This window comes from Mercenaria mercenaria, chromosome 1, assembly GCF_021730395.1.
Source record: "Mercenaria mercenaria strain notata chromosome 1, MADL_Memer_1, whole genome shotgun sequence".
In the NCBI taxonomy this organism is placed as follows: Eukaryota; Metazoa; Mollusca; class Bivalvia; order Venerida; family Veneridae; genus Mercenaria; species Mercenaria mercenaria.
The window spans coordinates 108,904,411-108,976,499 of NC_069361.1; the positions used below are offsets into that span (position 1 = coordinate 108,904,411).

General features: G+C 33.7%; 2 protein-coding genes across 2 annotated transcripts; both read left to right on the forward strand.

Annotated features, from left to right (window-relative positions):
• Window positions 1-9,954: 9,954 nt before the first annotated feature.
• LOC123527021 (uncharacterized) lies at window positions 9,955-14,709 on the forward strand. The gene is made up of 2 exons (XM_045306279.2): window positions 9,955-10,980; window positions 13,410-14,709. Exons 1-2 carry the CDS (start codon window positions 10,883-10,885, stop codon window positions 14,041-14,043), a joined length of 732 nt encoding a protein of 243 aa, XP_045162214.2. The 5' UTR covers window positions 9,955-10,882; the 3' UTR covers window positions 14,044-14,709.
• A 15,015-nt stretch (window positions 14,710-29,724) lies between these two features.
• LOC123527013 (uncharacterized) lies at window positions 29,725-34,649 on the forward strand. Its single transcript, XM_045306274.2, has 2 exons — window positions 29,725-30,956; window positions 33,405-34,649. The coding sequence occupies exons 1-2, from the start codon at window positions 30,859-30,861 to the stop codon at window positions 34,036-34,038; spliced, it is 732 nt and encodes a 243-aa protein (XP_045162209.2). The 5' UTR covers window positions 29,725-30,858; the 3' UTR covers window positions 34,039-34,649.
• The last annotated feature ends 37,440 nt before the right edge of the window (window positions 34,650-72,089 follow it).

Genomic DNA, 72,089 nt, shown 5'->3' on the forward strand with positions numbered 1-72,089 from the left:
TTTCCAGCTTTTAATAGTAGAAGAAGACCCCAGGTGCTCCATCGGGAATAGCTGTTTTTTGTTTTGTTTTGTTGGGTTTAACGTCACAATGAAACAATTATAGGTCGTAAGGAGACTTTCCAGCTTGATGGTGGAGAAAGACCCCAGGTGCGTGCTCCTCTGGGTATGTTTTTCAAACACGGGTGGATATCTTGGAAGAACAACAGACATTCTGTAAGCGAAGTCGAGGACTGAAAGGCTTTTTAACACGAAATGATTCTACACCTAAAGCCAGGTGATGAGGGGGCAAGTGATTTACAGTCTAAGTACTTAACCACTAGTACACAAAGGCCCCTCCCCTAAATGATACTATATAACCGTAGTTAGACAGCTTTTATGTATCCCAATGGTTATATAAAGCTATTGATTTGAGATTTTTTCATTTTTCTGCAACGAATTCAAACGCCATCACGATCATTGTTTTTAAAAGAGCTAACACATAAATTTTAGGCGAAAAGTAATTTCTCTCAAAAATCAATAAAATGTAAGTACTCTGAAAGTGACTAGTGTTACAAACACTGACATTTTTGCAAAATACTCTTATAAATAACCAAAGATATTATGCAGAAGGTAGTAAACTGTTTCAACGCTTTGAACTAATACATTCTTCTTGCTTTTACCAATATCTAACTTTCATTTTCACCCACTTTATCATTTTTCAATGTCATATATACATTCTATGTCAAATTCGGTGGAAATGAACATGTTGAAAAAATTCACCCAAATTGATTGTGGACAAGAAGCTTTAATACTTTCGGTCACGTTTTTAAAAAAATATTTTTCAACATTATTTGTTTTGCTTTTGTTTACAAAATTTTCTTTAACAAATAAAAAAGTAATGAGCATGATTATCACAGACAAGGTATGATAAATCTGGTAATAGTCAATTTGAAATATGACTCTTTGACAATCTAGTCAGGAACTTTGGAATTGATTTACCTATATAGATTGCGTATAGCATAAATATGTTTTTTTAACATAGATCGTATTCGACATTGTCATAAAAATATTAGTTATTGATGGTATTATTATTTCAATATTTCACTTAATTATAGTTTTGAATAAAAGGGTAACGATTTTTTAGAAGGCAAATACATGTATTCAAATTAAACATGTATATGTACCTTCCTGTTTCATTTGTTTTCTTTTGTATCCAACTAGAGCATGAACGTTGTTACTGTAACAATATAAATTAGTTCTTGATATAGAAATGATAGACCGACAACAACCAAGATCAATCAAATGCATTTTACATGTTCTTTTATTCTTTAACCCCACAAATTTTTGTCTGAACTATTTGTTTTCTGAATGGTTCTTATTAAAAGTACTTTGGATAGAATAAAGTTATTGTGTATTCATTGATATTGTTATTGCTAAGAAGCGAAGGGTCATGAAAGTAATAAGTATGTAATTAAAAATTAGTAATGGTAAGCGCTCCATGCGATGCCCAATTTATTTCCGTTAGTTTTATGTCACTTAAATTTTGGAGTTCTTTAGATATAAGTAAGTTTTATACTACTCTTTCTGTATAAGCATTTGTTTAGGATTGTTGTGCATTTGTTAAGGATTGTTGTGCATTTGTTATGGATTGTTTTATGTTGTGTATTGTGTTGTTAATATGTCGTTGTTTCTGTGTATTAAATATTTGTTAAGGATTGTTGTATGTTGTGTATCGTGTTGTTAATATGTCGTTCTTTCTATGTATTTTGTTTGTAACTCACCCTGCAACTCCTTAAAAATACAAGGCTTTTTCATTTTAATGTAGGCATGACTATATCCATTCTCTTTCGGTAATCAACACCAGTCATATTACACAGTACGTGCGTCTGGAACAAACATAAAAAACAGCGTGCTTTAATTTTTTGTTTTATACTTTGATTTTTTTTTTAATTCAGTATTTACGTGTTTAATGTTTGATATGCATAATAATAATAGTCAAATATTTTACAGATGTCATCTAAAAAAAAGGCAAAAGAGGTGAAGAAAACAACAACAACAACAATAATACCCTCGAACTAAATACACCAACGTAATCGTCAGCATATAACACTTGGGTTATAATTTTCTTGTCCCTTTTAAACTGTGAGTTTCACGCCCCTAGGCGGGATAAAATGAAGTTTGTTGTGTTTAATTCATTGTACATCTTAGTCCTTCCTCATCATTTAACTTGAAAGTATCATATAAAGCCCACATGCCTGATTAGACATTTATCAGAATAGAGGTCTTTATAACATCTGAGCTAAGTTTAAAACTCAGTCATTTCGAATGAACAACTACATAAGTCTGAATTTAAGGGGACGCATATTGCTACATTCACAGTTCATACAGCAATGCGGAATGGGTGCATATTCAAGAAATCGATGGTGGGAAAATAAAAAACATATTCCTAAACTGATATAATACTGATGGACACCTGTAATATTCAGTATTTTGTGGATAAGGATGTGGTACTATGAATGTAATAGGAAAACAGAGGTCTTTGTGAAAGTACATTCAACACAAAATATTAAGCTTTTGTATAAGGAAAATACAGGTTTTTTACAATAACAGTATTCCAAATAATGTTGAAGGGATGAGATTTTCTTTCTAACACACCAGGTTTGCTTAAACATGTAAAAATTTAACGCCACGTCTGTTCAACTCGGAATGGACGCCATATTTCTCATTGATAAAAAATGTAAACAAAAAAATCAGAGTGGGATTAGCATTGCAAGGGCATAACATGACATTCTACACAATGAATACCTTAGAACAGATATCTAAGATGCTACACAGGTCAGGCGGGTTAAATGCATAATGTCGATCACTTGAAATTCATCTTGAAAAGGTGGTTAATTTTAGTTTGTTTACATGGTTTTTAATTTTCCCACGACTTCTCGGCGATTCACTGCAAATGTATTACTGCGCCGGACGAAAGGTAACTCTAATAAACAACGGAGGCAACTTAGGTGTCAGCACGTGTACGATTTTTAAAAAAAACATGTCGATGATTATAATTTCTTATCAAATAATGAATCCTATTCAGATATTCGTCTTTAATATTAGAAAATTATTAATTTCTGTGGACATTTGTCAAATAATATTACTTACAGTGGACTACTTTGCGCATCAAACTGGTTTCCGCTTCAGTTGTGAGGCACTTCCGTTATACTTTTTGACAACAATAACAAAACACAAAATGAATCAATAAAGTCACTTATAAACCGACTGCTACTTAAATCAGTATAAGTAAAGTTGTTGTTACAACATTATACATGTTCGTTACGATATGAGATAAAGTTTATCTTGAACTGCATAATCCATTAATTACGTTTAAATGATACTGCATTTACAACTTATTTGACCCCGTTTTTTTACGTGAATGACAGCATTCTCGTGCAACTCGTGCAAACAGAGTTATGAAAAGTATGGTGGAGAATTCAAGGACAACTTATAAATGACATTAAAGTGAGGATAACTGTATATTCGTCCAGTTTTGATCATTGACATTCCTGCTGTTTATTAGTAACTTTTGTGAACAAGATTAGAATGTTGCTTTTGCACATATACACATTGACTGGACCTCTCAACCAAATTTCATACCTTATTTTAGGGATTTTTAAGACAATACATTTTCAAAAGTTTGTTGAATGTGTTTTGATATTTAAGTGCATTGTAGTTCATGAATACCAAGTTAAAAATTAATAATGGCAACATTTCTAGGCCTTTATTGTAAGCCACTAGATTTCTGTAACGATAAATGTTTAATGTATTAAGGGGAATATACTCTTTTAGTTTTGTAATGTGGCATTCCTTGACCACCGTATCTTTTCTTATGCACTACTTTGTAAACAAACTAAATAATGTGTTTTAGCTCACATATTCGAAATGAAAAGCAAGACAGTGAACTTATTTCACATTCTTTCTTTAAATTAGAATCTGTAGGACATAGATAAATGTTTAGACAAAGTGAAGCACTATCATTTTCGCACCAAAAAGTCTTAATTGTTGACTTTGAATGTACACAAGAAGTCTTACGTAATTCAACAATAACTTTCTTGTTTCAGTTTTTCTCATTTTTATTTTAGTGAGCAATCCTTTTTGTACTTATAACAGTTGAAACAGTATTCATTTCATTTACCAAAACCTTGTACTTTTTTGCAGGTTAATTTTATAATACCCCACCCACTTTTTTCTAATTTCAAAGTATGCGTCCCCTTAAGTATGTAATACATTTCATTCCATATACCGAAGAGGTAAATTTCGCATATGTGTCATGATCAGTCAATAATTAGGTCACTAAATACAACAATAAAAATCCTGTTCACACTACAAAGGCAATGTTTTTTCTCCAACATTCATGAAACCCCATCAGTTTGCCAAGGGTCTGCAACAAATACACCAGTATAAATATCATCTCCTGTTCTATCAGTACTATGTACACTGCTTTGTTTGGCGCGGTTTCCTTTTCTGCATCTTGCAGACACTTCCGTACTTGTATATCTACGCATTAAAGGAAGTAGTATATCCTTAAATCTAATGTGCACATGTCCAACCGAAAGTAAAATTGAGAATTTACTACAACATTTACGACAATTTTTTCTGAATGATAATATTAATCTGCCTTCGATTCGATGCTAACTGAACACATATTGCCGAAATGCTGCATAACTTGTCACAGGAACGCTACAAAACATTATTTTATTAAAATGACTTCATGACGTCACGTGTAAGTGACCGCGCAAAAAACAATAGCTTTTATCTTGAAAGTACAAGATTTTTAAGCAATCTTTTTATTCAAACTAACTTTGAATCTCTAGTGTTTGCTGAAACATTTTTATAAATCAGCCGTTGTGAATGATGATAAAACGTTTGCAGCGTTTAGGTACTGTTATTGAAATTTCTTGCGAAATGTAAGAAAATGGCTGTAAAAGACTGATTGTATTGGGAAAACATGCGGGCGCACGGGAAATAAGCAAAACCATTTTCGCATTAAATAGGCAGTTTGATTCGTAATACCTAATTTTCCTTTTTCATTGATATTTTGCTATCCATAATTTTAATATGCTACTTACTATGAGAATTATCCGTATTTCAGTAACAAAAAGTGTATCGCAAACTAATTTAATGTTACCATGGAAACGAATCACGCGGCCTGTATATTTAGCCTTAGAATTCAAAGACTTTGACATCGACCTATTTCAGTTATTCAAATGTATTTAGAAAATGTTCATGAGAGTAATATTTGCAAGTACACATGATTTTTTTTCATGTAAAGGCCATAGAAGTACCATGGTAAGCATCTAAAGCTGTGATATTTGTATATAACAAATATATTTCTTGCATTAAAGATAAAATGTTTTGACGACGTATGAATGAATACAAAACAAGAGGACCATGATGGTCCTGAATCGCTCACCTCTTCCCATATGACCCAGTTTTGAGTATGACGTCATTTTTTTCTATTATCTGACATAGTGACCTAGTTTTTGAGCTCATGTGACCCAGTTTTGAACTTGACCTAGATATTATCAAGATAAAAATTCTGACCAATTTTCATGAAGATCCATTGAAAAATATGGTCTCTAGAGAGGTCAAAAGATTTTAATAATTTTAGACCTACTGACCTAGTTTTTGACCGCAGTTGACCCAGTTTCAAATTTGACTTAGATATCATCAAGATGAACATTCAGACCAACTTTCATACAGATCCCATGAAAAGTATGGCCTCTAGAGAGGTCAAAAGGTTTTTATATTATTTAACCTACTGACCTAGTTTTTAATGGCATGTGACCCAGTTTCAAACTTGACCTAGATTTCATCAAGATGAACATTCTGACCAATTTTTATGGAGATCCATTCACAAGTATGGTCTCTAGAGAGGTCACAAGGTTTTTCTATTTTTAGACCTAATGACCTAGTTTTTGACCGCACATGACCCTGTTTCGAACTGGACCTAGATTTTATCAAGATGAACATTCAGACCAACTTTCATACATATCCCATGAAAAATATGGCCTCTAGAGAGGTCACAAGGTTTTTCTATTATTTGGCCTACTGACCTAGTTTTTGATGGCACGTGACCCAGTTTCGAACTTGACCTAGATATTATCAAGTTGAACGTTCTCACTAATTTTCATGAAGATCTTGTGAAATATATGGCCTCTAGAGAGGTCACAAGGTTTTTCTATTTTTAGACCTAATGACCTAGTTTTTGACCGCACATGACCCTGTTTCGAACTGGACCTAGATATCATCAAGATGAACATTCTGACCAACTTTCCTATAGATCCCATGAAAAATGTGGCCTTTAGAGAGGTCACAAGGTTTTTCTATTATTTGACCTACTGACCTAGTTTTCGATGGCACGTAACCCACTTTCAAACTTGACCTAGATTTTATCAAGATGAACATTCAGACCAACTTTCATACATATCCCATGAAAAATATGGCCTCTAGAGAGGTCACAAGGTTTTTCTATTATTTGGCCTACTGACCTAGTTTTTGATGGCACGTGACCCAGTTTCGAACTTGATCTAGATATTATCAAGGTGAACGTTCTCACTAATTTTCATGAAGATCTTGTGAAATATATGGCCTCTAGAGAGGTCACAAGGTTTTTCTATTTTTAGACCTACTGACCTAGTTTTTGACCGCACATGACCCAGTTTCAAACTTGACCTAGATTTCATCAAGATGAACATTCAGACCAACTTTCATACATATCCCATGAAAAATATGGCCTCTAGAGAGGTCATAAGGTTTTTTTATTATTTGGCCTACTGACCTAGTTTTTGATGGCACGTGACCCAGTTTCCAACTTGACCTAGATATTATCAAGGTGAACGTTCTCACTAATTTTCATGAAGATCTTGTGAAATATATGGCCTCTAGAGAGGTCACAAGGTTTTTCTATTTTTAGACCTACTGACGTAGTTTTTGATGGCACGTGACCCAGTTTCAAACTTGACCTAGATATCATTAAGGTGAACATTCTGACCAAGTTTTATGAAGATCTTGTGAAATATATGGCCTCTAGAGAGATCACAAGGTTTTTCTATTTTTAGACCTACTGACCTAGTTTTTGAAGGCACGTGACCCAGTTTCGAACTGGACCTAGATATCATCAAGATGAACATTCTGACCAACTTTCATAAAGATCCCATGAAAAATGTGACCTCTAGAGTGGTCACAAGCAAAAGTTTACGGACGTACGCACGCACGCACGCATGGACGGACGACGGACACCGCACGATCACAAAAGCTCACCTTGTCACTTTGTGATAGGTGAGCTAAAAATTACTCATTTTTAAAAAGAAATTCTAACACGATCCGCAGCAGTTGCTATATAAACATATAGCGAAATCGCCTATACATGAATCTACGATAAAATATAGCTCTTCCATTCCGCCCTACGATTGTAACACGACTGAGATTCTACTCTGCTTCCGTTATATACCGACTAAATACTCGACTTTTTCAGTGTTATGTAGTAGTAATAAAAAGTACATCAAATTTTCTGAAACAAACAATATCTAACTGATGAATTTATTTGTTTATATTTTACCGTAAGAATATGTTTCAGCCCGGTAAGTTTCAACTTCAACACCAGTGCATCTATGTCTGGTCGTGTGTGTAGTTTACAATTTCTGCGTTGTAGGCACCACAAATGTCAACTAGATTCTACTTTGACAGTAAATAAATTATAATTAATTTTCCAATCTTCCAGACTCAAGTTTTTACGTGTTTATATGCCGCCGCAATGTTCTGGCGTGTATGTTTCAGTGCCATCATGTAGGTGACGTGTACTATTTTTAGAAACTGCATATATAAACCTTGAATTAAGTATTTACCTCTGATTTCTATATCCGACCTTTGATGTTATTGAAAATAACATTTTCACGGCAATAACTACTTAATACTTTAATTAAAATTTACTGAATATCGGAAAATTCCGTTTGATGCAACGCTTTCCAATCGTGGGGAGGTTTTTGTAATAGCATATGGCCAGCCGAATGACAATCGCGCTAAAATGTAGTGCTGTAAAATGCGAAGAATTTACGTGGTTAGAATCGAAATAATAAATATGTTCCAATAATTTTATCAGTGAATAAAATATGGGCAGTCGTTCGGATGCGAATATTAAATCACTCGTGCTACGCACTCGTGATTTAATTATTACGCATCCGAACTCCTGCCCATATTTTATTAACTGATAAAATATAGGCACATATTTATTATTTCTTAATTATAAAACATATATAAGATATTTCTAACGTCACTTTATGTTGCCATAAATTACTTACCATTTTGAGGCACTATATTGGGTTCAATGCTCTGTTCATCGATTAACCCTGATATTTCATTAAGATGATAAAGAATATGACACAGAAGCTGTCGATAAACTAGCTGTTATTCATATTTTCTAAAAAATAGAGGAAACGCGTTACCATGGAAACACGAGTCTCGCGACATATATCTTTTAAGCCGGTATTAGAATACTAATAGACTCACTACCAAATTTATTAACCACGCAAACTTCTACGGATAAGGCAAAACAGAAATGATATTCATTGTTTACTTCCTTTTTCAATATAGAATATATTTACAGGATTATGCACTACAAATCTGGTTAAAACTACTTGAATTGACGGAGACAAAACATACGTGTTTAAAGCAGCTACATCCTTGACAAGAAATACTGTGAAGAGTTGAATCTGCTCTAGTGACAAGGCGTTCATTAGTGATTGATGGATAAAATTATTATCCTATGCCACAGGATATTCTTTTGTAAACTTATTTCTGAATATTGTTTAGTGTTTTCCGTTCAAGTAACTATATTATCGTGTGTTTATATTAGGTATTTATATAGTCACGGGTACTCATTATACTTTTGTTTGAAGTTAGGATTTTGACCAAGATTTATTGAATTAGCATTAATAATTGCACTGAAATATTTAGCGCTTGAAAACAGTGGTTTCGTTTTTGTCGTTTCATTTCTAAACGAAACAAAAAATTTCATTAGAATAAAATGTAACAAATTTAATCGTTTATCATTCCCGTTAAAGTTACTTTTCATGTATGCATATTCTTAAATGTAAATGCCTTTAAAGTTTGTATACCTGTCCATGAATATTAGCACCTTACTGGTATTTGCATGACCTGTTGATAATTCAAATTGCAAGAATATCCCAGCATTTTAATATTTTTAACATAAAATTTTTGATGCTTAAAAAGACGTGTATAACTTACTAGTAGTTGTGTTATAGTTACAGGTTATTTTAAAAGTGCTGTTTATTTCTTTCGATAATTCTTGAAAGACCGTCACCCCTTGGCACATTTTGCAGTTTGCGACAACAAAAATTAGTGTTTGTATCCAGAGGAAGTTAGCATTGAACAATAATAGAGGTTGAAAAACGAAGGCATGACTGCCATTAACAACAGCCAAAAATAAGCCTCCACGTTACTTGCTGGAAAAAAATGTAAATTTGTTTTTATAATAAGGACCACAATGGAAATTAGAGATCAGTTCTCTGTCTTTTTTGTGCCATCCTTTGTGTTATAATGTATATGACATGGCTTTATTTAACATGTATGTTTGTTCATTGTTATCTGTATGTTGTTATATATATTGCCATGGATATGTACATTGTACACAGAAATAAATCTATCTCTCTATCTATAATAAATATCACACTATAAAGTCGCTTCGAATCTGTAGTAGAATACTATTATAATGAACATAATTGAAAGAATTGTGTTGTCATACTTGTCAATAACATATTACAAATGCAAGTAAATTAAGTAAATCTGATAAGGCGATGACGTTGGTGGTCAGATATTCGTATTTCATTTTCATTGATCGAGTCAATAATGTAATTATTTCTGTTCCAGGTGTTTTGTCTATGAAATAGTACATCTGTTACCACTGCGACTGACTATAGTATAGGAAAATACTACATCGTAATGTAAAACAGCATCAAGTACATGCTAGAGGTAATTGCATATCAATAAATCAAAACGAAACAGTGAATGCTAGATAGGGCACCAACGTGGAGCAGACATATTAGAAAACGTTAGAGAAAAGTCAAGGAACAGCTCGGAGTATGGATTAATCAAGAACGAATAGCTAAACATCAAATTTATATCAACCGACAGACAGTTGGTGTGAATACTAGCTGCTGTCATTTATATGGCTGTAATAATGTGGTGTTTCTCTTAAATTAAAAGGGATTATACAGAGTATACTGGATTTTTTAACTTCCCATTTAATATAAAACTGAAGTACAGAATGGATTTCTATGAACTAGAGGTTGCGTCTGAAGCGAAATAGAATAGAAAGTGATTATAAACACTCGGAAGTACAAGCAATATGATATAATGAATATAATATTGGAGCTTGTCTAGCAATATTTCATACAACGAAATATTCCGTAATTGGTAAATGTTTCAGACGGCTGACGAAGCTAAAAAACAGCAAGCGCCTAATATGGAATGACTTAATTAATTGAATCCGCTAAGTTGTAAATTGTCATGATACGAAAAAAAAGTATTATATAATAGAACACCGGTTGCGGTATAAACGCTATAAGCAAGGACTTGCGACATAAAAAGGATACACTCATTACTTCTCATGAAATATCTATAAGATAAAATGTCACGTAGTTTTCATTTATTTAGGGAAACCTAATTTTGTGATGCCTTTGTATTTGAAGGATCTAATTGATAATTGTAATTCAGGAGGTAAAAAAAAGTGTTCATCCGTAATCACAAGATTATACAAGTTTACTTCAATAAGAAGAAGAATTTAGAATGTAAAGTTATATATTTAAGTGAACGCGTTACTAGGAGATTAAGTGCTAAAATGCCAGCTCTTGATGGATTAGCCGGAATTGTATTCGGTGCAATTTTCGGATCAGTATTTGTGATCACGTGTATAATTTCTGCAATTAAAGCAGTCAGGTAAGCTCCTATGCTTTTCAACTCACAAAAAGACTGGGAATCTGGCTAAATTAATGGTGAAATAGTAGTGGGGACTTCTAAAGTAGCATTTGCTTTGAGAACGTCATATTGTCAGATGAACTTTTAGAATACATCAATCATTAAGATTTATGGCTAGAAATTGTCATAAGAAAGCTTTGAAGGTTGAACATCCCATGCTTTCTATTTTTTTTGCAATTTAAGCTTAAAGTTTGATACTGGCATCATTTCATATAATTAAATATACACATGATGTAGGGAAATATTTCAGAAAAATATCCATGACATTTTTTTAACTCATGAACAGACTCAATCAGACTGAGTCTGCTATTATTTTTCTTGGTTGCATGCTATGCTGTCAAAAGATACTCTTAAAGATTTTATTATAAAAATCTTCAAACTTTCATGAACAGACTCACTCAAACAGAGTTTGTTGTTATTTGATTGATTGCATGCTACTCTTTCAAAGAATCTTCTCGTACAGTTTATCATTTACAAACTTACTTAATATCGTGCATTTTTCACATCCTCAGCGTGTATGTGTTTATTTCAAAACATTAAGCGGTTTTAGTCCTTTCGTAACTGTAAGAAAACAAAACTGAATTTTAGAACAAATTAATAGATTTTGAGAGTACTTCTTAAAACTTAGAACATGCACACAATTTAGGATAAACCTGATTAAATGTACTTTAAATGATTGTGTTGAATTCATTTGTCATGGGTTACCGATGGATACCATTCTAAAAAACAGAAAATGTATAAATCGTGTATAAAACTGTGTAAAAAGAAGAGACTTTTCTGTTACGTAAGGCCAAATAAAGCATTTTCTATAAATAGAAAAAACAGAAATAACCTCCCATTTTTAAGCTACTATAACAGCCCTCTCCTATTGTAATTAAATACTGAATTGAGATATTCTGTTTTTCTCGACTTCCGGGATTATACGCTAGCTGACCATAAACAGTATTCATTTTTACAAAATTATTAGTGAAGCTGTAATCTTCAAACTCGTACCAGTATTAATATATCCTAGCTTGCTTTCGAGTAAATAAAAACAACGTGAGCAGCATTTCAACCAAATACAGTGTTGGATTGTCTTAACGTGTTTGGCTAATTCGACCAGGGTGGTTTCTTACATTATGAAGTAAATGGGAGATGTATATTAAAGAAAATAAACTGATCATTAATTAGAATACTACTACGCTCTGTAAAATTCGACGAATGTTAATATAAAACAGACAGAGGTTGCCCAAGACAACAAAAATAAATTACTGCAGGCTCGTTTAATTGAGCCTGTTTTAGGACAGTAGTGAAAATGCATAATACCATCAATGCACACTAGCCACGGATCTATCAGAACTACACATAAAAATGTTATAAAAATTCAGAACACATCTCTCGATATAGATGATGAAGATTTTTCAATTGGGCAAACATCAAAGATGAAAATTTGGACAAAAATCTTTAAAACCTTTAAACTAAGGTTTTTATATTAATAACCTCAGATCCCCTCTCCAAATTCCAGTTTGTTTAGTTCTGCCCATTGTTTTCACGTTTAGGGCAAACCCGTTATTTTAACTGGGGACCATACGCCGCTTTTCATGGAATTACATGCAAGTGTATCATTGCAGGTTCCATGTGCACCGCCGTATGAAAACATCTTCGGATGTCTAAATTGTCTTTTGTATTTGTAACATGTATAAATGTTGTGTTCTGCTCAACCCGGGGCATGGACGGAAGCATGCATTTCCACTACCGTCCATGAACAGGCACAATCAAACCGAGCCTACAACATTTTCATTTTGACCGACCTATGGAGTTTCCACTTTATCTATGAGTAAACTATGCCGCGTTATGCACTGAAATGACCTTGACATTTCATTTTTGTTTTAAATCAGTATTTTGAAAATGATTATAGCTTAGATTTTTGAATTGTCCGAACAATATTATGCATAAAATAATGCACTGCGTGAGTGGAAGAATATTTTAAATTCAATGGAAAGGTTACAGAATTATGTAGTGCAATAATTACAATGTATGTCTTTCCGCTTTTAATTGTTACGTCAGGTTCATACGTTTGTCAATGGAAGGATTATTTTAGCATCTTGAATATCTAAGCGCACGCCCAGATCTATTTCATTTGCACTGTCTTTGTTGAGTCCCTCTAACTCCTGTTAACGTGTCAAGCGGGCGGCCTAATATCTTTAATACTTTAGAATACTGTTAAGAATGTTGTACAAATAATTTAAATCATTTTCCGTGTGATGTATATATTATTACAAGTGCATAATTCTTGTTCACAAGAGTCGCACAATACATTTCATAACGATTGCCAACAACACATTCGTCTTTATCTTAGTAATCGTTTACATACATATATCTAGTTATCACAAACAGTTATTTTATTTTAGGGACAGATCATGTATAAAGAAACGTAATGCCATTTGGAAAAGACATCAACTCGAAAACGGATATGTACATGGGAAAAAAGACTGTGTTGTTGAAGAAATTTCGCCAGCAATTTCGTGTTCTTCTCAGGAAAATAAAAGTTCATGTAATGATAAATTGAGTAATGGAACGCCTTGTAACGATGGTATTAAAGAGCGGCTTGATCTGTCAGTGTATTCTATCAACACAGGAGTTGAAAACCTGACTTTTCAACACAGTGCCACTAACATTAATTGCACAGAGAAGAATAATTGCTTACCGCAACAAAAATCAAAAGCAGTTACTGAAAGTGTGCCTTTCTGTCAAAATATGATACCCAAGCGTGCTAAATCACACGACGCAAATTATCGCCGGAAAAGAAATCTCGACCATCTCTCGTCAGACTGTCTTGCTATACAGAAAAGTATGCGCAGACATTCATATGAAATAGCTGTCTGTGAAAATTCATGGTTGTCAAAAGAGCCCCCTTACTTTGCGCCATCGAAAACGATACAAAACGCATTTAGTTATGGCGTTAATGTGAGAAATGACGCAAAGTCGCACCAAATGGCTTTTGAGAATATGGCATTTGAAAAAAACGATCATAAAAAGACCTAACAGACGTAATATAGATATCTCATTTCCAGGTAATCAGTATACCCATAGAAATCCTAGATTTTTAAAAACGTGTCTATTTGCATGCACCAGGGTAATGACAGAATTATTTTACAGACATTGATTATGAATGGATAAAGATTTGATGCAATTCTCGTGCGTCGCACTTACATTGATTATGAAAGGATGAAGATTTGATGCAATTCCCGTGCTTAATAATTTGTCCAATCATTGCTAAAATACACAAGATATATCTTTGCACTATTGAAGAAGTAGAAGTTTTAAAAACAATTCGCAGTTGTGCGCTTAATCAATGTGTTATTAATCAGAATAGAGTCATACTTCGAAATGGCAAGTAAGATGGGGGAGGGGGCGTCTTTTTAATGCTGGTTTACATGAAAAGCAAATGCTATATATATGAAAAGCCGTTTGTTCAGTTCGTGCTATCTGCAGATTGACAACGAATTGCTTTTTACACCTGTCGTCATTCATGTGATCCTAAGATGTCTTCAATTTGAAAAATCTTAAAATGAACGCACTGTGAAACATACATTTTGTTGGTATAATTTGTTGATATAATTTCATTTTGCCAAATTGGTGTAAAAAAGAAACATGTAATGACAGAATTTTGACGTCAAGATGTCAAAATATATGTTGTAATGACACGAATTCGTTTTTATTGTAATATAAATCCAAACAATGTTTAGATCAGCTGGAATTTGTTGGAAAGATTACATATATAAAATTACAAAAGCGATAACATCATAGTTTTTTTACATTAAAAGCTAGAATTAATAAAATAGATAAAACATGAATGTAGCATAATGTAATTTAATCCAAATAATGTCAATTTGATGATGGCTGAATACCATAAAATCATCTTAAATTAGACAAAATAATCATAGCTGGTTTTACATTAGATACTGGCTCAGAATCTGGTTGTACAATCCATTTTATTTCAATTGCTGATGTTTGGGTGCAAGGTCGGTCACCTTAAAAGAAAACAAAGAGAGTCATGATTTAAAGAACGTTTAGCTTATTCATTCATAAATATAGACAGAAAGCTAAATTTTACCTTGAAATCGTTTCATCTGTATCAACATCTACGCTCAAAATTGCTATTTCAAGCACAATAAGATCAAACCGAAATTATAATAATTACAAGAAAGAATTTTCTTAGACACTTAAAGAATAAAAGTATTATGTTATATATTTGCTCTGGTATTATAAAACACATTACTAAGGTTTCGTTAAAGAATAAACTACATTTCTCACCATGTAGTAAATGCGGGTAAACAGTTACAATGCATGTTTTTGTTCATTAATCATGGCATCAAGTATACATGTCACATGAAAACGACCTCGTACAAAGAGAAAAAATACTTATACGTAAGTTGTACTGCTGCTGCAAAAGTCCATCCGTGCAATCGTGATGGATCTGTGCTCTCCTAATACGGTGTTTACTAGTAGGTCAAAATTGTGTGTATCTTCATGTGTGTCGTTAGAATGTCTGACATTTAGGTTCTTGTCTTTTTCCGACTTGAGTCCGAACATTAATAACTTATGTTAAGAAACCGAATGTATTTTAGAATATAAATGAGTCCACAAAGGTACCAGTTAGTTTAATGTTAATACTTACCTAAATGTTTCTGGATGTCCGTTTGTTTTATAGGATGAAGAAAAACAGAACTCTTAAACAATTATATATCAATCATTTTATTTATCCATATAAAATGTGCTCTGCAGGAGGTAATGTAGTAAATGGCTGAAAACAAATCAAATGTATATACTTTCATGAAAAATTATCTTTAGAAGATTGCATTATTATGATACGAAATGAAATAAGAAGTTTCATTGAAACTATTACAGTAAAAAGTTTTATGTTTGTTTTTCCAAATTTTATCGTAGAAACTTTCAACCATTTTATACAGAAAATATTTACAGTATTTATACATTAACTTTACTAGACGTAATCAAAGACTTTAACAAACTACATTTCTGTATTTTTCATACCGCATTACAGATACCTCAAAGTTAGCAAAAATATGGGTCTTTTTCGATAATACGTTATTTTTTGTCGGTTGTCCTTTACTTTCATGATGAAATGCCAGCAGCATAAACTTTTAAAACATTTCAAAGTAACTCGTTCCTTAGTTTATTTGATGGATTAATAACACCCTTTTGTGTCGGTTTGACAGTATTGTTAAAAAACGAATCCTTTAGCCAAATGCCATTATTAGAAATCAAAGTAGAACTCTTGTTTCCTGTGAAAAGGTAGCAATGTATGTGTCAACCGCATTTAGGCAGGCGTTGACTTTAGTTTGTGGTCACCTTTATATTCACAAATTTGTTTTGTTTAAATATTTGTTACCTTGTTTTACAGCAACACATTTCATAAACTTGTTTCTTTTTTTCTATCTCCCATCATTTAAATTCAGGATTCCCTGTCGTGACCCTAAATATGATTTACAAAACTGTTGTTTGGTGTGTCCCAAATTACGAAAGTCTCAATTGTCCAGATGATTTTCCAAATGTTTATGATGCCCTGGAGACTATTTCTATTTTACTTTGAAGTAATTCATGAATTATTTATTAAATACGTTTGATGCTAAAATAGTGTTGGGTACTCTGTAATTCTTCAAAAATAGCAAAAATACGCATTCTTAAGGTCAACAATAATTGCAAATTGCATGACTGTGATTTGCAATGAATATTTCGTGGCATGTTTAATTACTTTGTCCTTTATTCTTATGCTTTACAATTGGGAATAGTACTGTAAAAACATCCACTGAATGCCAAAAATGAGGTCAAGACATTATGGGTATCCTAATCTGCTTTAGTTTGAAAAACATATAATCTGACGCATTTTCCGCTAATAGTGTCAAAATAATAAACTTTTAATTAAGGTTTCAGTGAAAGTAAATCCGGCAAAAAATGTCATTTTTATTAAAACTTACTGATAAGAAGTATCAGGCATGATAAATGGCAAACATATTCGTTAATACATACCATAGTTATGATTATACAGACGTCTGCATATGTTTGCACAAAATATGTATGGTTTGTATCACATCATAGTGTTGAGAATGCTTATATTATTGTACAGTATTAAAGCTTCCTTTTAAGTTCTTTTAGATGCATTTGCAGGAGGAAGATACCAGGTGTTCCTGCGGGAATTATTTCAAGCACAAGCGCTAAACAGTAGAACTACCGATCTTTCGTCAGCCAATGAGGGGCAAGTGTTTCAAAGTCAGCGACCCCAACCACTGGGCCGTAGAGGCTCCTCACACAAGTTGCATGAACTGTTCACACAGTGTATTAAACAATAAAAGAATATTTTTATGATATTGACGTCGAAATTCTAGTTCTATTAATATGATTACAAGGTAAATGGTTCCTGGAGATATAGGTCATTTCATCGTAGAATTAGATGATTGCCATTTGATTGTGCTTAGATATCAATTCATAAAGCAAGCAGAACAAGCCTATATACATCATTTAACAAATAGGCAAAATTGAAATTTCAAATAATTCCTCTAATACGGGTAATTTACAATTGTACATCATTTCATATTGTCTTGAACACAAGCAATAAGCTATTAATTAATTGGAAGAGGTACAAATGTATCGGGTACAGCTTGCATTTAATGATGCTTAAGACAACTTTACAATAAATGCTTGTAAAGCTCCAACAATTACACATAATGCATACTGTCCTAAATACATACTTTTGGTATAACACTTGTAAGTGAAATGAGGTCCATCTTTTTATCATTCTGATTTGTAGACTCAATCTAATGTCACTGTCTAAGAGTTCCGCTTAAGATCGTTTAGCACGTTTGTTACGCCATCGGAAATCAATGAGTAAGGTCACTCATCCGAAAACCACAAATAAGACCTGTGTACAGCATACGACAACAGAAAAGGCATCACACCCTGAAACAATTAGCAAATACTTAATGAAATGAGAACAGAGAAATCGTTTTGAAACAAGCATAAAGTTAGCTGAAACGGCAACGTGATTCTGGTTTTCTTTAAGGGGCTGTGTAAACAAATTTTGCTGTGATGTAGTTTTTATTGATATGCATCAGATGCGAATGTAAAATGAATCTACAGAAGTATACTGTAAATGCGAACTGTGAAAAGAGGAACGTAGGGATTCAAGATGCCAGAACTACAGAAGTATAATGCAAATGCGAACTGTGAAAAGAGGAAAGTATGGATTTAAGATGCCAGAACTGTAATAACATCTAAAGTTAGCATTCATAAAGTTGACTCCAAAATTTAATTTATGCTTCTTCAAAAGCGCTGAATGTTACTCAGTTTTTATTATACAGGTACAATGTTTTGCGAAATTACGAGGGGTGTTCAATAAATACCCGGAATTGTGCTCTCATTTCTTTATTTCTGGTCTCATTTTGCTAAAATATGAAAATATGACGGATATGAACATACTGAATGCACATACCTAAATTACAGATTTCAGAACATGCACAATATTTATTTGTCGTCTCCCAGGCAACGCCATCACCTCAAAAGCGGCCCAACGTCATTATGATGCTGTCATATCACACTCTGTTAATCAATACAACTTGTGATTACCATTGATTCAATGTTTATCACCATTAAATGCATTTTTACACCTTCCTAAGAATAAATAAATACTGTTCATATGATGTTCCTGTCGTATTGAAGAAATTGGACACTGGACTGATGCCCTATCAAGGAGCTCTTTAATTTTTAAAATGTAACTGAGCGTTATTTTTCATGTCTGTAACACAAGTCATCAGCATTATTCTCCTGACCACTTTTAAATGTCATGTCTCACAAATAAAATTTTGTTTTCTTCGGGGCATTGTCCCTTAAACCTTTTTTCAGCATAGCATTTGTCTCTTTCCTTGATTTTCGATTCAGAATACAAAATGTTATCTCACATCTCCGTTCAACACTGATTTTCAAGCGACGACCAACTTAATATGCCTGCCAAATATTTTAATGATGTCACATTTATAATTTGACGTTATTGGCGTAACGCTTACTTTTCGTATCAGTATTCATCCAATTTAAGAAAAGGTAGCTTGAAAAATAGGTAAGTGGCAAGTAATGTTTTAGCGCATGTAAAATAGAAAAAGAGACAAAATTGGGCCGGATGACGTCACATGACGTTGCCATGGGGACTCGCATTTACTTATTATTTATCCAAAGACAATCTAATTTTGACAAATCAACTCAGTATTCCCTAATCTACATTTTATAGCATTTTCATTTATTTTTGATGATACATGAAGAATTGAGAGCACTTTTCCGGGTATTTATTGAACGCCCCTCGTACATGGCTATTTATTTGTATATTCTGTACGACGGGCGGTTGGAAAATATCCAGAATTTTCATGCTCCTGTCTTTCCACGTGCAACTACCTACAAAGAAAACAACATTTTATCGCCTATAAATAGGGTCAGTTTATTTTCAGTGAGAAGTTTTGAGCATTTAAACAAGGTGGGTGTTAGGGCTACAATAGATTTTAAGCTGGAGGGAAATACAGCTGTAATAAATTTCCTGCTTTTAGAGGGTAAAAAACCTTGCCACATTTTTCAAAGGTTGCAGAAAACTTTTCTAAAGCCTGTTAAATCTTCTTCAGCTTGGTTTCGGAGTTAAGGTAGGGCAGGACAAGCCAGACCAAGGGGGTGGGGCGGGACAGCTGAGGCAGTGATGGCGAATGTTGAGTTTTTTGTCAAAAAACATTAGGGACGTTTTAACCGTGATGAAAATACGTTTTTGAACTATGTTGTCACTGGGGATGAAATTTAGTTTCATTATGCTGAACATGAAACAAAACCTCAGTCGGAGCAGTGGAAACGAGCTGGTTCTCTGCCTCCTAAGAAGTTTAAGCTCCCTCTGCTAGCAAAGACATGCTGGTTGCTTTTGGGGATTCACGTGGAATGGTACTGGCTTATTTTGCCATAAACTGTGACTGCTAGATACTGTTCATAAGTAATTTTGAAAAAAAAGAAACTCAAAGAAAAATCAGGCTATTTCATCTAAAATGTTTTATGTTGACTCATATCCTGTATTCTTAATCTACCTGTCAATATTATGATGTGTTACAAATGCTGGAACAACGAAAACATAAAACCATTTTCAGTTAACTGTGCCCTATCCTGATTTTTCACAAAAAACAATAATAATATAAACGTTCCAATACAGATCTATACAGATATACAGATATGACCCTCAGAGGCTCCTGGGGAAAGACATGAAAAGTTGTGAAAAAGAAAGTAGTGTGTATATAGTTACTCTTGCAAAATAAGCCTGCTCTGTTTCTACAATCACATAAAATATTAACAACGTGGGTGCAATCAACATTTGTGGGGTTTCAAATCATATCGACAAGGTTTGAATCACATTCTATGCATCAAAATGATCTTTTTACAGATTGTTTTAACTATCACATTCAACAAAAATCTTTAAGTGCCTTGTGGCGGCTGTAAAATGTTTCTTCATTTTTGTTATATTTTCTGGTCCTTTGGGATCGGGATCATGGAGTGCACTCATTTTTACTGTAACAGAATTCCGCTTAAGTTCGTGCTAGGGGGCGTGAGGGGGTGTTGCACTTTCCATTGCCTCTCATGAACAGACTCAATCAAACTATGCTTCCAAAGGATCTCTTTACAGATTGAATGGTTGACGACGAAGACCAAATGGGGCCTTCTGGGCATGGTTTTAAACAAGGATGGTCTCCTTGGTATAACAATCGACCTTCCGCGAATCAGCTGGATGACTCCCTCATCTTACAGTCATGTACGGTTAGTGACATCTGACTTGAACCTTGCAACTGTAATCTCTGCAACAATATACATGTTGTGATCATGTAGTAGCTGCACGACAAACAGTCACATGAAGTTTGCCAGGCAAGAAATCAGCTATTTTTCTTTTATTTACCAGAAGGAATATTTCTAGAAAAAAATGCTATAGAATTATTGCTTTCAATACATGTAATAACTGCGGTTCGGTCAAATAATCAGCTTAAGTTCTGTTTTTGTCAAAGACCAAGTATCATTTATAGGTACAACTAAAACAATTATCTACATACATTAATAACTGTACTCCTTCGTTAAAATGATAACGTAAATGTGCAAATAATTAAACTAACTTTGCAACCGTTCTCATGTATTCAGACATTGATAAGTATCATCCTGAATAAGGAAACAATGTAAATAATTAATTGGGAAAAATCACTAGTAAAATGAAGGGAAAGCGGACGACCTCATTGTCGACGTTGTTTTATGTTGTTTATTTGTTTTTTTCGAATTGTTTGTGAAATATGTTTAACTTTATTTTAAAGATATGAGGCATTACCATTGCTGTTTTTATCGGCATATATTTACTCACCAAGCAAAATAATAATAAAAACTTTAAGTAAATGGATCTTTCTAATGATTCTCGATGTTCATAGGAGGTTTTATCAGACTGTAATCGTCTTTAACTTGATAGCTCTGACAGCTGTTCATCTATTAGGATATTTATTTTCGATGATGGATAAATCAAGGCTAGTTATTTTATGTCTATGAAATGACTTGAACCAAATGACAGGCAAACGTTCCGAGTTAATGAAGATGTCTAATATTCTTACAGTAACATACTACTCGTAACTGCGATCGAAACGTATATCTTCAACTCTGTCTGCATATGATTTTGCAAGTTTTGATTTGTTCAGTAATGGATCACAAATTGGAAATCCAATTTAAAGATCGGACCTCCAGAAACAGTAAAGTCAAATTCATATGAACACCAACACAAAGCTTAGTAAATGCACATACAGACTTAACATCTGTTGTTTAAAAATGTGGCGGATCCAGTGCATTTATAGTACTTGTTTTTATAAAAATAGATGTATGTGGATGGCGGAACTATAGAAACAGAACAATTTAACTACCAAGGAGTATGTTAAAAGTAACTGGTTGAATGAATCACTGTGGAGCAAAAGACAGACAGTAAGATTTAAACATGAATTGAACACATTCCACAGGCACAGTTTTTGAACCCTCGGATAAAAAGGCTTTTACCATTTCATTTAAACGTCATTTTACTAAACACGTTTTTATTACTATAGTAGAATTTGAATAAATAACTGCAGCCGTTTTTAACCACACACTTACCGATGGTAAAGGCAGTGTTGGACTAGGTTCTAACATTGATGACAAAATACGACGATTCAAACTGATCTCATCCAAACTATAAAAAAAAAAATACCAACATTTCATTTACTAGTACATATTTTATCTAAAAATATAAACACCAAAACATTATTGATGACGAAGTAGAATCATGATAATGAGACGATGAAGTATTGTTGCGGTTCATTTAAACGCGATATTAACAACTTACGGTATAAACGATATGAAACAAGTAGAAATCTCTATATAATATGATGTTTTGTCCTTTTTTTACTATTATTTAGTAATGGACTGCAGTATATATATATATATTATGTACACATACATTTTACATACTATGGCTCATTAGTCTGATGTGGCCATTTACATTTTTCTTCTGAAAGTAAGCCCAGACTCTTTATTTTCTTTATTGGAAAATCGTGACAGACTTACGATCTCAGTCTTGAGATGATCTAGATGAAGCTTACCGATATGATAGTGTCTTTAAAACGATATTTGATACTGTGCAAAATAACTGTACAAAAAAGTTTCAAGCAAGGTTCCAAAAACAAAGTAATTGAAATTCACCTGTCTAAACGTACGTACAATTGTTATTATGAGAAACTGATTTATTTGTACATCTTAAATAGATACATTTTCTCAAACTACAATGTATAATTTCATTTTAATTGGTGTAAGTAAGGTATATTATCATCTCTCTTCTAATATTTCCCAAGCAGAATGGAGTACAAATGTAAAGAAAATGATACTTTCCACTATAAGTCAGAGCCACAGCGTGCAAGCCTGAAATAGAACAAAAGGACAGGAATTTAACAGGAATAACCACGTTCCCAGTACGCAGCCTACCAAAACATAATCACAAATCTGTTTTTATCCAGAAGCTTTTTATTATGTAAAACTATCCCGGAGATCATAAAGCACATTACTTAGATTCTGTTATAGTCCCAACAGATTTTACTACAATGCTGTCTAGTTTCGTAGGAACAATCACGATAGTTACTTTGTCGATTGTATATATACGAATTGAATTGTCACGCTATTAGAGATAGATAAAATAGATAATGATATGGTTTGATTCTTGTCTTTACTCATCCTTTGGGATCCGCAATAGGTATTATGTTGTCATAACCGATATGGAGGAAGGATTCACGTGTATTGTATATGTAACTAACGAATTATATTTGATTATTTAATTAAGTAAAATGCCTATGCGTATTTTCGACTTCAGAAATGATATTTGTTGTTGTAAATAAACCGTCTTTCGCCGATTTTGGCCAAGTTATTGGGTCCAACGTAACATTTGACCCTCACGACTTTTAAGTTCGAGTCTTGCCGCGCATCAGTAATTGATCCTACATGCAATGAGAGCACTCTTTTTTAAACAATTGGTAGTTGTATCCAGATGCCTACAGAAGAAGCTTAAAATAATGCCTACTTCGTGGTCGTATGACCTTAATAATGCTGATTTCCTTTGCTAAAGTGATGGATCCAAAATACCAGAATTGAATTGTATGATGATGTTTTATTAACACTAAATAATAAGACCCGAATATTTATTATTAAATGTAATTTTTATATTTTCAAAACACAAAAATATCCACTGCAACTGCAGCCAATCTAGCTCTCATATTTTTAACAGTCTTTATTATTATTCACAATCATGTCTAGAATGCGTTAGTACCTCAATGCAGATCAAGAATATAAAAAAAACTTTAAAGCGCTAAACATTTTTGTTCGGATATTTTTCTATTTTTGCGCGGCTTAGATTATCCAAGCCTGCTAAAATTCTCGAGTCATATATAACATCAAAGATTAAGATACTGTGATAATAACTAATATCGTATTTCATATTAAACGAAAGAAACTTACTTTTTATATATGTAATTCGAGAAATATATGTATTGTTCTAAACAGAAAAATATATGTCATATGATCACCGTTATATAATATTACAATTACATTTCATCAATTTTTATTCATTAAAACAAGGAAGTAAAAAACTACTCCTTGCCACTGAAAATCAATTAGCATTTATCCTAACAATGGCGAGATAATCTTTGTAGCAAGATTCTGTGCTTGTCGATTTAAATGTGCCAACGTAGGAAATATAAAATCTTCTCTGTTCCTCTTGCATTGTATTTCATAATCACTAAAATTATCGAACTTCCTTTAGAAAATAACTTAATTGCCATGGCAAAATAAAAACAAAACAAACTGAGTTATTGATATGAAACAGTATATTTCTACCAATGCATTCTTTTGGAGATAGTTAAAATCACTTTTATGAAAAATTTAAAAAAAATGTAGCAGTGAGCACAACACCCAACTTTATAGTGCTGCCTCACTAGAATACCATTCCGTAAAAACGTGATATGATACCCCACCCAGTAACATTATACTGACACCGGACTGACAAGTCCTAAGACTACCGTCTTGAGCGCCGAGTGAGGAAGCTTCTAGTACCATTTTTACGTCTTTGGTATGACGCGACCGGGCATCGAACCTATAGCCGGTTCCGCTGGTGTGTGACTTTCTACGGGTTTTTGTAACATAGCATATGTTGCACAAACCTATATGCAAGGGAAAATCTGATACACATTTTTCCTATTTGTCATTAAAATCGCTGTATGATGTCTTGAATGCTTAAGTACCTAAATGCAGATCAAGAATATAAAAAACTTTAAAGCGCTAAACATTTTTGTTCGGATATTCTTTTTCTATTTTTGCGCGGCTTAGGTTATCCAAGCCTGCTAAAATTCTCGAGTCATATATAACATCAAAGATCAAGATACTATGATAATAACTAATATCGTATTTCATAAACGAAAGAAACTTACTTGTTTGATGAATAGATATGTTTTGTAATTTAAGTAATATTTGTATTGTTCTAAATAGAAAAATAATAATGGCACACGATGACCGTTATGAATATTACAAATACATTTCATACATTTTCATTCATTAAAACAAGGATGTAAAAACTACTTCTTGCCACTGAAAATCAATCTGCATTTATCCCAGTAATGGTGAAACAATCTATGTAGCAAGATTCTGGGCATGCTGATTTAAATGTGCCATCACAAGAAATCTAAAATCTTCTCTTTTCCTGCCAGTTTTGTATTTCATAATCACTAAAATTATCAAACTTCCTTTAAAATATTTGAAAAAATAAATTAATTGCCATGGCAAAATCTTGCCATGGCAAACTTAACATAGTAAACTCTTGCCATGGCAAAGTTGCCATGGCAGAATCTTGCCATGGCAGAAACTGGCCATGGCAAAATTGCCATGGAAGAACCTTGCTATGGCAAAATTGCCATGGCAGAATTTTGCCATGGCAAAGTTGCCATGGCCAGTTTTTTGCCATGGCAAAATAAAAAAAACTGAGTTATCGTTATGAAACAACATATTTCTACCAATACCTTCGTTTGGAAATAGTTAAAATCACTTTTTAAGAAAAATGAAAAAAAAAAATTGCCATGGCAAAAGACCGATTTGCCATGGCAAAACCGCTTTTGCCATGGCAAATGTAATTTTCTCGTACTGATTTACAAAAAAACTAGTAATTATATCATATCAAAACATACTAACTTTAAAACAGGTGGGTTAATGTAACAATTTAAGGCAATTTTCATTTTTGTAAAGCGCGTATAAATATGGGCTGAAGTTGCCAAATACCGGCGTGGCAAAAAGAAACCGGCGGCTATTTATTATGAAATTTTAGTCCTTTAAGGGGAGATGAACATTACATAAAATTTAAATCTATAAGGTAGCCTATCAATGATTTGCAAAGGCATGAAATCAGTATCTATTTTTACATTTTCAATTATTACTGTGTAAGCATTCGCAGATTAATCAAACTGTGTCAGTGGAATTGATTATAGTATCATTTTATATGCAGTATCTAAGTTTTCTGTCTGTTACAAAACTATATGATGGGTGCAACACATTTTCAGTTTGAAAAGCAGTTCTACACCTGCATTTCTCACAAAGAACATGTTAACAAAATATCCTGTAATTGCGTACACTATTTTTTGTAATTATTGTGATAATCATTTGGCTGGTTAGTACATATTTCATCATTTTTCCGCTTTTATTAGCATTACATGGTTTTTACCTACTAAACCGTTCTTCGGTTCATGGTGTCAGTAAAATACCATGTGATCAGTGCCATTCTCTTAATGTCAACTGTATTCTTAGAATGAAATATATTTGCAACAAATACTTCTGTATTGCTTTTTTTTCTTCCATGTTTTTGAACATTCCAATTATTTTCTTAATTCCTCATTTGAAAATATTTACGTGCAAAGTTTTTAGATAGCACATGTCTTTTCAACGTTATTTGTTTCTAAGTTGTTGTATGCTGTTTTTTTATAGAAAGAAATGTATCTTTTATGATCAAAATATTGATCTAATCCAATTAATATAATTCATATTATGTTCGATTATTCAGGGGTGCCTGAACAACGTCTCCGGATTGGTTGCTATTAAAAGTTTGTTTTGGGTTTAACGCCGTTTTTCAACAGTATTTCAGTTATTTAACGGTCGGCAGTTAACATGTTCCTGGATTATGTATCTGTACAAAAAATCTGTTCTCCGCAAGTAACTGCCAGCTTCCCCACATGGATTTCATACATAATTTCTTTTTCAAATCGTCACGGAGAACATGTGCTTCACCTGGGGATCGAACCCAAGACCCCGCGATCAGTAGATATGCGATCTCCCTATTTGAGCAATCATTTTAATATTACTATTGGTATAAAAATCAAATGGCCACAAATAAACATTAATTATAATTAGACATTACTACAACTAGTAATGTAATGTATATCCTACGTTGCTGAATTTACATTCTCTTCTTATATGCCAATTAATTCAAATTATTTTTTAAGTTTGTTTATATGTAAATGCACTAAAATAATATGATATTTTCATCTTTATATTGAAACAAGCACAATGCAAATAATAGTTCTTTTGTTTATATATGAACATACTAAATAGATACGGTAATTTTTAAACTCCCCATATCGCACCATCCCAATTATTTATGAATTAAATATAGCTGTTCTTTAATAAACAACCTAGACAAATCGTCTTTCATTCATCTGTAATGGTGTTGAAATAAATACCGATTACAAAGGTGATTAATTGTGTTTTACATTAATTGTGATATACGACAGTCAGTCAGTTAGCAAGTTTTAAATTTTAACGTTTAATTACTGTTCATAAACTCACCGTAACTATTATCACAAACAATAGTATCATTTTCTGTAGACCGGGAAAAAGACACTAGAGTTAAAGACAGTAGCAACATATCTCCTGTCATCCTCAAAAAAGTAAACCTGGAAGTTTAAAAAAGTGACCAATTAACGTCACGACGGTCTTGATCAGTGACTGTAAGGAGTGGATATCACAACAAAAATTAAAAGGTAAGAGTAGTTTTTCCCATGAAAGATATAAGAGACAGGTTTCTTCAATAATCAAACAACAACTACGCTCCAAAAAAAAAGTCTCTCAAGTCTTCTAGCCACAACGATACGATTGGGTACAATGTAAACATTATAATACTCTGTTCATAAATTAACCTTGATATTACATTCAGATCGTAAAGAAAATGATACTGAAGTTATCGCTGTCATGTATTTTTGTGCCTCCCCCCCCCCCCACCCCATGAGTGGTGGGGGCATATAGATTTGCTCTTGTCCGTGCGTCTGTGCGTCCGTCCGAAGTTAGTGACACGCCTAGCTCTAAAAGTATTTGATATAGATTCATGAAACCTTGCATGAGTCTTAACCATGATATGAACTTGCGCACCTCCTATTTTTCATCTGGGTCCGCTCCCTATTTCTAGAGTTATGGCCCCTGAAATAGTCAAAAATGCACATTTTCACATTGTGACACGCCTAGCTCAAAAAGTATTTGATATAAATAGATCAAACCTTGCATGAATCTTTATCATGATATGAACTTGCGCACTTTCTATTTTTCATCTGGGTCCGCCCCACATTTCCAGAGTTACGACCCCTGAAATAGTAAAAAATGCACATTTTCACATGATTATGTGCCTCACTCAAAACGTACTTAATGTAAACCTTGCTTGAGTCTTTATCATAATGTGACCTTGCACACTTGGCATTCTTCTTGAGAATTTTAGCGTTTATTCCAGAGTTATGGCCCTTGAAATAGCCAAAACAGTGGATTTTTTGTTTGTGATGCTCATAGCTCACAAAGTATATGGTATAGAATAATGAATCCATTTCATTTGTTTAGGCTATACCCCATTAAGACTGCAAATATTTGAATTATTTCCCCTTATTTGTGACAAATGTACCAGTGGGGGGCACACCCTGTGTCCTACAGACACATTCTAGTTTCTAAAAGTAGAGAAAAATATTACCATTGAAACACGAGTCTCATGGCATATATATTCTTTAAGCTGATCTTAGAAATATACATCCTATCAAAATCTAGACTGCGCAGGCTTCTATGGATAAGACAAACACAGAAATACTATTCAAATTTTCCTTCTTTTAGCAATAATTAAACATCTATACGGGTTATGCACTTCAAGTCTGGTTTAAACTACTAGACGGGGCAACAGTTTAAAAGCAGCTACAACCTTTACAAGAAGTAATGTGAATAGTAGAATGTACCCTAGAGACAAGATATTGATAAATAATTGATGGGTAACATTATAATCGAATGCAACAGGATAATCTATGAAAATCTTATTTCTAAAAATTGTCATAGTGTTTTCCTTGCAAGTTACTTTACTATCATGTGTTTATATTAGGTGTTTATATGATCACGGGGACTCATTATACTTTTTTTTGAAGTTTAGATTTTGACGAGGATTTATTGAATTAACATTTAAAATAGCAAAGAAATATAACTGGGTTTTCGTTCTTGTCGTTACATTTATTGACGAAAAAATCTATTTAATGAATTTCATATTACTTTTAATGCATGCATATTCTTAAATATATCTGCCATTTGAGTTTGCATACCTATTCGTGAATATAAACACGTTGCTGATTTAATTGTATGTTATATAGTTACTTTGAAAGAGCAGCTTCTTTCTATCGATGATTTTTGAAAGACGATCGCCCTCAGCCATATCTTTTACTTTTCGGCAACAAAAACTAGTATTATATCTGGATGTATTTAGCATATAATAATAACTTCGACTAAAAAACGAAGGACTAACTGCAATAAACAAGATGTTGAGAAGATGTAGATTTAAATTTCTATGATAAATATCTCAATATATAGTCGTATCGAATCTGCAGCAGAATAATATTATAATGATAATAATTAAACAGAATTGTGTTATCATACTTGTCAACAACATTTACAAATGGAAATGAATTAAGTAAATCTGATAACGCGATGACTTTGATGGTCAGATATTCGTATTTCGTTTTCGTTGATCGATTCAATTTTGTAATTATTTCTGTTCCAAGTGTTTTGTCCATGAAATATTACATCTATAACCACTGCGACTGACAACTGTGTAGGAAAATACTACAGCGTAATATTGAACAGCATCAAGTAAATGCTAGAGGTAGCTGCATATCAATAAATCAAAACGAAAAAATAAATGCTAGATAGGGCATCTTCTGTTATATCAACGTAGACCAGACATATGAGAAAACGTTAGAGAAAATGCCAAGGAACAACTTGTAGTATGGATTAATAAAAAAACAAATAGCTAAACATCAAATTCATATGAACCGACAGACAGTTTGTGTAAATACCAGCCGCTGTCACTATGTGGTTGTTACCAAGTGATGCGTTTTGTTTGCTAGTTCTCTTAATTTAAAAGTTGTTATACAGAGTATGTTGGATTGTTTAATTTCGCTGAAAATATAAGATTGAAGTACAGAATGGATATATATCTTGAGTCATGCTGCCGTCTATATGATTGTAACTAAATGATGTATGATTTTTTTTTATTTTGCTAATTCTCTTAATTTAAAAGTGATTATACAGACTATACTGGATTTGTTAAAATATAACACTGAAGTACAGGATGGATTTCTGTAGAAATGAAGGTTGAGTCTGAAGCGAAATGGAATAGAAAGTGATTATTTAAGCAGCGGAAGTACAAGAAACATGATATCATGAATATAATAGTGCAATATTTCATGCAACGGAATATTCCTTAATTGGTTAAACTTTCAGATGACTAATGAAACTATAAAATAGCAAGTACCTAATATGGAATAATGAATTAACTGTTTCCGCTAAGACTATGATAAATTGTTACAAAACGAAGAGAACGTATTATATGATGGAGCACCGGCTGCAGTATAAACTCTATAAATGTGGTCTTATAAAATGAAAAGGATACACTCATTACTTCTCCTGATACACGTCTAAGATAAAATTTCACGTAGTTTTAATTAATCTATGAAAACCATATTTTGGTGGTGCCTTTATATTTGAATGATTTAGTTGATAACTCTAATCTAATCTAGGAAAATGAAAATTGAGGTGGAAAAAGTGCTCATCCATAATCACAAGAAGATTAATTAGACTGGTTTACAGAACACGATTATAAAAGTTTACTCCAATGTGAAGGATAATTTAGAATGTAAAGTAATACACTTAAGTAAACGTGTTAGTAGATAAAATGCTAAAATGCCAGCTCTTGATGGATTAGCGGGAATCGTATTCGGTGCAATTTTTGGATCAGTGTTTGTGATCACGTGTATAATTTCTGCAATTAAAGCAGTCAGGTAAGATCCTATGCTTTTCAACTCTACACTATGACTAGGAATCTCGCTAAATTATTAGTGTAAAGGGGATTTCTAAAGTAACATTTGTTATGTCTTAAGGGGAAATGTTTTAATATACATCAATCATTAAGATTTATGCCAAGAAATTATCGTAAAAAAGCTTGGAAGGTCAAAAACCTCATTTGTTTTATTACTTTTATAATTGTAAGAAAAAGTCCTTTTGAATAAATGGAATAGATCTTGAGAGAACTTTGGCAAATTCTGCCGGCTTTGCAACTTCTAAAAATTTAGCACATGCAAACTATTTAGGTCAAACCTGCTTACGTGTACTTTAATTGTTTTTTTTTTTTTTTTTGTTTTGTTTTGTTTTGTTTTTGATATTTTGTCATGGTCTACCGATGACAACCATTCTAACAAATTTCATTTAAAACTGAAAATGAATATTTTCGTCCATAAAACTTACACGAAGAGACTTTTCTGGTAATACTATCTAAGTGAGAAAGGCCAAGTAAAGCATTTCCTATGAACAGAAACAGCCTCTTTAAGCGGTACAGTTACCACCCACTTCAATTTGTTATAACCTGCTGAATTGAAATATTCTGTTTCTCTACGATTTCGGGATTATAAGCTAGCCATAAACAGTTGTAAATAAATTCCTTAATTATTCAAAATATTCAACTCCGCAAAATTATTGGTGAAGCTTTAATCTTCCAACTCGTACCAATATCAAAATATTCTAGTTTGCTTTGGAGTAAATCAAAACAACATGAGTAGCAGCTCCACCCAATGCACAGTTTTGGATTGTTTTAACGTTACTGACTAATTTGACTGCCTTATGAAGTGAAGGGGATTTATATTCTGGGAGAAAATAAATTGATCGCTAATTAGAATATTACTACATTTGTAATATCTTAATATAAGAAAGAAAAGGTGAAAAGTCCAAAGGTCGCACAAAACAACAAAAATTAAATTATTGCAGGCTCGTTTGATTGAATCTGTTTATGGAGAGTAGTGAAAATGCATACTACCGTCCATGCTAACTAACCACGGATCGAGCAGAACTACACATGTAACAAGTACTTAAAACAATTTAGAGACAACCGCAGATGTGTTAATACGGCGACGTGTTCCATCAATAAATTATTTCAGTGCAATGAAAAGCGGCGTATCGTCCCCAGTTACAATAATGGACAGGTCCTAAACGAGACAACAGTATGCAGAACCAAACAAACTAAAATTTAGAAAGGGGATCCGAGGTTATTAATAGAGAAGCCTTAGTTTAAAGCTTCTAAAATTTTTTGTCCGAAGTTTCATCTTTGGCAAGTTCATATCTTCATCAATTATATCGAGAGATGTTTTCTGGATGTTCACTCATATTAGTTTCTTTACACAGACAGATGAGGTACATTTTTCTTGCTGAAGTCTTTTATATCCAACGCAAAGTATCCTCTCCGTATCCTTGAAATATAGTTTTTGGTCCTTTACATCCTAATGTCAATATGGTTTTGAACAATACCATGTAACTGACATTTTTAATCACTCTTTTAACCAATTACTACAGTTATTTTTAAACGTATGAGAAAAAATACAGTAAGAACATCAAAATTGTTTTATGAATAAGAAATAGAGCTTTTTAATATATTTTTTCTCAGGAAGTCTGATGGCTGACTTGCTTGAGTAAACTATATCGCGTTATGCCTTCAGATAAGCATGACTTTTAATCTATTAAAAGGCAGTATTTCGAAAATGATTATAACTTGAATGTTTCAGTAGTCGAAAGACATTATGTATAAAATAATATGCAAAGCTATTAACAATAACAGTACAATAAACAACCACTATTTTTCATTTAAGTACAGTGATAAAATTCATTCAACTCCAGAAATTAAAACGAAATTAACAAAAGACACAAATCTTATTTCGTCCATCGCTGGTTGAGTACGGATTCTCAAGGTGCAAAAGTTAGAACTACTTCATACTGCATGAGTTGAAGAAGCTCTTAAATTCAGTGCAAGGGTTACAGAATTACGTGTTGCAATAATTACAAGATTTTGTCTCCGATTTTAATTGTTACGTCCAGTTCATACGTTTGTCAATGGCAGGATTATTCTTACCACCATAAAATATCTAAGCGCACACCCAAATTCGTTTCATTCGAAGTGTATAGATCAGTGTTTGTGGTGTCCATAAATTCTTGTTACATTGTTTACTATGAACGCTGGCGGCTTATATTTTTAATACTTTAGAATATTGCTTAGAATGCTGTACAAATATTGCAGACGATTTTCTGTATGATGTATATACCATTGCATGTGCACAACTTTTGTACAATACATACGCACAATTCATAACAATTGTCAACAACAAATTCGTCTTTACCTATGTAATCATTAACTTACATATATATTTCGAAGCTTCTGAGTATCACAAATACTTGTTTTATTTTAGGGACAGATCACGTATAAAGAAACGAAGGGCAATTCGGAAAGAAAATCATCTCGGAAACGGATATGTGGATGGTGAAAAGGACTACATTATTGAAGAAATTCTGCCAGAAGTTTCATGCTCTTCTCTGGAAAATAAAAGTTCATGTTATGATAATTTGTCTAATGGAACGTCTCGTCATGAAGATATTAAAGAGCGAATTGATCTGTCAGTGTATACTATCAACACAGGAGTTGAAAACCTGACTTTTCAACATAGTGACACTAACATAAAATGCACAGACGAGCATTATTATTTACCACAACAAAACTCAAAAGCAGTGACTGAAAGTAGGCCTTTCTGTCAAAGTATGATACCCAAGAGTGTTAAATCACACGATGCAAATTATCGCCGGAAAAGAAAACTCGATCACCTTTCGTCAGATTGTCTTGCTATTAAGAAAAGTATGCGCAGACATTCTTATGAAATAGCTGTCTGTGAAAATTCATGGTTGCCAAAAGAGCCTCCTTGCTTTGCGCCATCAACAACGATACAAAACGCATTTAGTTATGGCGTAAATGTGAAAAATGACGCAAAGTCGCCCCAAATTGATTTTGAGAACATATCATTTGATAAAAATGATTATAAAAAGACGTAACAGACGTAAAATAGATATGGCGTTTCAATGCAATTGGTTATATGTATACGCATTGAAAGTCTAAATCCTTCGAAATGTGTGTGTTTGCTTACACCACGTTGATGACAGAATAATTTCACGGACAGTGCATGAAAGGATGAAGATATTTGAAATTTATGCAACTCTCATGCATTTTACACTGTGCTGTCACTGCTAAAATACACTAGGTATATCTTTGCTGCTTTTACATAACTTGTGCGGAGTTGTTGATTTAATCAAGGGATTATTAATAAGAACAGCGTCACACTCCGATATGGTAAGTACGATGTTGGGCGTGGTAATGCTGCATCTTTGTTCTGATTTTGAAGAGCATGAAAAGCCGAACGTGTTTTTGCAGTTTTTGCGATCTGCAGGTTGACAACGAAATGCTTTTTAAATCTGTCGTCATTCACATGATCCTTTAATGTCTATAATTTGAAAAATCTACTACGTATTGTGAATCATATTTATCTAGAACATTTTGTTGGTATTATTTGTTGCTATAATTCCAGTTTACCAAACTGGTTTAAATTAGAAACATCTAATGACCAGGATTTTGACGTCGAAATGCCAAAATAAAAGTTTTAATGACACGAATTTGTTTTTATTGTAATATTAATCCCAAACTATGTTTAGATTATCTGGATTTTTTTTAGAAAGGCTACATATATGAAAATCATTATCAGACGGATTGGCATAGCCATCATATTTTGTTTTTGTGTATATACATTTGTATCTGTATTTGTTTTAGTACGCTACATATATACATAAAATGTATTCTTCTTTCGAGTTATACCTTTTAGGGCATAGAAAATCCGAATTAAATAAAACATAAAAAGTAAAAGCCGGCCAAACAGAAGATTTTTTTTTCTACATGCATGATGGATGATGGTGTTCATTACAGCCATAGGGACAAAGTCGTTCATTATGAAAGGTTGCACGCTACCAAGCGTATCGTATTCGATGCATGAATACACCAAAAAGATACAAGAGTCTCTGCTTTATGTGGAAACTACATTCTGTCTAAGTTTGATGTGTGCTGGTGTTGGGTTTAACGTTCCACCGACATAATTACAGGCCATATGGCTAGATTATAGCATTTATTGGTAGAGGAATACCCCATGCGTCCCCCAGAGTATTATTTCAAGGAAGAACTACCGTCCTTCTGCAAGCCAGAATACAGTGATGAGGGCAAGTGATTGGTAGTCAGCAATCTTAACCGCCACGTTTTATGAGTATGCTGCCTGTGCATAATATTCTGTAAGAAACATACGCTAATGTTTCTTGATTATTCGTTCATTTATGAATGATAAAATATATGTAATAAAGTAATTTCTAGGACAAGAGAGTTGTTTTATCAACGTTTTCGGTTATTCGTTTTTCAAAGTCCCTTCACCGGAACAAGAACATTATTTCATTTGAATCTAAATAATGCCAGAATACCATAAAATCATTTAAAATTGGGACAAAATAATCATGTCTGGTTTTTCCAAAACCGATTCTTTTCGTCTTAGCCTAAAATGGAATAGTCTCGAAATGAGAAGACGTAATATATTACCTCGAAATAGCTACATTATGCGAAATAAATTTATAACAATGTATGTTGGCATTGATAATCCTGTAAAATGTCATACTCTACCCGATACTGGCTCAGAATCGAGTTGTTTATCTTTACTTTGATTAACACGATCACAACCAATTTTATTTTAATTGTTGGTGTTTTTGCGCATGGTCGGTCAGCTTAAAAAAACAAAGAAAGAATTATCACTAAAAGAACGTTTAGGTTATCTATTCGTCAGTGCATATCAAATAAGGCACAACAGAAGCAGTGACAAAAGCTAAATTTTACCTTGAAAACATTTCATCTAAATGTATCAACGCTCATATTGGCTATTCCTGGCACAATAAGAACGAACGGAAACAAGAATTATTGGAATAAAGAATATTTTCCAGAGACTTAAAGAATAAACGTTTTAATCTAAATATTTCCTGATTTTCTGATATCATAAAACACATTACTAAGCCTCCGTTATAGACAAAACTACATTATTTACTCTGAAGTAAATGCGGATTAACACTACATATGAATATTTCGTTCATTTATCATGGTATGAAATATATTGGCTACATGAATACTATCCCGTACATTGAGAAAAAGTACATATATGTAAAGATGTACCGCTAATGCAAAAATCCATCCGTGCTTTCTTGATGGATTTGTGCTCGCCAGCATGTATTTAAGTTAAAGTTGTTTATCACTTCATGTATGTAGCTACAATGCTCTTTTATCCGTTTCCGCCTTAAGTCCGAATATTGCTAGTTTATAAAGAAACTGACTGAATTGTGGAATATAAATGAGTCCACAAAGGTACCTGTTAGTTTGACAGTTGTCCGAAGTATCTCTGGATACATTTTTGGTTGCGGGTTTATCCCGCTACCAAAGTTAAGTGTATTTCTGACAATCATGTAGCATCTTTATTTGATTCCAAATCACATCCAAAGGAATTTGTTCATGTGCTACACAAAATAGTCCCATTCATGAACAGTGCGGATGAATTATCAATGATCAAGCAGTTCTTATTCATCCTCTATCCATTCATCGGTACTAGAAAACTGTATTGGATATCGCTTTCTGTAAATAATAATAGTTAACAATACTGGATATTTTTTTTATTTGTTTGCTGCGTTTGTAGTCACACGGCATAATTTAGATATGAGCGACTTTTTTGTTTTGATGGAGGAAAGACATCAAGTGTGCGTGTTTATTTAGAAAAGAGAACTTAGATCGAACATCGACCTCCGTCAGCCAGTTGATGGCGGTCTCAATGAAAGATTTGCATCCAACAGGGTGAGTGGCGAAGAGATTCGAAGTCAAGACCTCAGACATTGGACATGATGATTCTCACACGATAATCTTCATATACACCTGTAATAGAACAAATAAAGAATATATAAGACATGACGTCAAATTCTTACTCCGTTGATCTGCTTTCTCATAACATTGTTCATCATACGAGATCTTTAACATTAACTATTGACATATGATCTATCTACTGTGCTTACTCAGTAAGGTATTTTTTCACTCTGTAATGTAAATGTTCCGGAGATATGTTCACACTTTCGCTAGAAATTAGATAATTGCTATTGCTGTGCTTGACTTTAAGGGAAATATCAATTTATAAAACAGTAGAACTAGCCTTTTTCCTTCATTTAACCGCATTGCACGCTTTAATGTAATAATATAAAGTCATAGAATTTTCCAAATAATTCATCTAATCAGGACTAATATTTAATTGTACTAATATTATGTTTCTTAACGCAGTAATTGCTCTTTATTAATTGGAAGAGGTACGAAATGTATGTTGAACTACTTGCATTTAATGATGCTTAAGATCACTTACACTAAATGCTCGCTCGAAAAGCTCCAGCGAATAAGCATAATGAATGCTGTTCTGCATTAATACTTTTGGTGTTGCATTGTAACTGAAAAGAGGTCCATCATTAGGATTTGTTGAGATAATTTAATGTCACTGTCTAAGTGTTCCGCTTAAGATTGTTACCCTGTTGGAAGTCAATGTGTAAGCTCACTCATACGGTAACAGAAACAAAACCTATGTACGGCATACGGTAACAGAAATTCATCACAGCCCGAAACAATTTACAAAAAATAACGAAATCGTCTTGAAACAGGCATGAAGTTTGCTTACACGACAACGTGTTTCTACGTTTCTTTAAAAGCGTTGTGTACGATGTTGGCTGTGTTGTATCTATTATTGGATGCAATGTAAATTTTAGTCCTACATTGACATTACAATATATGTAAATGCAGTGAATGCGAAAAATGAGAGTGTAAAGGATCAAGTATCAGAACTGGATAAACCAAGCAAATGCAAGCATAACTGATCAAATTTAATTTATGTTTCTCAAAGTGCTGACTATTTGTACACATTTCGCAATACTATGGTTATTCATTTGTACATTTCTGTAAAAATTAATTCAGACATATAAAATAAATATTTTGCGGATATGTCTAGGATGATGTATTAGTCATACGTGTTAATAAAATTGTTCGTACCTCTTTTGAAACGAATAACAAACAAGCAAACTTAGTGAATTTATATCCCCAGCCGAATAAATTGTTTTGTGATTGAGGGGAGTATATTACAAGTTTTTACAAAATACGTGCAACGGTCTTGGTATTTTACAAAATAGGGAAACTGCTCTATTGTGATTTATTTATAGATTTCATGAAGATCACGTGATTACTTTGTTTTCTGAGAATTTTATAATGCAGTTACTGAAGAGATTCTGAAATATAGTGATCTATATTTGTGTTAAATTTCATTAGGATCCATCAATGGATAACATTATTATGTGGGAATTTATGGATGGTAAAATAATTTAAGAGCAGTAACTCTTAATAAAGATATCCCCTGCACCACTGCCGTATCTTGATCTATATTTGTGTAAAATTTCATGAAGATCCATCTAAAGGTTACTTTGATACACTCAAAGAGCCCTTATTATTACCAAATCAATGGAAAAAGACTGTTTTACAGAGTAAAATGGTATAATACCATATGTGAGCAAAGGTCATGTGCTAATTAATCATTAGGTGAGGTTTGGTGATTCTAATTAAAACTCTTTTTGAATTATAAGCAGTTTCATTTTTACCAATGTAAGGCGAAAAACTTTGTTATAACTGGTTTAAGGGGGTAATACTGTGCGTGAGCAAATGTAATGTGCTTATTAATCATTAGGTGAGGTTGGGTGATTCTAGCTGCAATACTTTTGAATTATAAGCATTTTTTCCCCAAAAAGTCAAGGGAAAATCTCTGCTTTTAATGGGTCAGGCTAGATGATACTAGGTGTGAGCACAGGACATGTGCTAATTAATGATCATATTAGGTTTGGTGATACTAGCTTAAGCACTTTTTGAATTATAGACATTTTCAATTTTGGACAAACGGGACCACGCACGCACGCAATTGCGGACGCCAAAACATTATCCCTCCGCCTTCGGCGGGAGATAATTACTGTCCAGTTCTTAGAGCAAGACAAACGAAATAGAAAAATAGCAAGTCAAGGCATTTAAGTTTAAATTCTTCTAGACAAAAATATAGTCTTGTTGCCGAAAACTCAAGCTACTTCAACCAAAATGGTTTTAGGTTGACTCATATCCTGTAATATATCTTTTTAATTTACCTGCCACTATTTGGAAGTTTTACAAAAGCTGAACAAATATTTTCAGTATGCAGAACTCTCATTTTAATTTCACAGACAACAGTTATAATAAAAGTTCCGTTACAGATTTGATTATGTCTCTTAGAGGTCTCTTGGAAAGACATGAAAGTTGTAAAAAAGTTAACAATGATGAATTACTGCAGAAAACCCCTGCTCTGTTTCTACAACGAGGCTGAATTCAACATTTTTGTTGGGTTTCAAGTCACTTCCACAAGGTTCAGATCATAATGGCGACTTCACAGCTGTAATGGTTGAAGATGACAAACTGTGCCTCCGGGCATTGTTTCAAAGAATTTAATCCTTGGTAGATTAATCTACCTTCCGTGAACCAGACGGATGGCTTCCTCACAGGACAACCGAGCAGGGTTAGTGGATAGTGACCTTAACAACTGCAACAACAACATCTTATGCTGGGATACAGGTAAATGATCATGTACAACTGCATGATAAAAGTAGACATGAAGTTTGAAAGGAAAGAAAAACAACTGCTATTATTCTTTACACTTTCGTTGAAATGGTGTCGTGCATATGCAAATACTGAATATTGAAAATATCTTTGCAACTGTTCTCGTATCTTCAGACATTTAAATATATATAAGTATAAACCTGAAAATTAGAAATAATTCGTTGGAAAAAATCAATAGTAAAATGAATGAAAAGAGAATGACCTCATTGTTTTAAGATGTTTTTATTCGAATATTTTGTGGGATATGTTTACCTTTAATTTAGATAAACAAGTGCTGTCCTTATCGGCATATATTTACGAATCAAGGAAAATAAGGAAAATAACAAACAAAAACTGATTTGAAAAAAAAATGATGTTTTCTAAATGATTCTCGATGATCGTAAAATGTTTTATCAGACGGTAGTCATCTTTAACTTGATAACTCTGACAGCTGTTCATCTATTAATGTATTTTAAAAAATTTTGATGATGGATAAATCAAGATCTCAACCGTATGAATTTGAAAGTTATATGTATGATATCAAAAAGACTGTTTAAGAAAATTATATACTAGATTCAGTGATGTTAGAAATCAATATTTACAAAACTTGTATGATAATTTCACTCTAAGCAGAACCTGTAAATGCCCCAAATTTAATTCAAAATATGTCATTAAGGCACTGGGCGTATCTTAAAGCGAAATACACTGTCTCGGCGTGAAATGTATTTCTTAACAATTTGACGTTGAAACTTTTGCCTACTGTTGACATTATTGGAATTCTTCAAATGTGCAGGACAACTCTAGAACGGTCCATATTCTCATACTGCGCAGAACATATAAACTATAGCTCATTAGTTTGATGTAGACATTATTTCCCTAAAAGCGATAATCGAATTTCTGAAATCTGCTATTAGAGTTTTCTTTTCAAGTAACTATATTATTGTGTAAGTATATTACGTTATGTTAAACATGGTATTTAACACAATTCGGATACCCTGCTATGACCTACTCTACGATATTCTAGTCCATTTTAGGTAATGAAAATCTCAGTTATCCAGATAAGGTGTTATTTGTTACATTGGATATTCGTTCTTTTTTACTTTGAAGTTAGCCAGGAAGTATTGATCAAACACATTTAATCATGTTAACATAAAGTGATTGATACTAAGTAATTCGTCCAAAAAACGCTGATCTAAGAAATACGGTTTATTTAGGGCAAAAGAAATTGAAAATTGCATAATTATCGGCATCTTCAAAAGTGATAAAAATTAGTATTTATTGGAATGTATAACAAGGGTTTCCTCGATATGTTTGCTTATCAGTCGGAAATAGTACAGCTTAATAACGCCCGCCCACTTGGCTTAATAGGGATAGCGCGGATTTACGGATCGCGGGGTCGTGAGTTCGATCCCCGAGCGGAGCGTATGTTCTCCGTGACGAATTGATAAGAACACGTTGTGTCTGAAATAATTCGCCCTCCCCCTCTGATTCATGTGGGATAGTTTGCAATTACTTGCGAAGAACAGGTTTGTACTGGTACAGAACACCAGAAACACTGGTTAGGTTAACTGCCTGTCGTTACATTACTGAAATACTGTTGAAAAACGGCATGAAACGCAAAACAAACAAACAAACAGCCTAATAACAAAGCATGCACTTTCAATTATACTTTAGTTCCATGCCACTTTTCCCGCTTATGAGTACATAAAAATGAATTAAAGGTTTTATGCAAATTCAATTAATTAGGTCGAACAAAAAGTATCCGGTATGATAAATAACAAATACATACTTTTCTATATAGCTATAGACGTTTTTTCCTACAGCTGAACAAAAGTATGATTCATATCGGAAATTTTGCAGTCATTTATAACATTTAAACTCTTTTCAAGTTTGATTAAAATTTACATGCAAATTGTTCTTTGACTTTTTATATACGTTCTTTTAAAAATGAGTCATCAATCGTTCGTATTCGTACAGAATCACCCGACATGGAATCTCCCGACATTCTAGTAGCAGTATTGTGGGAAAGGCGTGCATGCTTTTAGTTTGTTGTTTTACTTTGCTTGACAGAGAAATTTGTCAGATGTTGTAGCTATCTGATTTCTCTTTCTATAAATAACAAGGGTTAGCTATACATTTATCGGACTAAATGCACACAGCTGTTGTTATTTTAGACATTGTATACCTCTGTGTGTGTGTGTGTGTTCGGGTTTAACGTCTTTTCAACAATTTTTCAGTCGTATAAACGACGGTGTCTACTTGTAGCAGTGAGCACAATGCCCAACTTTATAGTGCTGCCACGCCGTAGACACGTGACATGATATCCCATCCAGTCACATTATACTGACACCGGGCTGACCAGTCCTAGCACTACCCTCTTAATGCTGAGCGCCAAGCGAGGAAGCTACTAGTACCATTCTTTACGTCTTTGGTATGACGCGGCCAGGGATCGAACCCACGACCTCCCTCACTCGAAGCGGACGCTCTATTACTAGGCTACCGAGGTGGTTTGCGGCTCAACCCGGGGCTAGAGGGCGTGGACGGTAGCATGCATTTCCACTACCGCCCATGAACAGGCTCAATCAAACCGATCCTGCAACATTTTCGTTTGTGTTGTGTTGAGCGACTGTATTAACAGATAGAAGTATGCATGTATGGTATTGATGTCGATATTTTAACTATCAACAAATGTAAGCCCATCTACATCTCTCTGTAGGAAATTTTACATGATTTACGAGGATACAAACGTTCACTATTTTATACGTTACGTCAATTAAACCGCAGGTAGGATATAAAATGAAAATTTGAAAATTTAGTCCGTCATCTCATAGAGGTCTTACATGTCACCGAACACCTGAACAGTACAAAACAGAGTACTCTGTTTAAGTAGGATTAGACTTTCTAACATAAGCAATAGTGATAACATATTCCAATTCAAACGAATTTACTAAACCAATTTACTAAATCGTATCTTCCCGCCAAAGTATGGTTTCTTAAAGCTTAAACACAGACTGAAACGATGATGAAAATATCTACAATATTACGGCAAACAACTTTGCAATTTAAAAAAGTATGCGTTTATACAGTATATTGACAGACAGTAAAATTTTACAAATCCTTTTGCACCTACACAAAGGCTGTCGTACCCATCCAACTTAAGTGGAAATGTGGAAAATGGCATTGATGTTTGGAAATAAAACATCTTAACCGATTGCGTATGATAAATGTTCGCCAGAGAAACCGAAGTAATCAGGAATATGCCTGTTTGACCGACAGCTGGTAATGAATGGAACCAGTTGATGACAGAATCATACTTGCAGATATTGATTGTGTAAGAAAGAAAGTTCAATCTCAGTTGATTAACTTAATGTACGTGCTCTTTAATATTATTTTCACTGCTAAGCATAACATACATGCCTTTGCACTGCTTCTGAACAAGCTGAGATACGGAAACGAAGAATATAGGATGATACCAGCCAAATCACTGAAGTGTCGTATCTTTTCTTATTTTGAATGGAGAGAAACATTGTGTATATTGCAGGGAATCGGTGCCGCAATTGGACTGACTTGGGAAGTCTAATTTGAATGGTGAAGACCAATTTTATTGCAGCGGTCAGTATTGTTTGTAGAGAAAGACCCTTGAAATGCTTCAGTTTTTACAATAAAAGCCAGTACGCTACTGGAACACTTTTAATGTACAAATTTACTAAGAATGACAAGAACTTACGTAATGTAATTATCAGACGTACAACTTCACAGACAAATACCACATATTTTTCTTTTTGTTTATATTTTCATTTGTTTAATCTTGCAAGTAATTGTATAACACACATTGCTAGTATGTAGCAGCATAAAGCAAATATCAAATTCCTATTTTTCCTTTTAACAAGTCTGTCGTACCTGTTGTTAGCGGGAGGTCAACAATAAAAATAACAGGGTTCAGCGTTACCAATGATGCCTAACCGATGTGTTGGGGGAGCAAACTCCATCTAAACCAATGAATCAAAACTATGGAGTGACCAGGGTCATGGTGATAAGACAAAACCTTAATTTCAAACACAATAATTATTTAAGGAAACCTTTTGAAGTTATATTTATAAATAATGATTTTAACAGTTTTATGTCAATGACTCCGTCACCTTACTAAATATTAGGTCTTAGAATGCGAAAATTTATAAAACTAATGTATAGATCAAATTATCTCTTGTCTTTCTGTATAAAAAAACATTCTTATAATATAAAAAAGAATATTCAAGAAAGGTAGCAAAGTACATTGTAAAAGCTTATATGAAACGTCGTTCTGCTATATTTCACTAATAATAATAACATATTAGCATAAAGATGTGGTATACAGTATGTGCTGCAAAAATGTATACATAAAGAACAATCTGACTAAAGTACATCTCCTATAACGCTACGCTTAGGCTCTGAAAACGAGCTATTGATAGCTTCGTTCTGACGACCCTACCGCTAGCCAATCAAAAGCTAACTTACGACACTCTGCAATTTTAAAAAAGCCTTGGTTTTTTTATATTTACAATTCTTATGTTGTAAGATGTCAGATACCCGGTTAGCTCAGTCGGTAGGGCGCTTGCTTTGTAAGCGAGGGGTCCCGGGTCCGAGCCCTGGACTGACTGCAAATTTCTCTTTGACATTCGAACAAGTCGTCTGATTGGTTAAAATAAAAATAGATTTGCGAAAATAAAAATAGCAATATTGGAAATCCAAAATATACAGAAGACGAATTTGAATGGGTCATTCTCAGATCTTCGTTTAGAAGATCAAGTACTTTAGTTAGATTGACATAAAGAATACCTTATTATAGTTTGAATTGTAATTGTATACAGTTTGTTGACTTTTTCTCAAATATCTGTGTTTTGATATTTACTTTCAGTACACATTAGTCTCCTACATGGGACTGGTCACTAAACTAAATTCAATTCATTATTTGACACATGTTTATATCTTTTGCCTATAGATTTACTTTTTTCTGTATCAATAATTCCATTTTTTGTAAATATTCTTGGTTCACGTGTTAATGAAAACTGTGAAATTTTGGTGACTTATAGGCCCGTTGGGCCGGGTGTAATTATCTCTCTAGGTATATTACTGTAGATATATATACGATATACACATGTCACAATAATAAACATTTTACTTATTTACATACTTACTTACTATAATATCTAAATAATGTACTGTTTTATCATGCTGTTCGTATGAAGAGACATAAATAAACAATTTGCTTTGGCATAATATGGTCAAAAGTAGCGTGTACAAGGAATGTAGCCATGGGATTTTTTTCAAACGAAGTGCATCCAGCGTTGTTATCATTTCTTGTTTTTAGAGTGTATTTTAAGTTATTTTTGATAGAGTTCCTCGTAATCTGGAACTAGGTGATGTTAGAGATGTCGCACATTTCATTATCGCAAACGAAGAGAGTCAAGCACATAGAAAGAAAACAATTACCGACTGCATCGGCGTATTAATACAGTATCAGTTGTTACGTGGTTTCTTTGTTTTCATTTCTGTGCTATTTGAAATTTTCATTACATCTATTTCTTATATAGCTATTTAGATATGACATTGTATCTTACTTTAAACTGTTAATATATAAATAATTCAATGTAGTGCACAGCAAACTAGTTTCACATTCAAAGCCTTAAAATAAACAATACAAATACAAACACTGACCCATTCCTCTTCTCTAGACCGTAAGTGTTATATGTTTGTATTCTTTCAAATCTCTCAGAACTAGAACATAAAACATCAGAATGGGAGAGACATTCCTAATCCACAAATTTCTCGATGTGCACTTTGAGATTGTAGAAATGACAATGTACTTTATAATTTTATCGTAGGCTATAATCGTTTGCTCGACCAACATTTGGATTCACTCGGCTTAAAATAGAAGAATTAATATCAGTTTTCTTGTTCTTGAAATTGCTTGCAGTACTGAACCTAGTCTCATGAAAATAAAAGACACCACTGGGAATAAAATAATCTAGTCTATTCATATATATCATTACAACACGGCAATGATCAACTACTGTTCGATCCACGTAATCCATGGCGTGGTTTTTAATCAACTGCGCCTTTCTTTTGCAAGATCCAGATATAAACTATACATCATTCTAAAGGTCTCTGAGGGTAATAGTAGGATTTTGTTTATTTTCTGAAAATACACGTTTCTTTAAGAAAGTCAATTTCTTGGCCACACGTATTTTTTTCTATTATATAAAGCGGGAACAATCAGAATTTTGAAAAAAAAGAATGTTTTATTTTTCTGAACGGACATGTTGCTTTTACGCTAACTAATATATCCTGAACGTTTTATAACAATACTACAAAAGCTCTATTTAGCAGCCCAACAAAGGAATGAATCCATGCGCTGCTAAAGGCAGATGGCTGCCCTAGTAAGGTGATACTGAGGACAAAAATATTTTTTCAGTAGTTTGCTGGCCATGACTGCTTAATGCAAGGACCAACTTAAAACAGGTTACAGCAAGGCAGAATATTAAGAATTATTTTCGTTAGCATACAAAAAACAACAAAGACTACGAGCTTGACGGGAACCGGCCGCAGCATTATTTCACTGATACTATTGCATATAGTTAAAATCGTAGAAATGGCCATGAAAAGAAGACACATCACTAGCGAAATTGCACAGCGACTGATAGGTAACTCAAGAGAGCAATAACCCATGTTATAAGCTAATAATGAGGAAAGTGGCGAAATGAAGATATTTCTTAATTCCCAGCTGTATGCCGTACCGAAATGCACATGTAGGTGCATGTGTTTTGAGAGCCACTGAATGTTTTATCAAATAAAGTTCGACGATGTTGTTAATTACAGGCACTACAAAATTAAATTAAAAGACACATTCAAGTTTTATGGTACAAATGTACTTGTATCATACATTTTATTTACCTTGCTTAATACAATTTAAATATTTAGCGAAGTGTCTCTTTAAAAACAATGTTTCAAAAGTAATGCGCACGAAACCTATTTGAAATGAATTTGTTTCAATGGTTACCATGTCAAAGTACATGTAAATTGCAAATGTTTATAATGTGAGTACATAAGAAGTATACCCCGATTTTGTTTCAAGATTTAACTAATATTCTTGTGTTAATGTTTATAATGAAATTCCATCCACCAGATTCGATTCTGTACTACAGTAACAGAAAATTGTATATTTTATAGCTACAACTAGTTGTCATGTTTTCTTGTACTGGAAATTAAGAACAAACGACTTGGTATGTCAAAGAAATTACAAAATTATAGCAAGTGACATCTTCTAAATTAATCTACTGTTAGGCGAAATGTAACAGAAAACATAATATGTTTTAAAATTTGTCATCAATTATTCTATTTGATGTAATATGTGTCATAATACAATACTGAAACATATGCCAATGTCTGTGCTGAGGTTTGATGTCACTGATAGAGACACTCATGCTCACTTCAAGTTCGGTAACCGCCTCGATAACCTAGTGGTAGAGTGCCCGCGTCGAGTGCGGGAGGTCGTGGGTTCGATCCCTGGCCGCGTCATACCTTAGACGTAAAAGAATGGTACTAGTAGCTTCCTCGCTTGGCGCTCAGCATTAAGAGGATAGTGCTAGGACTGGTCAGCCCGGTGTCAATATAATGTGACTGGGTGGGGTATTATGCCACGTGTCTACGGCGTGATATTCCAGTGAGACAGCACTATAAAGTTGGACATTGTGCTCACTGCTACAAGTAGACACCGTCGTTTATATGACTGCAAAATTGTTGAAAAAGACGTTAAACCCAAACATGTACGCACACGCGCACGCACGCACACACACTTCAGTATTGATTCGTAATGCCTGCATAAATGATTACTAAAGCTGCAGCAGATGTTCTTGACAAAACTTAGCCTGCGGAGTATTAGAAACTTTTTAAATACAGGCAAGAACGAATGTCCGACTAAAAACATCAGCTGGATTTCTCCTTACATGCTGCATTTAACCTTGAACATGTCTCGAACCCACAGCAGCGAGGGACATGCAATTCCTAGCATGCGGCATAAATCTGTTCACCACAGCGACCTACTATGCATTGTTTAATCAAAGGCTCATAATGCCTTTTTTATAATGTGGCTGCCACATCTTTATTATCAGAATGAAATATTTTTTCTTGTTACATTCTATTTTCAGTAATTGTTTTATCTAATTTGTCAAAAGTTTGAATACTGATAACATAGTAGGAAGTTCTATCGAATACATTGTTTCTGATTACCTCTCTTTACGGTTCTAGCTTTGTTCATGCAAAGTATTGAAAGTATTGCTTCTCTGACCATGTGATTATGCATAACATCTATTTTGATCGCTGTTTCAACTGTTTTAACATAAAATTTTGAGCCTTATTGGACTTTACTGATAACTACCAGAAATTAAAGATATTTCTTAATAGGGAAATAATCACAAATTCAAAATCAAATCAGTAACTCATCATCATCATCATTATTATTATTATCATACTTATTATTATTATCATCATTATCCTCATAATCATTATCATCATTATTATAATCATCATGATATCAACATATCAACATCATACCACTATATAACATCATCAACATATCATCATTATACATTCGCCTCATAAGCATATCATCATCATCATCACCAGCTGCAGCAGCTTTCATATCATCAGCATTACACCATGATCATATCATCATGAATCATGTCATCATATCATCACATCATTATCACCATAAATCATCATCAAATCATCATACCATCATATCATCAGCATATCACCAGCAGCATATCATTATCACTTCCATCATTATCGTATCATCCTCATCATCATGATTTCATAATATCATCACATAAAATTATAATTTCGTCTCCATATCATCATATCATCGCAGTCATACCTTCATATCATCAGCAAATTACTATCATCATCAGCATATTATCATCAACATCATCATATCATCACACTGTCATCACATCATCATTATATCATCATATCATAGTCATCATTATTATCATCAACATATCATCATCACCATATCATCGCCATCATACTATCGCCATAATATAGTCATCAGCATTTTTAGCAACTTCATCAAAAATTTCACGCGAATCACAATGAATTACATCTCGGTAACGTAACAAATGTCTTGTTATTCATAATCAGTCATGTGCACAAAACTGGAATTCACTATGAATATCTTTGCAAACGCCAAACAACCAACGCTTTTTTGTATAACTAACTCAAATTTATTATGTATAACAAAACAGAAATTATTTACCTTACATGGATGTTCTGGTCTCAGTAACATTTCCATTTTCAGAATACCAGCAAGCCAACGTAACAGCGAAAAAACCAAACCGCGAGGAAGCAATTTTCTGTCGATGTTATTCGGGCAATTATAGCTAGCAAAGTGGTTAAAGGGCGCGGCAAGTACATTCACGAATTTCTCGTGATTTTTGCTATTTGACGCATAAAATTATTATATCTATATTTAAAGCCCTGTTCCGCGGCTATTCAAATTCTATTGTGTGTATGCAATCCATGATTTCAATAGGTAACAGTTAACGGCCACGTGACACACTTTAGCACGCTAAACCACAGGTATTTTATATAGAATTTTATATAAAATAGACCATATTTTGACAGGCATCACTGTTCATAGTCTGGATTTTCATGCTTTTTCAGTGACAACTTAAGGTTAAAAAGTAGGACTGGAGCAGGTCTTGAAGTACCTTAGATGCATGTACACTGACGAGAAATAGGCCTTTTATATTACTAGACAAAATGTCCGAACCTCAAACTAATTCCAACATGAAATTTTATTGCTGATTTATAATCTTTAGTTAAGAAACAATACAGGAAAAAAAGTCCTCAAAAGAAATCCAAGCCAAACTCTGAAAACTGGGTGATATTAAAGGGCAGTTGTCTTTAGATTTTAATTTCACAAAGTAATGCAAATGTAACTACAATAAAATCAATTAAACAAAAAATTACTATCATTTACTACAATAAAATCAATTAAACAAAAAAAATACTATCATTTACTACAATAAAATTAATTAAACAAAAAAAAAATACTATCATTTCTTTATTCACATGCATGCATTGCATAATAAAGCAGTTCAAGAGGCATACATAATTATCTTAACTGTTTATGAACTTCGAGTAAATATTAATAATATCAATAGCCCCATTCATCTACAGTAACATCGTAAATACATGTTTATTTCAAGAATTCTCTGAATGTTATTTTCCTTGTTTCTGACGTTGAGATACACATGTTTCGTGTTTAAACATTTTAACTCCAATGGCGACGGGTCTGTTTTAGAAATATGTATGTATACATTTGGTTAGAAATTCTATTTGGAATTTTGACACCTATGTTCTAAATTTTGACACCCCGACGCTTTATGACAAAGATGGTAAAATACTAAAGGTAGGCTACCAGTAAATGCTAGAGATCTTAAAATATCTTTTTTTACTGAAATTTAAAGAACACATTTATGCTGTAGTTTACTAGTAGAAGAACAATACTGCATATGGCCAACAGTAACGGCCACAATAAGTATTAGATGTAGACGTGACTTCAGAATTCCAGATGCAATATCTCAAAAATGTGCTTTGATATTTTGAGGATTTTTTCTATGTTTCATATCCTTACATACTACTTATTCCACACCAAAAAGTTTAGGTTGGAATTAGTTCAACCCCAAAGGTTAAAATGACCAGTCTAAAAAAAATGCCTCATTCAAACTCATTGTACAAGATTTTGTTAACCGTGATTCAAACAGAAAAGAACAATTCCATTCGCAAATCTGATGATTTAAAAGAATTGATGGTTTATTACACAGTATTTCATGTTGAATTATGCTTCAAATCTTGAATTTTAATACACTGGTAAGAGGAATTTCACTGACACAATCAGTTGCGCGTGTGGCCACCTCTACTGGCAACCACACATGGACCCGCACCAGTTACGTAGCAGATACCATGGGATTCTGGCCCTCCTGGTGGGGCGCTGCTATCAGTTCCTGGCAGTTGGCAGGCTGAGGTTGACGTTGACGTAACCGCCGTCCAAGGTAATCCCAGGCGTATTCAATCGGATTGCAGTCCGTTGAACACGCCGGTCAAGGCAAAACGTCAATGTTGCTCGTCTGTAAAAAATTCCATGGTGACACGTGCAGGGTGAGGTCGCGCTTTGTCATGGTGAAATACCAAGCCTTGACGTTGACGGAATATAGGGACAACCACAGGACGCAATATCGGGTCGATGTAACGCATGGCTGTGAAATTACCTTAGCAAGCGACGACCTGGGACTTAAATATATGGTTGACGGATGCCCAGACCATAACTTCGCCGCCTCCGTAAGGATTGTGCTGCAGAACGCAGTTGTTAGCGTAGCGTTCACGACGTCAAATGAAAAATGAAAATACCAAGATGAATATGACGCGAAGGTATATAATAAAAAAGGTCAATAAACGACTGGTTGTGCCTTCTAGCCATAATGACACACCTAGTTTTATATTTGCCCGAGATGTGCCATTATGGCAAGAAGGAACAGCCAAGTCGTATATTAACCTCTAAATAATCCTAAAGAATATCTAATAACTTATTGTATCAAGTTTGAGAAACAACATGGGACCTTTGTTTGTGATAATTGATAGTTGAACAGTAATGATATCCACCACTACAACAAATGGAAACAGTCCATGTCTACATTTAGCACATTGACAGAAAACAGAGAAGCATACAATGCCATGAAGTTCTAAATTTGTACCACTGTAACATATTTAGGTTATTGATCAAGATTGTTTATCCTGAATGTAAATTCATCTAGATATTACTGATGCAACATGTTAAACGTACGGAGTTTATTGAATACGGAATCATGTTAGTACCGTAGCGTTTCCGAATCGTAATATGTGTAAGCGTACATATTGATTTTCGGCAGGGTGAACATGTTAGTATTGAGTTTCGCCTTTTATGTGTATCATGGTTCTTTAAAGTTATCTTCCGTGAAATTACAAGCATTTATATCTTTTATTTACAATTTCAGATTATTGTTATATCAAAATTCTATTTTGTTAGTTTAGTTGTCATATCCTTCTTCTGGTCAATAAATCTTCATATTAGCCCCACTAAAAGGTAAAGATTGTATAAAGTTTTATTAACCAATGCTTTTTCATTTATATAATTTGGAAAGCAGATGATTTTCTGTAACGATTATATAAGTGCAGGTTTTCAACTTCAAGTTTTAACACATTTGATTGACGGATGTTTTCCGTTTAATCACTGTTCTAGCCTTATCTTTCCACTGTGCTTGCTTCTGAAACAAATTCAAATTTCCTGCTCTTCTGTAAAGAAAATCAATCGCATCAGTCTAAGAAACAAGTCAAATTAATATATTTTTGTCGTAACATACTTCCAACTGATTCCTTCAAAGACAAACACTGCATATGAATAGACAGGTTCTCAAGCATTTCAAAGCTTATAAAACTCAATATAACTCAATATAACATTACGGCTCCCACTGTGACATTTCTGCATTTTACCTATTTTGTAAAGTAAAATAAATAATAAGTGAAACAGCCTTCACCCGTATTATTTCAAAATAAATTGGAAGTCTGTTTTGTATTGTAGGTGTAGCCTTGAAATCCAGTCTGACAACTTCTCTTTTTTTCTATCTGCAAATTGACAATATCAGAAACTCGATGAATACCAGTTAACACTAAATAGCGCAAATTTAGTGGGATCTTTAATGTATGATTTCTTCTGACAAAACTCGAATTATCAACGACTTCCCAGGCTACTGTAGGTGCAGTATCTGATAACAGAATGGTCTCGTCTTGTAGACTATTAGTCTTCTGTCAGCTGATTCGGCACCGACCTAACACCTTCCGCATACCTAATTTTGTGTGTAAAATCTTATTTGCCAATGTTTTACCGATCCTAATCTAATCCTAATCTAATCAGCTAATTCCTTCAATTTTACTCTGCGATCTTTGTTGACAACAATTTCAACATTCGCAACCGTCAGGGGTCAATGACTCAGCATTTTTCCTGTTCTCCCTAAACTGTGGAACCCAACTATAACAGGTTGAACGTGATACGCAGGCTTTAGAAAAACTTTTTTGTCACCTTTGAAAAATGTGCCAAGGTTTTCATCCTCTAAAAGCAGGAATTTTATTACAGATCTCTGTTCGTCCAGCTTAGAGTCGATGTTAACCCTGACACCTATCTTGTTTAGATGTTCAAAACTTCGTGTGCTCTTTATGATATACATAGGTAGCTGCACGTGGAAAGAGTCGTAATATTTTTCAACCGCCCGTCGTATATAGTGTTAAAACAGCATGACTATATACAAACTGTCTTCGGATGACCCTAGTCCAAATTTTGAGATATGAGTTTAGATGCTGAGTGTTGAAAAAGAAGCCTTATCTTTTACTCCTCTTTACCTAATAAAATACCTACAAAATACAAAATGCTTTACGTGATTGTAGCAGAAATAACCTTTGCAATTTCCGATAATTATATGAACTTGGAAACAATCTAAACATCCCCTACATCTATTTATTTTCTTTACATTATACATTTCTTTTATTTTTCACGTTTTCCCATAAACTTTCAAAAAATATTCATTGACATCTAGATAATACAAATGGTTGCTTGATCTGATGACCATTAAATACATGTTTATTGCACATGTTAAAAAATATTTTTCCATGTCATCATATTTGCAAATGTACGAAGACTGAAAATAAATTATACAAAAAAAGTTTGTTCAAACGTTTTATGATTTGTCAAAATATGACTACCAGGGAGCATTGTCATTTTCCCCTATACATTAAACTAGCTCCCACTGTATAGGGGAAATGACAATGCTCGGCTGACAGTTCACAATAATTATGATTTGTCAATAAGCCATGTCCACCAAAGTTAAAGGTAAGATAAGGTTCAAACGCCACCACCTCTCAAAATATATGTCCGTTTCTTAAATAATTACACAGAAATCTTCCGCGGATGGCTCAAGTTTTCCCGGGATAACTTGTATAGGAAATAGTCAGTGCGAAGCACATGCCAATCAAACAGAAAATGATACTGATAATGAAATATAATTCCATTAATCTTATTGAGTAAACCCTGATGTAGAAGATTTTGTTTAACAGACAGTTTTATTCAATGAATACAATGCATTTTAATGTTTAAACTAGTACTTTTAATATTCCCTTTCTCAAGACAGATGGTATGGCAATGTTCACCGAAATGATACGAACAGAAACCGTATTGGAAATAGTCAGTGCGAAGCACATGCCAAGCAAACAGAAAATGATACTGATAATGAAATATGGTAGCAAGGTACACTTAGATGCGAAAATTTTGGTCACGGACGGTCTTACATGTAACGAGTCGCAATATTGCACTTCCCCTATGAACAAAATTTGGGTGGCTATTTTATAAATTGCGTGCATGTTTTGTGCTTTTAATTAATGGCAAGATCAGGATTCTCATACAAGAATAAAGAAAGTTATCAAAGCGAAAGGTTTACATCATCCATGAAAAACATCGTGCCAAAATCATCAATTTTGCACCTTTTGAACAGTCTACAATGATAACGCTGCAAGAACACTGTCCAATTTTATTGCATTTCTTAATTTAATAGTCCTTACTGAACGTCAGGACATAAACGGAATGGGGGCCCATCCAGCTCGTTTTTTCGGAAAATAACGAAAATGTTCCTGAGTATCAATCAACAAGCACAGAACCCTTCCGTGAATTGAATTTTTCCGCGAAATGGTGTCTCATTGATCATACAAAGCTACCAGCAGTTAGTTTTCCAACTGACATCAGAATTTTACATGTATCGGCTGTATAAATTTTCTAAAGAATTAATAATCATTATCTCTCACCTTAATTTACAGACATCCAAAATCACGATGTTCTCTTTATAACAAATATTGACGGGGGCCAAAATTCGAAAGTGTACCCTGCTACCTATAATTCCATTAATCTTATTGAGTAAACCCTGATGTAGAAGATTTTGTTTAACAAACAGTTTTATTCAATGAATACAATGCATTTTAATGTTTAAACTAGTACTTTTAATATTCCCTTTCTCAAGACAGATGGTATGGCAATGTTTACCGAAATGATACGAACAGATACCGTATAGGAAATAGTCAGTGTGAAGCACATGCCAATCAAACAGAAAATGATACTGATAATGAAATATAATTCCATTAATCTTATTGAGTAAACCCTGATGTAGAAGATTTTGTTTAACAGACAGTTTTATTCAATGAATACAATGCATTTTAATGTTTAAACTAGTACTTTTAATATTCCCTTTCTCAAGACAGATGGTATGGCAATGTTCACCGTAATGATACGAACAGAAACCGTTGTGTAGTTTTTTCTATAATTTGACCAGATAAGCCAAAATAACTCAACATAAAGTAATCCTAGAATTTCTACCTCGATTACAAATCAGATGAACTAAATCCGGCACAACTATATTTAACACCATATTCCAAATTTTAGAATATTATAGCGATATTTTACCGAGGAAAAACATTTTTTTATCTGCCGGCTGTCGCAAAGGTCCGACTTTGTCTAAGAAGGGGATTAAACATATCCAAATGTGTTTTCATCAGACTTTCAACCCAGATATGAACACATGAAAAATAATTAGGATAATTGAATTATCGACTTTTTATTATTCACATTTTCCCTGAGACCTGAAGAACAAACATTGAATATAATATTACAAAATATCCATTTAATTATTATGATACATTTCCTCGTAGAGCATTAAACACATTACTAAAATGCTTTTGAAAAAAAAAGCATATTTCCAATAATACATCGTTTTAATGTATTTGCCTAGCTTTCGTCTTACTAAGTTGAGATCAAAATCGATGAAAAAAATCCCTCGGAGAATCTAAAGTTATCAGCAACGTTCTTCACATGATGGACAACAGGTCAGGTGACAATACGATCTGAGTGAATTCAGAACAATGCCAATGTTTCTTTTGTTTTCTTTCTTTTTACTCTAGATTTAGATAATATAAACAGTTGTTTGTGCATTATGAACTTCGTAATCACTGCTCTACAGAAGCAAGACACATCATTGCTTCTTGTGCAGATCTCAGATGATCAGAAACACACAAACAATCTATCTACGGTATACCCCATCACCGTACCAATAACCTCTAGCTGTGCAATAGATATGAATATATCTATACTACAAGTATTTGGCATAAAAACTTCATCAAAACCTCTATGAATTATCCAGATAAAATATTAATTCGATATATTCTGACTGCAGAAATGACGATAATAATAGTAATATTTCTGCTCCTTTCTGCTGTAGAAATCAATTTAGTAAATTATCGCAACCATAATAACCCTGTAACAATCGGAGAGTAGCAGAGTTCAATGTTAGGTACAAACAATGTTTACACTATAACAAATATGTACTGATAATAAAAATGTGTTTTGACTAATAACGCTACGGACACCCCGTAGGTATATAAAATAACACTTATAATAAAATCTGAAGGAACTCGATAAAAAAAAGATTGCAGAATTAAATTTCTATCATTCTCATTTTCCTTGAGACATAAAGAACAAAAGTTTAAATTGATAGTACGAAATTTCCTGACTATAATCGTAAAAAGATGACGAGGTCATAAAAGACGCGTGTAATGTTCATCTAAAGACATAATGCATCTTCAGTCCTAATTATGCATCATTTTTAAATAGCGCTTCCCGATGAATAACAATTAAATAACGATTACGTTTATACTGGTTGAATTATGCTACCGAAAACTAGCCTAAGGGCAATGAATCTACTTTTAGGAACTAGAAAAATCCATTTTGTGAAATCTTACTATCACCAATTTGCCCTATGCTATATTCTACATCAGTCCTGATATTGCAAAATCTAAAACGAAACCTTTTGATTAAAGTAGTCATTATCATTGTATAAATCAGCAGTGACATTTCATACCTAGTTTTATTTTATGCTTTCCAGTGACTTATAGAGTTTTCTTTGTGAAATAAAAGTGATAATCCACAGTTTTGAAACAGTAGATTATCATTTTTATTTTTCACTGTTTTCGCCGAACTAGTTCCAGTTCTCCGTAACAATTGACGTCAAATTGTATACCGACCGTTATGAATACCGGGGACCATAATGATGATGACGTCGTTAAAATGACGTCATTTGTGTTGTGCTTTCTGTTGACCTTTCCCGCGATTTTCGACATTTTATAAATTACGCAACAAAAGTAGAGTTTTACACATGAAATAAAAAGAAAATTTGTTTGTGTCAGTGAAATATCAATTTTATTTCACTCGTGAGCACCAAAAAAGTCATATCAGTTTTTGATGCTCACTTGTGAAATAAAATTGATATTTCACTGAAACAAACAAATATCCTCTATAACTTTCAGAGAGAATATAATTATATAGCTTCTCTGGTCCCAATCAGTTAAAAGACTAAATATCACTGCATGATAACAGATTTGTGCATATATGAAAATGCTGAACATGTTCCAATGTGAAGTGCAGATTAGGCGTGGAATTAAAGCAGAACTGAAACCAGCTTTTTTTAGAGTTTGTGGATTTGTTGTGGAGTATGCACGTTCGTTTGTCCTGATAGGCGCTTTGGTGTAATTGGTCTTATGTATTGTGGTAGTGATTTGTTGGTATAAATTCTCTCTAAATGTAATTATCTATACAGGGAACTTGTATCATTGCTAATCTCATCTATGCAAAAGCGAATGAATTTAAATATTTACCTTAATATATATATGGGTACGACTCATAGTGTAATTTTATGGCATGTAAGTTCAGATGACTGCTTTTTACGTTTTAAGGTTGCTTTTGTAGCACAAGATATTTCTACTTTATATTCATTTGTTCTGATGCCAAATTAAGATCAGATGTTAGTATGTAATAATAACAGAGACTTTAATAACAAGTGTATCGCTATGAAATAGCCACAAGCAAAAGAAAGATAATATGAAGAGCAACCGTTAAACTTACGTGTGAAGATATCAAACCTTTTAACCTAATAGCAAAAATAAAGTACATAATGATTTCTGCCTCGGTAACCAAGTACTAGAGCGCCCGATTCGAGTATGAGAGTATGAGAGGTCGTGGGTTCGCTCCCTGGCCGCGTCATACCAAAGACGTGAAAAAGGGTACTAGTAGCTACCTCGCTTGGTGCTCAGCATTAAGAGGATAGTACTAGGACAGGTCAGCTCGGTGTCAGTATAATGTGACTGGTTGGGGTATCATGTCACATGTCTACGGCTTGATATTACAATGAGGCAGCACCATAAAGTTTTGGCATTGCGCTCACTGCTTTAAGTAGACAGCGTCGTCTATATGACTGAAAGAGTGTTGAAAAAGACGTTTAACCAGAACACACACACACACATGCACTCACGCACACACACAAAATGATTTTCAAAATCTTTTAATTAAATCATTATATTTATGAAGTACGGGAATAATTTGTGTTTTGAATTGGATGACAATATTTGACTAAAATAGCACAGCTACTTAAATAATACATTAAAGTTCAGACCGAGATCCGTCGGTCTGTCTGTCTGTTGGTTGTAGATTATTTTTCCTATCAGTAACTATATAATACTTGGTCTAACAATAATCAAACTTCATAGAATTATTTTTTGTGGTAAGTAGATGACCCGTATTGTTTTGGTGGTCAGTAGGTCAAAGGTCCAGGTCACAGTGACATTGAAATTGAAAATAGTTTTCGCTTTATAACTTAAGAATTTTTTGGTCTTCAGTTGTCAAACTCCATAAAGAGGATAACTGGTAGCCTTATGATGATCTCTATTATGTTGGTGGTCAGTAGGTCAAAAGGCCTAACTAAACTAAAGGAACCAGCGTGGGAGCCATCTGGTCTAGTCGCGTAATGGCTGCCAGATATTTGAACACTAATTTTTCACTTGGCATGGCAACAGAGATCTAAATTGAGGCTAGTTTTTGTTTAAATTTCATTGTGGATGTATTGTTGACATTTTGGTAGGAAAAATGGGAGAGCAGGTTGTATTTGGTGAAGTCAAGCTCCATTTTAGTATGAGTAGTACTTCCAGGTCACTGCAGTGTGATTTTGATGTCAGTTTACAGTAAGTAAATGTGACCAGAGAAATCTTTCTTAGAAGATACATGACCCCTACTTTTCTCTTCATTTTATATCAGTTTTATCATAACTCTTTAAAATGAGGTAAGGATTTGTTCTCTGAAATGGGTCTAGCTATGTTTGGTAGCTCTTTGAAAAAGGTCAGTTTTATATAGAATATATAGGGGAAACTATTTAGGCTATTGTGACCAAAAGTCAAGGCCACAGTGACATCCAGACTGAAAATGGTTTCTGCTCAGTTACTTAAGAAAGTGACCGTAAAACTGAAAATCTAAAACGACAGAAGGTTTTGACCTACAGTCCACAAAACGCCATTGGATGAATTCCTGTATTCATAAGATGACCACTAGTGTGTTAGTGGCCATTAGGTCAATAGGCCATAATGATATTGGGACAAAAAAGGGACAGGCAATCTTTGGGGAGCATACGTGTTTTATTAACAGCTGTCCGACTCACATCTGCGCATACATTGTATGATTATTCGCATTTCAGCACTACATAATTGACTGCTCATTTCAGCACAATCACACACTTCGAGTTTTATCTTTCCACATTGATTGCTTTTAAGACAAATTGAAGTTTCCTTTCGCTTTTAAGAAAATCGATTTAAATTATTTGAATGACTAAATCGTCTCAATCATTTTCTAATCAAATCATTTTTACGAAATAATTTTACAGTCAAATAAACTCAGAAAAATGCACTTTCAGTTAATTGGTTAATGATGCTGAACAATCTTTATTTCACATCATTTGTTTCACGGTAAAACGTACTTGTTTCTCCTCCTGTGATACTTTTTTGAGTCCTTAATATTGTAGAAAAGGAAAACAATATGTCGGTTAAACCTGATTTTTTGTGATTTGTCAATGGCAATCTGTTTACAATGTAGGCCGAATCCCGGTATATCAACAATCGTTATGTTGTACAAGTCTGTTCACAGATTTTTTCTAATTGCGATATTGGGCACTAGTTGAGGGCGAAGACTCTGTGAGGCGCGTAACCCTGAGTAGGGGGTCGTAGTGAGCGGAGGTAGCTCCTCCTGCAAGGGATTCAGGGTAGGTCTCCCTAGAAATATCAAAACATATCATTTATCTGAAAAGAGACCGGGGCTTAAAACGCACTTTTCAGTCAAATAGGGAGAGGGTATGTCACCCTCTCCGTTCATGCCCCCGTCCGATTCTCCTCCATCTCGACCATCCCCTGGATACAAAATTTGATATGTTTGACAAAATACAAGGAGTATCAATCTTAAATTCTCGTAAAAGAATATATAACATTTCAACTGAAAACAAAACATCGGTTCAAAGCAGTTTAAGACAATTTTAAAATATTGTTCACAGAAACCATTACAAAGGCATTAAGGTACTTTGAAATGTCAAATTTAATTTTTGACATTTTTTAAAATTACGTAAAAGACAGGTTCAACGACCTTGTTTTAAGTACAATACATCAATCAAGCTTTGATAAAATGTTTACATGATCCGGATTTTAGCTTACGGTAAATACTTCTCCGTGAAATTAAATGTTATATCAAATGACTTTGGTAAAACGAAGAAATGCATATCAGTTCGAAAATATATATAATCTAGGATAATTTTAAATCGTTAATGGTCTCTGAGGAGGTTGTAAATGCCTTTATCCACCGACATGACACTACAACATCTTATCTCTTTATCAGCATTGAATATATTAACTCAATATTATTATTTCAGTTAACATGTATATAGAATACTTAATATCTACCAGAGCCGCCAATCGCGCGCTTTCGTAGATGTTTGACATGCAAGAAATTTGCATTTTACATGAATAACTCTTTTGATATCCTGCAAAATTTTATTAAAACCTGTCGTACCGTTTCGGAGACATTTAGCTTTGTATCAGGTGTGGTCATACTAGTCACACTAAACAAAATACATGTAGCTATGAAAAGCGGACAAAGATCTTAAATTCGAGCATACATTAAAGAACTTAGTTCTTTAGAAATACATTCAAGGAAGTCTGTAGTATCAGAGAAAACTGTTTACAGGTGGGTACCTAAGTTTATAAAAGACCAGGCAGTCCTTAAAGACAATGCTAGTCCTGGCAGGCCCAAAATAGCAGGGACATAAAAGGACATTGCTGCTGTAGTACGTCTGACTGGTGAAAACACCAGGTACTCAGTGTCCGAGATAGCGTCTTTTCTTAGCATGTCAACGGGGAAAACTCATGAGATTCTCATCAAGCACTTGGGTTTAAGAAAGGTTTGTGTCTGATGGGTGCCTTACATGTCACCAAGGAGCAAAAGGCCAGTAGGGTCAAATGTGCTAAAGAAACGCTAAAAAAGTTTTCAAATTTATATGATCGCAGAATGTCACAGCTTCTAAACTGATATACTTTTATGAGCCGCAGAAGTATTGCAAAAAGAACAAGTGGCTCAAAGTAATTGTATCCATCTCAACTAAGAACACACCAAAAGTTTCACAAAAATTTTATTATCCAGACAAATATACTGACAGTTGCTAAATAAAAATACAAAAATGTGCGTCCAAGGACTAGATTTCGCGGTCTCCAGTTGATCCATGACGACGCTACGGCTCCCAAAAGTGCCATCGTTCAAAAGTTATTGAGAGATGAAAAAGTGGTACAAATCAATCAACTCACTCATTCACCAGATCTAAGTCCTTGTGACATTTTCCTCTTACTAAGGCTGAATAGATTCTGACTGGGCACAAATACTTTTCGAATTAAGCATTTGGGAGTGGTATTTTACGGTTAATTAAAACCACAACAAGGAGAGACTACTCTGCAGTGTTCACCTCCTGGGTTTCTCGACCGCGGAAGTGCGGCGAAGTTAAGGGCGAATACATTGAAAGGATATACTAAATTTGAAGTCTGTACACAGTGTATCACATTCCATGTACCATACTTCAGCACGATAGCCAATATTTTAAGACTTGCCCTTGAATTCTAGCGAATACAACCTTTTTTTATTTTAAAAGACAGATTGAAAACCAGATATAAACTGCAGACATGCGTTTCAGTTCAAGGTACATGTTATAATAAAAGGGCCCTATAAAAACAACGCTTAGTTGGCAACTAATAAAAGTATCAGACGTACGTAAAAAGAGTTCATATATCTAAATTGTTTACCGATAAAGTCACGTTGTATTGATACAGCAGCAATAACCTATAATTAATATGATAACAGTCTTTGTTAGGCCTATATTTCTATCTTATTGACTTACTCTGCAGAACTCTATGTGTTCTGGTCATGATTAATTATTACAATTTCGTCTCAAGTACTGCAATCCGATGTATTATAAGAAAAAAGATAAGAGACCTAATTATTACTAAGTAAAGAACTTTCGAACAAACTAGAGAAACTGCTTTATAGCACGTAAAGAATTTTCGAACAAACTAGAGAAACTGCTTTATAGCACGTAAAGAACTTTTGAACAAACTAGAGAAACTGCTTTATATCACGTAAAGAACTTTTGAATAAACTAAAGAAACTGCTTTATAGCACGTAAAGAATTTTCGAACAAACTGGAGAAACTGCTTTATAGCACATAAAGAACTTTCGAACAAACCAGAGAAACTGCTTTATAGCACGTAAAGAATTTTCGAACAGACTAGAGAAACTGCTTTATAGCACGTAAAGAACTTTCGAACAAACCAGAGAAACTGCTTTATAGCACGTAAAGAATTTTCGAACAAACTAGAGAAACTGCTTTATAGCACGTAAAGAACTTTTGAACAAACTAGAGAAACTGCTTTATAGCACGTAAAGAACTTTCAAACAAACTGGAGAAACTGCTTTATACGAAGTGAAGAACTTTGAACAAACTGGAGAAACTACTGCTTTATTTCACGTCAAGGACTTTCGAACAAACTGGAGAAACTGCTTCATACCAAGTGAAAAAGACTTTGAACAAACTGGAGAAACTGCTTTATACTAGCTTCATATGCAAATCAGAATAGAGAAATAAAATGTTACCGTTGTATAAGTATGATTATTTTGGTGTCTCTATATATATATATATATATATATATATATATATATATATATATATATATATATATATATATATATATATATATATATATATATATATATATATCTCATTTTGTTCTGCGTTGTGGAAGACATGTAAGTTATCACAAAGTTTCTTTTCAAACAACATCATGAGATGTAAGGTAATTATTGTAGATATGCGGACGTGCGAGGAATTTCATATCATGAATAAGATCAGTATCAGTACCCATAGCACTGTGTAATGAATAGATAAACTTTCAAGAAGACTGATAGAGCTATCTGAACGACCAAATACAATGTAACTGCAAAAGCCTTCATAACTTACGAGGTGACAGTATTACATTAACCGACTTATATCGCTTGACTATTATCGTCCGGGTTTTTTTTTGTATGTTTGTTTCTTTCTTTCTTTTTCTTTCTTTTTTTTTTTTTTTTTTTTTTTTTTTTTTTTGCTTTGTTTTCAACTTTAAATTCAAATATAAAATGTCTGCCATATGATTGCATTAGAAGAATTGTAGAATAATGGTATAAAAAGTTTCCGGTATTAACCGTTATTTTTTTTTATAAGATTTAGAAGTCTAGATATATCTCATATTTTTCTGCAAATCACCGCAACATAAATGAACTGTAAGTCAAGGGCGAATACATTGAAAGGATAAACTAAATTTGAACTGAATACCATATTCTAGCACGATTGTCATTATCTTTAGAATGGCCCGTATAGATCGAACTGACAAACATCGGTCATGGTGTTTCAGAGTTTGATATAGAAAAAAAACACAATCATTTTGATCTAAGAATATTAAATGCTAAAATGTAGACTTCGATAGAAAAAAAGAAACAAGGGGACAAAAGGACTAATAGGAAAGCTCAAATTAAATGAACGGATGCCACTCAGACCTAGATCAGTGTATATGTGGAAGTGTACAACATTTAGTATATCCAAATACAAAGACATGTTGCGCTATGTAAATCGCCTTTGAACGTGTTCATGATAAATCATGAAAAGGGCATTATATAAATCTGGAATATTGATAATTATAATAATATAAAACATACAGACAACGAGGAAAACACAATAGAATAGAGGACAACGCACAATGGGGCACTGTTTAGGACTAGTCAGTGGCAGAGACACAGCTCAGCTTGGGAGTAAAAACCAGTTAATTGTGCACTAAACCCTCACTCTTACTTAGTCACATGTGAGTTTAAGATTGCATTTTTATATACATATATACAAGAGCATTTTTGTGTTTTACATTGCATACCTTCTGTTGCCTTTACGTATGTTAGGGTTTCACCTGGCGGGGATAACTTTTATATACACTGTCTTGTGACTTTGGAACATAGTGAGGGTAAGAGTGAGGTTAGGTGAACCATAAACCGGTTTAAACTCCCCAGTGGTGGTATTGCCACTGACCGTTCCAAGGCGGTGCCCCACTGTGTTCCTGTATTTGTTTGTTTTGTCCTTGTGTGTTTATTTTGTGTGTGTGTGTGTGTGTGTGTGTGTGGTGTGCGAGTGTTGTTCGTGTGTGTCTTTGGGGAGGCTGCGTTTTTGGAACGTGGCTTTCCCTGTTGGATCTTCTTTCTTGTTTTTAGAAACACAAATATAGATTACTGCCTATGTATACTGAAACGATTTTAAACTATAAATTATATATGAGAGCGTATATAACATATCTTGTTTGCACCCGTTTTGTATATTTTGATTTCGTACATGTGTTTTTCGTAATATTCCTTTGAACTTGTTTTGCCTATTTAAAATTATCTAACTTTAATAAGATAATAAACATTCATAAGCCAATAAATCACTTTCTTTGATATTATATGAATAAAAATGTACTTTGCTAGACCTACTTCGTCTCCAAGGATATGTACGTAACTCACGCACACCCGTATGGGTCTCGTTTACACCGATTTTACACCGCTTTTAGTTCTGGCAAGTCGTTGTTTGAGTTATTTAGACCATCCTCAAAGATAAAATAGAACAAGAGGGCGACAAGATGGCCCTAGGTCGCTCACCTAAGAAACACACCATAACAGTGTAAAACATGTTTGACCTAGTGATTTCATGGAAACAAATATTCTGACCAATTTTCATTAAGATTGGACCAAAAAATTGGTCTCTTGCGATAAAACAAGCATTTTCTTAGAAATGATCTAGTTTTTGACCCTAGATGACCCATGTTCAAACTCGACCTAGATTTTATCAAGGCAATCATTCTGACCAAAATTCATGAAGATCAATTGAAAAATACAGCCTCTATCACATACACAAGTTTTTTCTTTGATTTGACCAAGTGACCTAGTTTTTGGCCTCAGATGACCCATATTCATCCTGACCAAATTTCATAAAAATCAATTGAAAAAAAAGTCTCTATCGCATACACAAGATTTTTCTTTAATTTAACCTAGTGACTTAGTTTTTGACCTCAGATAACCCATATTCAAACTCGACCTAGATTTCATCAAGGCAATCACTCTGACCAAATTTCATGAAGATAAATTGAAAAATACATCCTCTATTGCATACACAATGTTTTTCTTCGCTTTGACCAAGTGACCTAGTTTTTGACCCCAGATGACCCATTTTCGAACTTGATCTAAATTTCATCAAGGTAATCATTCTGATCAAAATTCATGAAGATCAATTGAAAAATACAGCCTCTATCGCATACACAAGGGTTTTCCTTGATGTGACCTAGTGACCTAGTTTTTGACCCTAGATGACCCATTTTAAAACTCGGCCTAGATTTCATCAAGGTAATCATTTTGACCAAAATTCATGAAAATCAATTGAAAAATACAGCCTCTATCGCATACACAAGGTTTTTCTTTGATTTGACCTAAAGACCTAGTTTTTGACCCGAGATGACCCATTTTCGAACTCGGCCTAGATTTCATCAAGGCAATCATTCAGATCAATTGAAAAATACAGCCTCTATCGCATACACAAGGTTTTTCTTTGATTTGACCTAGTGACCTAGTTATTGACCCGAGATGACTCATTTTCGAACTCGGCCTAGATTTCATCAAGGTTATTATTCTGACCAATATTCATGAAAAATAATTGAAAAATACAGCCTCTATCGCACACACAAGGTTTTTCTTTGATTTGACCTAGTGACCTAGTTTTTGATCCGAGATAACCCATTTTCAAACTCGTCCTAGATTTCATCAAGGCAATCATTCTGACCAATACTCATGAAGATCAATTGAAAACTACAGCCTCTATTGCATACACAAAGTTTTTCTTTGATTTAACCTAGTGACCTAGTTTTTGACCCGAGATGACCCATTTTCGAACTCGTCCTAGATTTCATCAAGGTTATCATTCTGACCAATATTCATGAAGAATAATTGAAAAATACAGCCTCTATCGCATACACAAGGTTTTTCTTTGATTTGACCTAGTGACCTAGTTTTTGACCCGAGATGACCCATTTTCGAACTCGGCCTAGATTTCATCAAGGTTATCATTCTGACCAACATTCATGAAGATTAATTGAAAAATACAGCCTCTATCGCATACACAAGCTAAATGTTGACAGACAGACAGACGACAGACGACGGACGCCGGACATTGAGCGATCAGAAAAACTCACCTGAGCATTGCTCAGATGAGCTAAGAAGTAGAAACTGCACAGGTCGCTCAACACGACAAAAACGAAAATGTTGCAGGCTCGGTTTGATTGAGCCTGTTCATGGACGGTAGTGGAAATGCATGCTACCGTCCACGCCCTCTAGCCCCGGGTTGAGCAGAACTCAACATTTACACATGCTAAAAGTACAAAAAGCAATTTTGAGACATCCGTAGATGTATTCAAACGGCGGTGAACATGAAAGCTTCAATGATACACGGGTTGTGGCGTGTAATTCCATGAAAAGCGGCGTTTGGTCCCCAGATAAAGTAATGGGTTTTCCCCAAACGAGAAAACAGCCTTGCCCGCCGTACACGAGAGCTTAAAAGGAATGTCCCGACATTACATGCGTCTTGCATTACACAAGTAATAGTTTCCTGCAAATATATAGATTACACCCATTACGAAATTGTCAAAACGAGAGATCAAGTCGTGCAGTATATACGAGAATTATCTTCTGATAACAAGAACATCTTAATCGCCATAACGCTCCAAGTTACCTCGCAATTACGAGAAAAATAAATAATGATAACGGGATAAAAAGTGTTTTGTCTCTAGGCGAGTCTGTTTGACTTTCATACTTTAGTATCAACACAATGTTTGTACTTATCATTTTATTATGTCAAATACCGTATTCATCAAAATGTGATTTGTCGGTTTCAACTTAAATTTTCGGTCAATCTCCTCGGCTGTTTATGTTAAATAAGATATATTGAAAGCTTTATAAGAAAATTACGTCGAGTTAATATGTAATTTTAAACATTTTTGGTTTACAAAATATCTAAAATTTTACAATAGAAAATTTCCCGTTAATGTGTATGTTTGATGACAAAATCAAAATTACTAAAACTTTCCTATAACTACTATTAATTTTACTTTTTACAGAATGATGTATAATATCAGTACTGGCATTAATAGTTTTTAAAAAGTCTGACATAAAACTGAATATGTGGATCAAACTGTACCCTCAGGTCAAATATTATAACAAACACACCATATTCATTACACATATTAACATATATATCGTTAACTTCTGACTCCAGCTTTGTAAAGTACAAGGATCATAATATTATGAAGTACAGCTAGAGAAATTAAAAACGAGGAAATTGTATGAAAATATATATCTGTTGTATGAAACATTAAATCTCTTGTGTCAGTCAAGATAATGGAAGTTAATGCATGGAAAATACAGAACAATATCAAAGAAAATAGAAACATACAAATGTAATTGTCATCTGTATGCAGATATATCGTTCTTATTAGTTTTGTGGAGCTTAGACGCGTTTACATTTTACTACCGCATGTCTGTTCTAACGATGTAAATTTATGTAACCTTATCTTCCTATTGTTCTTGCTTGGAAACAAATTGAAACTATCTACATTCCTCTGAAGAAAATTGATCTCATTTAATTTTAAAATCTTAGATGAAATTTAGTATGTTGTATTGGACGACACTCTGTGTAAAAAACTCCTTCACTTTCCTTCAATTCCTGTAAAAAGAAACAAAGAAAATGTATATTCATTGCTTTTCAGAGCTTGTTCTATCTTTAAGTATATACTGTCGTCTTGTTGAATATATATTTGTTATGTATTTCATACTGATGAATGTATGAAAGACTATGAAATAAATCTGAATAAGATACAAATGTATCAGTACATGTAACAATAAAATAGAAAAAGTGTAAACTTCACAGGTCGCTCAACAGGACAAGAATAAATATATATTGCAGGCTCGGACAGTGAATCATGGACAGTAGTGGAAAAGCATGCTACCGTCAACGCCATCAAGCCCCGGGTTGAGCAAAACTCAACACTTAAACATATTGCAAGTACCAAAAACAATTTAAAGACATCATGAAATTTCCTAAAACAAGAAAAGTTACCAAAATTGTCATGGCTTTATTTGTTTAGAATTTTCCAACAAACTAACTTCTTCGATACTTGACGAATTGCATCAAGTAAGAACAGAAAGGACATGTTAAAGGCAAGCTTAATTTTATGTTTTCCTCTGTAGCAGTATCATCTTACTACATATACTGCAAAAGCCTGTCATAAATAATAAAATTGGTAAGAGGATCCTTTGGAAGTAACGAACGAAACCAAGCTTAATAATAGCAGACCTGTTGTATTAGATATCATCGACATATTACATTAATGCCATGGAAACAATGTACCAGATCATGGACTAAAAACAAAGACTGGAAAATTTATTTTAAGTAGAGAGGATCGATCACTGCCTGTAAAAGCTCAAGTTTACTTGAGTTGATATTGGCAAATGACTGTACAGTTATAGGACAAGGGTAGAGAGGGAATTTCGCCTAGATTGCTAAAATGATGCATGTAATTAATATTAGCCCCCAAGTCAATAAAATGGACATTTAAACTCAGCAGCAGGGCTATAAATTACAACAGTGGTCAAATCTGGACAATGTGTGAAATGATAAGAAGGAATGTGTAAAACAGGTAAAACCACAACATTGTGATACCATACAGTATAAAATGGCATAGCTCATGAATTTGAAACAACTCTGTTCAAGCATCAGTAAAGTCATTGAAAAAATGAAACAAAAACTTGTGAATTAAAATATATTTAACATGTAAACTAAAAAATTTGAAGTAGACAGTCATACAGAAAAGTACTTGTAGCTTAAAACTTTTTATATAGATTCAAGTGTAACTCAGTTACTAAATCAATCATTTTTAAGCTCTGAAATTACGAAAAACGGAAACATGTAACTGTAATTACTTCAACAAGTCATTTTTGTTATAAGTGTGGACAGTTAACAAACTGATTTAACATTAGAACACATAAAAGGAAGTGTCTACGGGTACGGATCCATACCTCTAGACAATCCTGTTTTGGGTTTTCTAGGGATACGGACCTCCATTTTTTTTTTAGAGATTCGGAGTTACTTACATAGATTTTGTTGAAAATGAAATAACAAATAAAAATTAACCAGTGTTCAATTAAAACTTGGATCTAAATGGTTTACAGATACCAGCGTTCACCTGATTTTTTACCATCTCTTTCAAAAGCTAAATAACAAAGGAACTCCAAATTAATACACTGTTCCATGCTGATTATAAACTGTTGATAACAGATTAATGTCAAAAAAGGGCTAAACTGGGCTAAAGTCCTTGTCCTAGTTATGAAGTCTTGCCTACATAATTATGTAGACTATGATGGTAAACAAGTGGTCAAAGTTTCAAAGCCATATGACAAACAGTTTAGGCAAAATATGGACTATTATAAAACAAATAAACTGATTTCCAAGTCCAAAAAATGCCATAACTCAGCCAAAATAGTTGCCTACAGATTGAAATCATGATGATATTAAATAAGTGTTCAAACTTTCAAAGCCACATGTCAAATAGTTTTGACAAAACGCTGACTTGTCCGAAAATCTGAACCGATTTCCAAGTTCAAAAAGGGCCATAATACAGCCAAAATAGTTGTCAGATTTATGTACTCTTGCGTACAGATGGAAATCATGATGATAAGCAAATGTTCAATGTTTAAATAAGTGTTCAAACTTTCAAAGCCACGTGTCAAATAATTTTGACAAAACATGGACTTGTACAAAAACTGAACCAATTTCCAAGTCAAAAAGGGCCAAAATTCAGCCAAAATATTTGTCAGAGTTATGTACTCTTGTCTACAGATAGAGGTTGCTATGATAAACAGGTGATAAAAGTTTCAAAACCATATGTAAAACACGTTACACAAAATATGAACTGGTACGAAAAACTTTATCAAGTATTTCAAGTCAAAAGGGGCCATAATTCAGCCAAAGTCCTTGATGGAGCTATGTACGCCCCAACCAAACACCCTATACCTGGACATGGTGATGGTAAACAAGTGTTGAAAGTTTCAAAGCTTTATCTCAAAAGACTTAGTCAAAATAGGGACTGTTTTGAACAACTTAACCAAGGTGTGACGCCGACGCCAACGCTGACGCTGAGGTGAGTAGGATAGGTCTACTTATTCTTCGAATAGTCGAGCTAATAGGCATAATAATATGCACCTATTTATTTGTTATTTAGGAAGAGATAATAATAATAGACAGATACGGAGCATAGGTATTATGAATTATTGTCAGGTAGAGTCAACAAAAAGTAATATTCTGTATTAGTAAATTCAAAAGACCTTTAAATATTGTACATAAAGTTAAAATATAAATTGAATATTAAAGTACTTATGTTATTTTTTCACTAAATGTGCATGCAGTTTTATAGAAAAAAAGGGGAAATATATATGTGTACATTGGCATATTTAATTTTGAAAAGAGGCAGTGCGAAACTATATCACTATTATACACTGGCCATGCATTCTCTTTCCAGGGTTTTAGTCTGCAGCATTGACGATTTAAACAACGGAAAGGTTACACAATGCGCCAAGATGCACCCTTTTACATTTAGAAATTAACTAAGAATGTAAATTTTTTCCAGGGGAGCATGCCCCCTAAACCCTAGAACAATGGCTTACATTTCCATTTTGGCCATGCTACACTGACACAGGTTTACTTTCTCTGAGGTACAGTAGTTGCCCCCGACCAACACTTCATTAGGAAAAAATTTAACGTCATGATATACACCAAAAAATGCACCACATTGTATCTATAGTGTAAGAATTCTTCAGGGAGCATGCTCCCAAACCCTCCTAGGACAGTGTCTTACACTTCCATTTTGGCCTAGCTACGCCCATTAATTATGAATTTCGTCAGATAGCACCATATTCTGCATTTAGAATGTAAAAATTTTCCGGGGGAGCATGACTGCCCCCCGCCCGAACCAAACACCCTAGAACAGTGGCTGACACTTCCATTTTGGCCCTGCTACGCACTTGACACTGGTGTACTTTCTATAAGGTGCAGTAGTTCCCCTGGGTCTACACTTTATGAAAAAGTTTAAAGGTCCGGTTACACACACAAAAAATGCACCGCTTTGCCTCTATGATGTCCAATTTTTCCCGAACCCTATAGGACAGTGGCTTACACTTCCATTTTGGCCTAGCTAAACCCCAGAATTATGAATTTTGCAAAAATACACCATTTTGCATCTAATTTGTGCAATTTTTACGTGGGAGCATGCCCCAGAACTCACAGGACAGTGGCATACACTTCCATTTTAGCCTAGCAACGCCCCTGAATTATGAACTTTACCAAAACACATCATGCCTTATCTAGAATGTATTTTTTCAGGGGTAACATCGCCCCATCCCCCTTAGAACAGTGACTCATACTTCCATTATGGCCCAGCTAAGCCTTTGACACTGGTGTACTTTCTAAATTGTACAATAGCTCCCCCGGGTCTACACTTCATTTTGAAAATGAAAAACATAAAAGTCCAGATATAAACCAAAAAGCACCATTTTACATCTATAATATGAAAAATTTATGTGGAAGCATGCCATACCCTCCTTGGACAGTGGCCTACAATTCCATTTTAGCCTAACTACGCCCCTGAATTATAAATTTCAAGCTTTAGGTCTTGTGATTCA

Bases quoted from the DNA above. Each gene is read 5' to 3' on its own strand.
- LOC123527021 (XM_045306279.2), top strand. From the start codon at position 10,883: ATGCCAGCTCTTGATGGATTAGCCGGAATTGTATTCGGTGCAATTTTC. The intron at 10,981-13,409 runs GTAAGCTCCTAT...ATTTTATTTTAG, and splicing joins TCTGCAATTAAAGCAGTCAG to GGACAGATCATGTATAAAGA.
- LOC123527013 (XM_045306274.2), top strand. From the start codon at position 30,859: ATGCCAGCTCTTGATGGATTAGCGGGAATCGTATTCGGTGCAATTTTT. The intron at 30,957-33,404 runs GTAAGATCCTAT...GTTTTATTTTAG, and splicing joins TCTGCAATTAAAGCAGTCAG to GGACAGATCACGTATAAAGA.